The 72,089-nt window shown below is 37.3% G+C and overlaps 3 protein-coding genes and 1 pseudogene across 3 annotated transcripts; 3 read left to right on the forward strand and 1 right to left on the reverse strand.

Moving 5' to 3' along the window:
• Positions 1 to 2,001: 2,001 nt before the first annotated feature.
• On the reverse strand, positions 2,002 to 2,934 carry LOC122747593 (olfactory receptor 10G9-like). The gene has a single exon (XM_043993527.1). The coding sequence runs from the start codon at positions 2,932 to 2,934 to the stop codon at positions 2,002 to 2,004; it is 933 nt and encodes a 310-aa protein (XP_043849462.1).
• Positions 2,935 to 34,104: 31,170 nt separating this feature from the next.
• On the forward strand, positions 34,105 to 35,121 carry LOC122750920 (olfactory receptor 10G6). Its single transcript, XM_043997799.1, is given in 1 exon segment — positions 34,105 to 35,121. A coding segment is annotated over 1 exon segment (1,017 nt).
• A 7,615-nt stretch (positions 35,122 to 42,736) lies between these two features.
• LOC122750975 (olfactory receptor 10S1) lies at positions 42,737 to 43,699 on the forward strand. Its single transcript, XM_043997863.1, has one exon. The coding sequence runs from the start codon at positions 42,737 to 42,739 to the stop codon at positions 43,697 to 43,699; it is 963 nt and encodes a 320-aa protein (XP_043853798.1).
• Positions 43,700 to 59,892: 16,193 nt separating this feature from the next.
• Positions 59,893 to 61,079, forward strand: LOC122751556 (annotated as a pseudogene).
• Positions 61,080 to 72,089: the final 11,010 nt, after the last annotated feature.

Raw genomic sequence — 72,089 nt, forward strand, 5'->3', positions numbered from 1 at the left:
CAAGTGGTGTAATTCATGCATGGTTCATCACACTCTGGAACAAAGGGTCAAATCCTGTCCACCACCTCTTTTCTGTACAATCCAAGAGGTAAGAATGGTTTTACATATAATATGCTTAAGGCATGGGGCTCATACAAGAACCATATGTCAGGCTGGCTCTCAAGTGATGTCTTGCTGACCCTGGTATAGAGAGAAAAGAAAAGAGGGCCCAAGGTAGAACTTCTTAACTACTATATTTAAAATCCCTCCTCTATTCTATTTTCTGGTTTGTGCATTTGTAGTTCTTTCCCCATTCTCACTATTTCATTTTGTGCCTCAATCATAAAAATATTAATTTGAGAAGAAGCAATGTTCAAAAGAAATGGTGATATTAAGTCACTCTGTGCCACAATTTGAGAAACTCAATCTGATCTCTACTTTTATTGGCATCACCTTCACTCTGGAGACAAATGTGATATACTCTCTGGGGCAAATTCCCAATTTCTCCTTATGTTGCCAGATTGAATCCCCAGAGGGAAGTGTCTACTGTTCTTCATGAAGTTTTAGGAGTAACCTGAATGGTTAGAAATGGTTTCTAGTATTGTTGCTCATGAGCTTCTTTATACTATGTTCTCAATATTAATTAGCCACCCAAAAGGGATATTTGTTTATGCATTATAAAAAATGTGTATATTAGAAAAATTGGTACAAAAAATTCCCCCAAAAGACTTGGGCACATTCTCTCACAATTATGCAAAAAGAATCTGAAAATAGCAGGATGGAGAGCACATGTGACTAAGGGTCAATCTCAGAGAAGCCCTGTTTTCCTTCCTGGAATCCACATGAGGCTGTCCTGATATGTCTATGGTATTTTCCTTTTTTCTGAAGGTTGGGACTCCCATTTGAATACATACATACATACATACATATATATATATATATATATATATATATATATATATATATATATATTTTTTTTTTTTTGCAAGCCTATGAGGGTTAAGTGACTTGCTCAGGGTCACACAGCTAGTAAGTATCAAGTGTCTGAGGCCGGATTTGAACTCAGGTCTTCCTGAATCCAGGGCCAGTGCTCTATCCACTGGGCCACCTAGCTACCCCTCCAAGGTACATTTTCTTTTTTTTTTTTTAGTGAGGCAATTGGGGTTAAGTGACTTGCCCAGGGTCACACAGCTAGTAAGTGTTAAGTGTCTGAGGCCGGATTTGAACTCAGGTCCTCCTGACTCCAAAGCCGGTGCTCTATCCACTGCGCCACCTAGCTGCCCCTCAACATTCATTTTTGTAAGATTTTGAATTTGAAATTTTTTCCCCCTCCTTCATTTCCTCCACCCTTCCCAAGACAGCAAGCAATCTGATATAGGTTATATAGTACAATTATGTTAAACATTTCCACATTAGTCATGATGAGAAAGAAAAGTCAGAACAAAAAGGAAAACTAAAAGAAAGAAAAAATAATTTTAAAAAGTAAAAATACTATGCCTCCATCTGCATTCAAATCCCACAGTTCTTTTTCTGGATGTGGAGAGCATTTTCCATCAAAAGTCTTTTGGAATTGACTTGTGTCATTTTATTGCAGAGAAGAGCTAAGTCTATCATAATTGATTATTCCACAATGTTGCTATTATTGTATATAATGTTTTGCTGGTTTTTCTCACTTCACTCAGCATCAGTTCATGTAAGTCCAGGTTTTGATGCAATTTGCCTGCTCAACATTTCTTCCAGCACAGTAGTATTCCATTAAATTCATATAGCACAGCTTGCTCAGTCATTCCCCAATTGATGGGTATCTCCTCAATTTTCCATTCTTTGCCACCCCAAAAAGAGCTGCTACAAATATTTTTGTACATATGTGTCCTTTTCCCTTTTTAATGATCCCTTTGGGATACAGACCTATTAGTTGTATAACTGAGTCAAAAGGTATGCCACATGATACAAAACAACTGTAGTCATGACAATCAATTACTTTATATTTAAAAAGCAAGGTGACTTTCATCCAATTAGAGACTATACAAAATTTCCTCGCTCTTTTAGCCTGAGCAAAGCCATCTTTACCTCCTTGTTCCTTAGTGTGTATACCAGGGGGTTCAGCATGGGTGTCATCATTGTTTGGAAAATGGCCACAGTTCTATCCATAACATGCTTTGAGCCTGGTCTTAGATAAATAATGAGACCAGGCACAAAGAAACAAAGGACCACAATGCAGTGGGAAACACAAGTCTGGAAGGCTTTGTGTCTGCCCTCTGCTGTGTGAATCTTCAGGATAGCACGAACAATGGAAACATAAGAAAGAAAAATCAAGAAGCAACATCCAGAGGCCACCACACCAATGTTAACAAAAATCACCATCTCATTGACTGAGGTGTTTGCACAGGCCAATTTGAGAATGGGTGGTGCATCACAAACATAATGCTCAATCTGGTTGGGGCCACAGTAGGGCAGGCGGAAAGTCAGAGTGGTCTGGGCTGTTGAGTGGATAGCACCACTGAGCCATGTGCCACCAGCTAGAAGGGCACATGTTTTTCCACTCATCATGGTAGCATAGCGCAGGGGATAAGTGATAGCGAGATAGCGGTCATAAGACATGACTGTGTAGAGGAAACACTCTGTGCTCCCCAGACCATGGAAGAAATAGAGCTGGGCCACACAACTGTGAAATGAGATGGCCCCACCATCTGGGGAGAGGAGACCCATGAGTATCTTGGGCACAGTGACAGTGGAGAACCACATGTCAATGAAGGAGAGGTTGGCCAGGAAATAGTACATGGGAGTGCGGAGATGGGAGTCCACCTTGATCACCAGCAAGATGAGGAGGTTTCCCACCAAAGTGAGTGCATAAATCACAAAGAAGATCCCAAATAGGGTGGTTCCCAGTTCAGGTGCATGGGGAATTCCTGTAAGGATAAAAGTAGCCACGAAGCTCTCATTCTGTCTATCCATTTAGATAATGGATTATTATCCTAGAAGAAAAATCATTCAATCAATTGGCAAGCATTTTTAAACATGGACTATATGTTAGCCATTTTTAAAAATTACTTCCAGGGGCAGCTAGGTGGTGCAGTGGATAAAGCACCGGTCCTGGAATCAGGAGTACCTGAGTTCAAATCCGGCCTCAGACACTTAACACTTACTAGCTGTGTGACCCTGGGCAAGTCACTTAACCCCAATTGCCTCACTAAAAAAAAAAAAAAAATTACTTCCCAACTTTAATTTTTTACTGCTTCTGTACTCATTAACAGTTGTTGGTTTTGTGGGGCAATGAGGATTAAGTGACTTTCCCAGGGTCACATAGCTAATAAATTTCAAGTGTCTGAGGTCAGTTTTGAATTCAGGTCCTCCTGAATCCAGGGACGGTGTTTTAATCCACTGCGCCAACCTAGCTGCCCCCAACATAGTTGTTGTTGAAAGAAGAATCACCCCCAAGGAAATGCACAGATAGAAAAGAGCTAGGTAACTGAAAATTTATAAACATGGTAGCAAGCAATGGTAATACAAACCGAAACATAAAACAGTTCCTGCATTCAAGAATTTTATACAATCTTGGGGGACATAAAATATAAACCTAAAATTGTAGCTGGGGTGGGGGGTGAGGAGGGGGGCAGCAAGGTGGCACAGTGGACAAAGCACTGGCCCTGGATTCAGGAGGACCTGAATTTAAATCTGATCTCAGACACTTGACACTTACTAGCTATGTGACCCTGGGCAAGTCACTTAACCCTCATTGCCCTGCAAAAAAAAATTGTAGCAGGGGTTGAAAGCTGACATTCTCTACCTGTAATCTATATGATCACCTTCCTTTAACATTCTACTTATCAACTTTATTTATTCATTTTCCTACCAGATTCTAACACAATCAAAGGATGCATTTTGATATTTTTCTTAACTAAAATTGCAGTGTCACTCATTAATTAATTAGTTCTAACACAATGCCCAAGTTTATTAATATTTATTAAATATACTAGAGAAATCTCTTTTCCCATAGCATTTTTGCTCATCTCCATACTAAGCTCTCTAATCTACTAGGCTTAAATACACAGCAATTTATTATGTATAATTTATTAACAATGAAACAAATAATAAAATGAAGACATAAATAATTACTTATAATATATGAACTCTGAGATAAATCATAGCCATAGTCACTTCCAACCATTTCTGATATTTCTGACTTCTTATCAATTTTGGAAACACAAGACCATAATTTTCTTCTCAGAAAACCAATGAAAATTTCTTATCAAGAATTTTTTTCATGTTTCCTCAAAAGATAAGTTAAAATATTTCTTTCATGACAGAAGCACTGCCTTAAAGATGAGATACAAAATGTAGCCATAAATAGAAACTTCTGTGAATGGAAATCAAAAGTAGCATCAGGGTTATTCAAATCAATATATTTTTCTGTCCAGTTAACACTGAAAATTCCTGTGGGTCTGAGTGACTACATACTGGAGGAGCAGAAAACAACAGTGGTAGTAAGCATTGACTTTGATAAGTAGTAGAAATCAGAGGTGAGAAGGGGAATAAAAGGTAAGAGCAATAGAGAGTAGCACAGTGACACTGGTAAGCTCTTTAAGGTTTCCCCTTCATTTTACACGGAGAACTCTACTAGTTTGCTTGTGTTTTCTTTTCCAGACATAGGCCAAGGAGGTTCCTAATAACATTCTTCCATAGTACTGTCAATTACATATGCGATTAGCAATTACAACTTCCTGTTATGTTTTCCCATACCATGGAGTCTTGGATGCAAAAGGTACATATAACAATTTTTAATAAAGATTTGAAATAGCAAAGCACAGAGTGAAATAATAAATCGGGTACATGACATTGCAGTCTTTAGGGTACTAAAATGCTATGGCCAAAGAGATAAAATGTGGGAAATTTTCATGAGAGCAAACAGTTGAATGTCTGCAAATATGGACATAGTATTAAAAGGGAAATAATCCAAATGCTTCTTATAGGACAAAGGACTTTGAGGCATCAGTTGTGATATAGAAGAGAAATTTAGGAAATTTTGTATCATGTCCCTAAGCTTTTTGACCTCAGCCTTTCTGAACCTCTGGTATCCAATAGGAAAAATGAAGATAATAATACTTGTATGATGTACCTCACACTATTTGTATAATGAAAATGTTTTATACACATTAAAGAACTGGATTATTATGTGTACTAAAAAAAGAAATCTTATAATGATTCATGCAATACATCAATTCATAAGATGTTTCTGAAAATAAACAGAAAACATTATCCTGTCTTTGTGTGAGGCTACATGACATCTGTACTTGGAATTCTGTGCCTTGAGTTTGATTTGCTATAACTCAAGAAAAATATATTGAAGCTAGAATGCATGTCTGCAACCAGAATCAGCCAGGTGTTGGGGAGTCTGCCTTTCAAGGAGAGACTAAAAAGCTTAGGAATCCAGGGATGTGTGAAGGCTGGGAAGAGTTACAGCAACATCTATACATTTACAAAGAAAATAGGTTGAACATATACTTAATCGTTAAATCTTTAAATACACTCTGTAATATATTGTAGCCAACCTCTTCAAATTTGAAATATATACCAGAAGAATAAAACAAATTAATACTTTGCATAGTGGACAAAATTAATTTTTGAAAGTCAATTTCCTAAGAAATTATCTCACCTGGAAATATAAATAGGTTCACAAAAATTCAGATTGGTTCCTGGGCAATGAGAATTGAAATAGAATTTAGAGCCCCTTTAGCCCAGTTTATTCATTAAGTAGATAAAGAAACTGAGGCTGAGAGAGGTTAAATGATTTGTGCAAAGCAAATAGGTGACAACGGCTAGTAATACCTGAGTTGAACGTCACAGAAATTTATTTTCCATGACTATCCATATTTGTAATGGAATCTATTTTTCTCACTTTCTTTTTTTTGTTTTTGAGGCAATTGGGGTTAAGTGACTTGCCCAGGGTCACACAGCTAGTACTTGTTAAGTGTCTGAGGCTAGATTTGAACTCAGGTTCTCCTGAATCCAGGGCTGGTGCTCTATCCACTGCGCCACCTAGCTGCCCCTTTTTCTCATCTTCTTTTTTTTTGTATTTTGTTTTTTGTTTTTACGGGGCAATGGGGTTAAGTGACTTGCCCAGGGTCACACCACAGCTAATAAGTGTCAAGTGTCTGAGGCCGGATTTGAACTCAGGAACTCCTGAATTCAGGGCTGGTGCTTTATCCACTGTGCCACCTAGCTGCCCCTTTTCTCACCTTCTTAATGGATGAGGGAGGGAAAGGGTTGAGAGAGAGAATTTGGAACTGAAAATAAAATAAAATTGAATTTAAACATGTTTTAAAAAATAATCACATCAGAAAAAGTAATTGGGAAATGTTTAACAAAATAAATAAAAATACAATACCATGTAAAAAAAATAAAGACCTGAATATGAATCTTGCCTTAGACACTTGCTACCTGTGACCTGGACAAGTCACTTAGCTTCTCTGTAAATCAATTTCCTTATCTCTAAAGTAAAGATAACAATGACACTTACCTCACTTATTTTTTGTGAAGATCACAAAATTTTAAGGCACTATCCAAATTCTATCTTCTCTAGTATATATACACATCTCTGAGCCTTGTGTTAGATCTGGAAAGGATTTCAAAGATCGTGTAGATTCCTATCTAACCCTTTGCTTTTCAACTGATATTGATTGAATACAGACTGAAACATACAATTTTCCACTCTTTCATTTTTTTCCTTTTATTTGAGTCTTCTTATATAAAATCACCAATGTGGTAATGTTTTATATAATTGCACATGTATCACCTATATCTGATTGCTTACCTCCTCAGGTAGGGGGGAGATGAAGAAGGAATGAAGGGAGAAATAATGTTTAGAATTCAACAGTTTAAATAAAAATGTTTAATTAAAATTTTTTAAAAAATAAATTTCAGTTGAGCAAACAAAAAAATTAATATCACTTACCCAAGATCATACAAGAGAGAATAGAATCAAGTCTCAAAACCAAGTGTTCTGAGAATTGTGACTCCAAGTCATTTTTTTCTTTTGAATACACCATACTCACAGGATTAGAAAATCCAAATATTCTGGCTATACATGCAATGTTCTTACCATGGCACCATTGCTGCCTCTCTAGACAGCAGAAAATTAGAATAATTTATTAGATATCAGATAGGATAGCTAAGCATATTCTTACCTGCCCTTGTTAGAGACAGAATCCTTGGTGGGAAGGATCATGGACCTAATAACTATGTAGTCATTCTCCTCTTTTATGTCCTAATATCTCTCATTCCTACTCCAGGAAAACAACAACAACAACAACATATTTTGTCCTCTCCTGGGATTCTTCCTTAAGTTGGTTCTTAGAAGAATATTGTGAGAAAATCTTAGAAGAAAATTAAGCACTTATGCTTCTCAACAATGCAACTGAGAATAGCAGTCATAGTCAGACCAGAGCAACAGACTAGGACAACTGCTGCCGATATGATAACAGTGTCATGAGTACTTGACATGCTTACTTGAGTGTGTAAAACCCCCAAATATCTAAGTGAATGTACCACATCAGGCATTGTAGAGGGTTGGAATACAATTCTACATCTCTACTTACATATCAGTGACTGTGGATTATGGTATGAAAGTTTTCTCCAAAGGAAGTGGTTCTCCTCTTATTTCTCTGATTTGCCTCTATTTCCTTTACTGGTCCTTCCATCTTACCTAATATAGGCACTATCCAGTGTTTAACTTTGTATTTTTCTCCTTTTTTCTGTGTCCTTTTCTTTCCCAATCTCATACAAACCATGCATTAACACAATGTGTATGAACCCCAAATCTATATTGCTTTTTGGGGGGGCGGGGCAATGAGGGTTAAGTGACTTGCCCAGGGTCACACAGCTAGTAAGTGTCAAGTGTCTGAGATCAGATTTGAACTCAGGTCCTCCTGAATTCAGGGCCAGTGCTTTATCCACTGTGCCACCTAGCTGCCCCCTATATTGCTTCTTTTCTTCATTTCAACCTCCCTATTGGAATCTCCTATCTGGATATCTCACCACCACTTCAAATTCATGTTCAAAGTCAAACTTGATTCCCCTCCAGTTTATTTCCTCCCAACTTTTCCATCTTTTTTTTTTTTTTTTAGTGAGGCAATTGGGGTTAAGTGACTTGCCCAGGGTCACACAGCTAGTAAGTGTTAAGTGTCTGAGGCCAGATTTGAACTCAGGTACTCCTGACTCCAGGGCCGGTGCTCTATCCACTGTGCCACCTAGCTGCCCCCTTTTCCATCTTTATTATTGGCACTACCAATTTCTCGGTCACCCAGTTCAGAGTTTTAAAAAATTTCTGTCTCTTATGCAAATCCCTCAAATTAGTCACCAGGGCTAACTGATACTGTCTCCACAAATTCTCTTGATTCCATCTGCTCTTTTCAATCCTGTTGCAATTTTCCTAGTTCAGACCCTCATCTACATTTGAGTAATAAATTTATATGACTTTTTTGCCTCCCTTAATTTCCTCCTCTTACCCCCCATCAAGTAGCCCCTGTTGATTCAATAGTCCTAATGCACAACTTGAATTTTCTCATGCAATTCATCAAGTTCTCTCACTGGCTCCTAAATTTGTATAGGACTAAAGTCCTTACTTTATAATCAGGAATTTAAAGGTCACAGAAAAGGAAAAGCCTTAGAAAGGATTGCCCAGCTAACTATCCCTATTTCACAAGCCTCTTATCTCCTTTGCTGTATTGTAATGTGAAAAAAAACAAACAATAGGCTTTAACTCAAAAGACTATTTTTAAGTCCTATCTCTAACACGTGATCCTAGTTAAAACATTTCATCTATCTGCACCTCAGTTTTTCCATTTGTAAAAATAGGAATAATACCTTTAATATCTATTTCACTGAGTGATTGTCCACAAGGTAGTCTGTAAATTTTAAATTTCCTTATAAATAATGCCTAATAAAAAGATATGATTTAAAATTCCTTGAGGGCAGGAAATCTATCTAACTCATTTTGCATTCTTTAGAGCACTTAACAAAGTGCCTTACCACAGTAGTTACTCAACATATATTTGTTGAAGAATAAAGGAGGAAGGGAAGGAGGGCACAAGTGAATGAATAACTATATCCACATCCTTTTTCCAATGAGGAAAACAAGGGGTTTCCTAGTCCTTTGATACTGACCTGCTAGATGTAAATTCTGTGTCAGGAAGTACATTTCAAAAGTTAGAAAACGGTGAAAGGAGGAAGCTCATTCTTTGCAATGAAGAGTCCTCCTAAGAGCAAACTCCACAAGAATAATAAGGGAAGCAGCTCCTGCCCCCCCAAACGTATCACATTAAATTGGCTTTATTCCACAGGGGATGGGATTGTCCTGAATTCCCTTGGTGATCAAGTGAACAAGAGATAACATCATTAAGATTTAAGTGTTTACACATTTGATCTACATTGGGTTATTTGTTTTAGAACATGATTATTCAATGAAGAAATACCAAATTTTATGAATTATTCTCTATGAATACTGAATACATGAATAATTATGAATTCTTTTCTTTTTGGATTTAATTTTCTCACATTTTAAGTTCTGAACTATCTACTTCCCTCTCAGTCCTGCACTAGAGAAGGTCACCATTTGACACAGATATGTGTGTGTATATACACATATGTATATGTATGTATATATGAATGTAAAACCATATTACACATAATTCTATTTATCAGTCCTTTTTCTAAATGTGGATAACATATTTCTTCATAGGTTTTTTGTAGTTGATTTGAGTATTTATAATACTCAGAATACTTAATCATTCATAGGTGTTCTTGTTTTTTTTCGGGGCGGGGCAGGGCAATGTGAGGTTAAGTGACTTGCCCAGGGTCACACAGAAAGTGTCTGAGGCTGCATTTGAACTAAGGTCCTCCTGAATCTAGGGCCAGTGCTTTATCCACTGTGCCATCTAGCTGCCCCCACAGGTGTTCTTTAAACAATATTGCTGTTACTGTATATGAGGTTCTCTTGGTTCTATTAATTTCATTCTTCATTCAAATCAAGCAGCTCAACATTCCTTGCAGCACAGTAGTATTTCATCAGAACCATATACCACAAGTTGTTTAGCCATTCAGCAACTGATGGGCATCCCTGAAATTTCCAGTTCTTTGCCATGACAAAGAGAGTTGCTATAAATATTTTAAAACATAGAATTTCTTTTCCTTTTTCCTTGATGACCTTAGGAAACAGATCTAATAGTGGTATTGCTGGGTCAAAGGGTATACATGGTTCCATAACTCTTTGAGTATAATGCCAGATTGCTCTCCAAAATGGATGGGTCTATTCATAGTTCCCCAAACAGTGTTTTAGTGTCCCAATTTTTTTCACATCCCCTCCAAACAATTGTCAATTTTCTCTTCTGTCATGTTACCCAATATGATAGGTATGAGATGATATCTCAAAGTTGTGATCTGTGTTTCTCTAATTAATGATGATTTAGATAATTGTTTTCATATGACTATATATAGTTTTGATTTTGTCATTCAAAGACTGCCTGTTCATATGCTTTGACCTTTTACCCATTGGGGAATGACTAACATTTTTATAAATTTCTTAAAGTTCTCTATATATTTGATATATATGACTTTTATCTTAGAAATTCTATAATTTTTTTCTCCCAGTTCTCTGCTTTCCTTCTAACCATAGCTACATTTGTTTTAAGCAAACAAAACTTTTTAAATTTAATGCAATCAAAATTATCTAGTTTATACTTCAGAATAGTGTCTATCTCTTGTTTAATTATAAATTCTTCTCTCTATAAGTCTGATGGATAATATGTTCCATGTTCTAATTTTCTTATTATATCTCCTTTTATGTGTAAGTCATGTATCCATTTTGACCTTATCTTGGTAAATGGTGTAAGACGTTGATCTATGCCCACTTTTTGTCAGACTGCTTTCCAGTTTTCTCAATCATTTTTTTTTTTTACCAAATAAGGAATTCTTATTCCAAAAGCTTAAATATTTACATTTGTCAAACAAAAAGTTATTATAATCATTTACTACTATGAATTGTATATCTATTCTGTTTCATTGATCTACTTTTTTATTTCTTAGGCAGTACCAGATAGTTTTGATAATTACTACCTTATAATATAGTTTTAGATCTGATATCCCTAAACCATCTTCCTTTATAATTTTTTATTCATTCCATTAATATTCTTGACCTTTTGTTCTCCCATACTAATTTTGTTATTTTTTTCTAGGTCAACAAAATTTTTTTTTGTACTTTAATTGGGATGGCATTGAATAAATAGATTAGTTTAGGTAGAATTATAATTTTTATTATATTGACTCTACCCACCCATGAACAATTAATATTTCTCCAATTTTAATCTGACTTTGTATAAAAAGTGTTTTATAAGTATCCTCATGTAGTTCCTGGGTTTTCTTGGTAGATATACTTCCAGGCATTTTATACTGTCTACAAGACTTTTCATATACTTAAAGATCACCCCCAAATTAATTTTCTCTTGGATATTTTGTAAAGCACAACTAAAGAAGAGAGATTTAGTCCCACCCCTTTCTGCCTTTGATTATGTATTCTTGTGACAAAATTCCATTGCTGGAGTCTAACTGAGGAATTGTTAAATTGGGTTAGTTGGTGAGAAGAATTGAAAGTAGAACATCTGAAGCAGGGATTCTGCTCCTGATATGGCAAGGCCCAGAACTGAGAACCTTCCTTGTTTCAGGATATGATGTCCAGTTCTTTCCAAAAAAGAGTATAACTGTGCCCTAGTCCAGGATTTTAGCTGAATCCAAAGCTGAAAAAGGTGATGACCAAGCATTATTGTCACATATATCACCCAGAAACAGCCTCACCTCACTCAGGCCCAGCAGAGATGACTCAATGAGTAGCAAGAGGACATGACAGAAAGACATCAAGGAATAGTGGCTCTATAGGTCACATGTGTCTTTTAAAAAAATTAAATGTTATTTGTTTTGATCAATTAAGGTCCACCTTTGATAATTATTCACACACAGTCCCACCCCACTAAATTGAGAACATGAGAAAAATAAAACCCATCACAAACATGAATAGTCAATCAATACAAGTTTCCAATCAATCATGTTAAAAAAAATAGTATCTCATTATGCATTGAGTCCTTCACCTCTCTATTAAGAAATAGGTAGCACATTTCATTTGTATTTCTTTGGAACCCTGGTTAATCATCACACTGATAAGCATTCAGTGGATTGGGAATTGTTGGAAGATAGTGAGATAAGGCAAGAAATCCCTGACTTTCCATATTCAAATAACTTAAGATAATGGCTCAAAATAAATTTTAGAGAAACAGGAACAATTAAAAGTTGGGGTAAAGCACTCATCCAGACTAAGATAACTTGGGAGGATATTAGAAAAAATTTGACCTCCCAGAGTGGTGGTCTAGCCTGATTGAAGTGCAGATACCACCTGGCAGATACTGCTGAGTCATCAAACAAGCCCTGGGGAAAGTTGTATAGATGGCAACTTTCACTTTGGTAGCTTTCACCTCACAGATCATTTGGGGGTACAACAGCTGATATAGGGATGATTTGGAAGCCCCTTGCTGATTCTGGATGGGAGGCCTTAGTGTGTTGACCCGATGTGGTCCCAGGCTGTAGCTGCAGTCAAGGAGGGTGAGCACACTAGAAAGAAACAATTTAAATATTGCAGAGCCAGGACAACATAAAATTTATCTGCTTCTATACCAAAGACATAGAATATAATATTCTGAAGAGCAAAGGAGCTTGGTTTGCAAACAAGAATAACCTACCTAGCAAAGCTGATTATAATTCTGCAAGGAAAACAATGGGTATTTAATAAACTGAAGAACTTTCAGGTATTCTGGAGGAAAAGACCAGAATTGAACAGAAAATTTTACTTACAGTAATTAGGAAAAATATAAGGAGGTAAATGTGAAAGACTAATTATAAGGGATTTAATAAGTTTAAACTATTTATATGGGAAAATAATATTTATAACTCTTAAGAATATTATCATTACTAGAGCAGCTCAAAAGTGTATACATAGATTGAAGGCTTGGGTTTGAATTGGTTATGATGTGATGATCCTAAGAAAAAGGAAATACATGACTAGTAATTATAACTTTGAATGTGAATGACATAAATTCACCCATAAAATGGAAGGAATAGAAGACTGGATCAAAACCAAGACAGTATGATGTTCAAAGAAACACATTTAAAAACGAGAGACACACATAAATTAAAAAAAATAAAGGGCTGGTGTAGAATTTATTATGATTCAACTGATGTAAAAAAGAGGTATCAATAATGATCTGGGATAAAGTTAAAGCTATAATAGATTTAGTTAAAAGAAATAAACAGGGAAACTAGGTTAAAAGGTACCAGAGATAATGAAGTAATATCAGTACTAAACAGATATGCACGAAATCCTATAGCACTCAGAGTTTTAAAAGAAAAGGTAAATTAATTACAGATGGAAATAGAAAGCAAAACTACAATATTGGGGTATTTCAAATTTCCCTACTCAGAACTAAATAAATCTAACACAAAGAAATAAGAAAGAAGATAAAGGAAATTAATAGAATCTTAGATAAGTTACATATGATACACATCTAGAGAGAACTGAATGAGAATAGAAAAGGGTATACCTTTTTCTCAGTAGTACATGGCATCTTTACAAAAGTTTACCATTAAGCCATAAAAAACTTTAGTGAAATGCAAAAAAGCAGAAATATGAAATGTATCCTTTTCAGATCATAATGCAATAAAGTTGCCTTTAATAAAAGACCATGGAGACTCAGATTAAATATTAATTGGAGATTAAATAACCTAATCACAAAGAATGAATCGGTTAAAGAAAAAGTCACAGAAATAATAAATTTATTAAAGAGAATGATGAGACTATATATCAAAATCTTTAGGATGCAGTAAAAACAGTAATCATAGGAAAATTTATTTCTCTAAATGCCTACATAAATGAAATAAAGAGCAGATCAATGAATTGGATATGCAATTACAAAAAACTAGAAAGAGAACAAATTAAAATGCTCAATTAAACATTAAGTTGGAAATTCCAAAAATTAAAGGTGAAGTTAATAAAACCAAGTGTGAGAAAACCATTGAATTAATAATAAAATTAGGAGTTTTGTGAGAAAAACAATAAAACAAACCATTGGATAATATGATTTTTAAAAAGAGAGAAGAAAGGGGCAGCTTTATTCGGATATTCTATTTCCTTTTCTGTTAATCTGAGCAGTTTATGGTTTTGTATGTATTCTTCCATTTCACTTAAATTATTAAATTTATTGTCCTTCCTTCACTTCCTTCCCCTTATCCCCTTTCCCTCCCACTTTCCCATAGGACAAAATATATTACTATATCTACTTGAGTGTGTATGTTTTCTCCTCTTTGAGCCAATTCTCACTCCCCCACTCCTTCCCCATTGTGATGTTTAAAATCTAATGTGTATCCTTACCTGTCCCCCTCAGTTTTGAGGGGAAACTAGCTAAGATTTACTGATAAATTCAGCAAAATTATGGCTTTTAAGTATTTATTAAAGAGTAAAGACAACACCTGGAGTATAGTAACACAAGAAAAGTCTATCTACTTTCCTTTCTCTCTCTGCCACCAACCCAAGGTTCCAGCACAAAAAAGACCCAATCCATGGAGCTAGCCTCACCTTTCTATTTCCTGTCTTCCTCCCTGGAAGGGGAGGTCCTTCAAGCTGATTGGTTGAGGGTGGTCTCCTGTTGATGTTGGTAGTCCACAGCCTCTGAGAACAATACCCCACTCAGGGCCAGCCAGGTGTGGTCTTGATTTAATCAACCTTAAGTAGGTTCAGCCTCTGAGAACAACACCCCACTCAGTGCCAGCCAGGTGTGGTCTTGATTCAATCAACCTTAAGTAGGTTCTCAATCAGTCTCAGTCTCACCCAATTCAATCAATTCCAAATCAATCTTCTGGTGGGGGCCCCTGTATGTCTACCAAATCCCATTATTTTATCACACCATCTTTCCCTCCACTCCATAAGATTTTTCTTGTTTCTTTTATGTTATGTGAGCTACTTTACCCCATTCTACCTCTCCCTTTGGCTTTCTTCCAGTGCATTTCTTCTACCCCTTAACTTTATTTTAAAGATGTCATCATGGGGCAGCTAGGGGACACTGTGGACAAAGCACTAGCCCTGGATCCAGGTGGCCCTGAGCCCAAATCTAGCCCCCAGACATAAGCCACCTCACCCTGCCTGCCCCACAAAAAAAGGATAAACAAAAAATAAATGCTTTACAGATATCATCCCTTCATATGCAATTCACACCTGTTCCCACTGTCTAAGTATATTCCTCTCAGCTGCCCTATAACTGAGAAAGTTCTTATGAGTTATAAGTATCTTCCCATGTAGGGAATGTAAATAGTTTAACCTTTTAATATCCCAATGATTTCTTTTTTCTGTTTACCTTTTTATGCTTCTCTAGGGTCTTGTATTTGAAAGTCAAATTTTCTATTCAGTTCAGGTCTTTTCATTATGAATGCCTGAAAGTCCTCTTTTTCATTGAAGTCTCATTTTTTTCCTCTGAAAGATTATAATCAGTTTTGCTGGTTAGGTGATTCTTGGTTGTAATCCCAGTTCCTTTGCCCTCTGGAATATCATATTCCATGCCCTCTAATCCTTTAATTTAGAAGCTGCTAGATTTTGGCTCATCCTGCATGTGGCTCCATAGTACTTGAATTGTTTATTTTTAGCTACTTACAATATTTTCTCCTTGACTTGGGAATTTGGCTATAATATTCTTGGAAGTTTTCTTTTTGGGATCTCTTTCAGGAGGTGATCAGTGGATTCTTTCAATTTCTATTTTATATTCTGCTTCTAGAATATCAGGGCAATTTTCCCTGACAACTTCTTAGAAGATGATGTCTAAGCTCTTTTTTGGTCATGGTTTTCAGATAGTCCAATGATTTTCTTTTTTTCTTCCTGACTCAGTTTCCTTTATTTAAATTTTTTAACATTCATTTTTAAAAATAAGATTTAGAGTTCCAAGTTTTCCTCTCTCCCTTCCTTTCCTCCCCCTCCACAAGACAGCAACCAATCTGATATAGGTTATATATGTACAATCCACAAGTGCTCTTTTTTTTTTAGTCTGTGTTCAACCAATATCAGTTCTTTCTCTGGAGATGGATAGTATGCTTCATCATTAGCTCTTTGGGATTGTCTTGGATCATTGTATTGCTGAGAATAGTTAAGTCATTCACAGTTGTTCATAGAACACCACTGCTGTCATTGTGCACAATGTCCTCTTGGTTTTGCTCACTTCACTATACATCAGTTCATATGAGTCTTTCCAGGTTTTTCTTAAATCATCCTGCTTGTCATTTCTTATAGCACAATTATATTCCATTACAATCATATAACACAGATTATTCAATCAATCCCCAATTGATAGACATTCCTTTGATTTACAATTCTTAGCCACCACAAAGAGTTCTTATAAATATTTTTGGTACAATTTTCTCCCCTTTTCTCTTTTTCACAATTACTATTAACTGTCCCTCCATCCTATTCCCTTCCCCATGACATTTACTCTATTATCTATCTTCTTTCACTTTATCCCTCCTCAAAAGAGATTTGTTTCTGACTGCCCCCTCCCCCAATCTGCCCTCCCTTCTTTTGCCCCTCCCTCCTTATCCTCTTCCCCTCCTATTTTCCTGAGAGGGTTATATAGATTATTCCACCCAACTGAGTGTGTATGCTATTCCATCTTTGAGCCAATTCTGATGAGATTAAGGTCCTTGAGCCAATTCTGATGAGTGGTTAGTTAGGTGGCACAGTGGACAAAGCACCCACCATGGACCCAGGAGGACCCCAACCCAAATCCAACCTCAGACACAAGGCACTCACCCATTGCATGACCCCAGGCATGTCACCCAACTCCAACCACTCCACAAAAAGAGATAAACAAAAAATAAATACTTTGCAGATATCATCCCTTCATAATCAATTCCCACCTGTGCCCTCTGTCTAACTTTATTTCTATCATCTGCCCTAATACTGAGAATGTTCTTATGAGTTAGATATATCATCTTCCCATGTAGGAATGTAAACAGTTTAACCTTTTAACATCTCTCTTAATTTCTTTTTCCTGTTTACCTTTTTGTGGTTCTCTAGGGTCTTGTATTTGAAAGTCAAATTTTCCATTCAGTTCAGGTCTTTTCATCACAAATACCCGAAAGTCCTCTTTTTCATCGAAGTCCCATTTTTTCCTCTGAAAGATTATACACAGTTTTTCTGGGTAGGTGATTCTTGGTTGTAATTCCTATTCCTTTGCCCTCTGTAATATCATATTCCATGCCCTCTGATCCTTTAATGTAGAGGCTGCTAGATCTTGTGTTATCCTGACTGTGGTTCCACAGTACTTGAATTCTTTCTTTTTTTTGCAGCTTCCAATATTTTCTCCTTGACCTGGGAGCTTTGGAATTTGGCTGTAATATTCCCAGAAGTTTTTCTTTTGGGATCTCTTTCAGGAGGTGATCAGTGGATTCTTTCAATTTTTATTCTACATTCTGCTTCTAGAATATCCTGTCAATTTCCTGGAAGATGATGTCTAAGCTCTTTCCTTGATCATGGTTTTCAGGTAGTCCAATGATTTTCAAATTATCTCTCCTGGATCTATTTTCCAGGTCATCTGTTTTTCCAAGGAGATATTTCATACTTCCTTCTATTTTTTCATTCATTTGGATTTGCTTTATTGTGTCTTGATTTCTCGTAAAGTCATTAGCTTCTATTTGCTCTATCCTAATTTTTAAGCAATGATTTTCTTCAGAGACCTTTTGCACCTCCTTTTCCATTTTGCCAATTTGGGTTTTCAAGCTGCTGACTTTTTTTTCATGACCCTTCTGCATCATTCTCATTTCTCTTTCTATTTTTTCTCTACCTCTCTTACTTTTCCTTCTACCTCTCTTACTTTGTCTTCCTTTTTTGAGTGCTTCCATGGCCTGAGACCAATTCATATTTTTCTTTGAAGCTTTGGATGTAGGAGCTTTGACTTTGTTATCTTCTCTTATTTTTTTATTTATGCTATTTTTTGTTATGGTATCTTCTTCTGAGGGTGTATTTTGATCTTGTTACCAAAAAACTTTTGATGCTTTTTCTGCCTGCTCATCTTGCCTGCCTATTAACTCCTTCTTAAAATGGGGGAACTGCTTCCAGGATGCACTGTACCAAACTTCAGGGGGTCCCAGGTGGTACAATTTAAGGAGAGCCTCATTCTCAGCTTGCCTGGCCTGTGAGTAACCATGGGCCTCCTTCCTCTTTAGCCTAGAAGCAGAAATCTGATTGAAATATGATTTTCTGTGGTCCACAAGCTTGGCGTGCCTGTGCCCCTCCCCCACTGGGCTTCTGCCACTCAAGTCTGCTTCCTGGGCAACATGCTCCACCTCTGCTCCTGCAGAGACCACTATTATTTCCCCTGGGCAACCACTGGACCTGTGGGCATGCTGTGCTCCTCTCTCACTCTGGTATAACAGACCCTTCCTGCTGAACTTCTTTTTGTTTTTGTGGGGCAATGAGGGTTAAGTGACTTGCCCAGGGTCACGCAGCTAGTGTCAAGTGTCTGAGGCTGGATTTGAACTCAGGTCCTCCTGAATCCAAGGCCAGTGCTTTATCCACTGCGCCACCTAGCTGCCCCACCTGCTGAACTTCTAAGTCATCTTTGACTGGAAAAATATCTCACTCTGTTCTTTTTTGGGTTCTGCTGTTCCAGGAGTTGTCTTATGACATTTTTTGGAGGTATGTAGATGACTCTTTCAGGAGCTCTGAGAGTCACAGCCTTTCTTCCACCATCTTGGCTCTGCTCCCCTCAAGTGGGATTTATACTAGGAATTCAGGACTGGTTCAATATAAGGAAAAGTATTAATGTAATTGATTATGTCAATGACAAAAGTAACATAAATAACATTTATAATTAATTTTATTAATTATAATAAATTTCATAAAAAAGGAGAAAAAGTTTTGACAAAATACAACACTCATTCCTATTAAAAACCATCAAAACCTTAAGTGTAATTTCCCCCTTTATGATAAAAAGCATCTACCTAAAACCATCATCAAGCATTATCTGTAACAGGGATAAGTTCCAAGCCTTCCCACTAATATCAGGAGTGAAACGAGAATGCCCATCATCACAAATATCATTCAGTATTGGACTAGAAATGCTAGTAATAGCAATAAGTAAAGAAAAAGAAAGGCATCAGAGAAAATGAGGTAATAAAACTATCTCTTTTTTGCAGATGATATGATGGTATACTTGGAAAATCTTAATTCAGCTACAAAGCTCATTGAAAATATTAATAAGTTTAGGATATGAAAGAAATCCATATAAATCATTAGCAATTCTATATATCATCAACAAAGCCCTGAATGAAGAAAAATTGAGAGATAGTTCATTTAAAAACTTAACCATAGACAATATAAAAATATATTTATATATAATATATGTTGATATAGTATATCATAATACATGATAAATACAAATACACTAAAACATATATTATACAAAATATGTTTCTGTAATATAAATAAATATATACAAAAATATATAATATAATAAAATGTAAACTACACATAGTAATATGCCTGCTGAGAAAAAGCCAGGAATTATATCAATAGAATTATAAAAACACTTTTATACAAATAAAATTAGATTTAAATAATTGGATAAATGTTCATTGCTCATGGATGGGCAGAGCCAGTATAATAAAAATGGCAATTATGCTAGATCAATCCACTTATTTAATGTAATTCCAATTAAATTATCAAAAATACTTTATTGAACTAGAAAAAATAATAACAAAATTCATTTTGTAGAACAAAAGGCCAAGAATATCAAAAGAATTAATGAAAAAATATAAAGGAAGGAGGTCTAATAGCACCAGATCTTAAGTTGTATTATAACATGGTAATTATAAAAAACATCTCATACTGACTAAGGAATAGAATGGTTGATCAGAGAAACAGAGTGGATATACAATACAAGATTAAAAATTTTGAGATAAGAAGTCATTATATGGTAAAAAAAAATAATGTTGGGAAAACTGGAAAGCAGTCTGGCAGAAACTCGGTATGGACCAATATCCTACACCATTTACCAAGATGAAGTGAAAATAGATACTTAACATAGACATAAAGGTAAATATCATATGTAAATTGGAAGAAGATGGAGCTTATTGCCTATAAGACTTATAGATAGAAAAATTATTAATAAATAAGAGATCAAGAGTATTTTGAGTTGTAAAATGAATAATTTTGATTACTTTTAGTACAGATAAAAATAATGTAACTGTTTCATAGCAAAGTAGAAAATTGGTGGGGGGGGATTTTATAGACAATTTCTCAGAAAAAAAGGCCTCACTTCTCAAATTTATAGAAAACTTTGTCAAATTTATAAGAATATAACTCATTTCCCCAGTTGAGAAATGGTCAAAGCACATGAACAAGCAGTTTTTGAATGAAGAAAGCAAAGCTACATGTAGACATATGAAAACATTTTTCTAAATAATTATTGATTAGAGAAATGCAAATTAAAACAACTTTGAGAAATATTGAAGGGGATGTAGAAAAAAATTGGGACACTAACATATTGTTGAAGGAATTGTGAACAGATCCAATAATTTTGAAGAGCAAAATGGCATTATGCACAAAGAATTGTAAAACTGTGTATTCCTTTTGCCCCAGAAATACCACTATTAGATTTGTTCCCCAGGTAATCAGGAAAAAGAAAAAGAATCTATGTTCTGAAATATTTATGGAAAGGAAATGGAAACTGTAGGGATGTCCATTAATTGGGGAATGGCTGAATAAATTGTGGTATGTGATTGTGATGGAATGCTACTGTGCTGTAAGATATAATGAGCAAGTTTACTTTTAGGAAAACTTGGAAAAGACTTGCATGAAATAATGAATAGTGAAATGAACAGAACCAAGAGAATGTTGTATACAGTAAAAACAATATTCTTTGATGAGTAAAGTGAGTAACTAACCTATTCTGAGTTTTCTGAATATTCAAATCAACTACAAAGGACCTATGAAGATGTGTATGTGTGTGTGTGTGTGAAATGTTGACTTTTCTACTGTGGGGTTTGGAGAGGTAGGAAAACAGCTTGGAACTCAAATGTAACCCAAAGAATTGTTTAAAAAAGGAGGAGGAAAAGAATTCAGTACAGTAGTATTCTATCACATTTATATACTATACATGTTTATACTTTCCCCATTTGGGTAGTCCCACAGATTCCAATACTTTGTCATCTCAAGAAGAGTTAGGAATATTTTTGTATATCTTTAAAATTGGTTCTACTTAGGATTGATCCCTTTCTTAATCTACCCTACCTCTAATTCCACCTTTTTGCTTACCCCTTTTCTCTATTTTCCTGTTAAATGTAATGAATTTTTATATCTAAATGTGTCTATAAGTAGTTTTCCTTCTTTTGCCCAGTTTAGATGAGAGTGAGGTTCAAGTGTCAGCTACTTCCCACCTACTTCCCCCTCCATGCTTGTATAGCTAGCTGCTTGTGTACCTTGATTTCCCTAAACTTCCTTTCCCTTTTTCTTTTCCCCTTCAGTGTATTCCTCTTCCCTTCTTTTCCATTCTTAAGATCACCAAGACATAACAGAACTACTCCCAGGACTTCTCTAATTGGATTTCCCCTATGGACCCTGATGATTATAGAATTCAGAGGACAATGTATAGTCTCCCCATATTTAAATTATAAGCAATTGAATTTTGTGTAGTACTTTAAAACTGTAACAGCAATATTGTAAGATAATCAATTATGAAAGACTCAGTAACTGTGATCAATAGAAACATTTACCACAACTCAAAAGGACTTATGCTGTAAAATGCTAGTCACCTCCCAATAGAGAATTGATGGGGTACAGATTGAAGCATATTTTTCCTGTATTTTTCTTACTTTTGTGGGGGATTATGTCTAAAGTATGTTTTGATGACTTCATATTTGTAATGGGTTTTCTATTTCTTGCATTCTCAATGGATAGGGGAGGGTTTGGGCACAGTAAGAGAATTTAGAACTAAAAACAAAATTGAAGAGTGAAATAAAAATGAAATAAAATGTAGAATGTCAGCAAAACAAGATAATTTCTTTTTAAAATTTTATTTTTTCCCAATTACTTGTAAAAACAGCTTTAACATTCTTTTTTTTCAAATTTTGGGTCCCAAATTTTCTCCTATCCTACCCTCCACACCCATTGAGAAGGCAAGTGATTTGATATAGGTCATACATATGCAGTCATGCAAAACACATTTCTATGTAAGTCATACTGTGAAAGAAAATATAGACAAAAAAAGAAAGAAAAATAAGTTAAAGAAAAATTGTCTTCAATCTGCATTCAGGCTCTACCAGTTCTTTCTCTGGAAATGGACAGTGTGCTTCACAATAAGTCCTTCAGTATTGTTTTGGATCATTGTATTGCTGAGGATATGTGTGGTTTCATAGCTCCAAATTGATCTCCAGAATAGTTAAATGAGTATACAATTTCACCAATATCCCCTCCAGCATTTGTCATTTTCCTTTTCTGTTATATTAGCTGATCTGAAAGGTATGTGTTGGTAGCTCAGAGTTGTTTTAATTTTCATTTTTCTAATCAATAGTACTGTGGAGCATTTTTTCCCATATGACTATTAGATAGCTTTGATGAATTCATCTGAAAACTACCTGTTCATATCCTTTGATTATTTATCAGTTAAGGAATGCCTATTTTTTTTTTTGCAGGGCAGTGGGGATTAAGTGACTTTCCTAGGGTCATACAACTAGTAAGTGTCAAGTGTCTGAGGCCGTATTTGAACTAAATTACTCCTGAATCCAGGGCCAGTGCTTTATCCACTGTGCCACCTAGCTGCCCCCAGAAATGCCTATTATTATTCATTCATTCACTCACTTATTAATTGATTCATTCATTTATTTGTTTAGTCATTGATTCATTCATTTATTTATTTATCTATTTGTTCACGTATGTATCTGTTCATCTCTCTCTCCATTTGTGGGGCAATGAGGGTTAAGTGACTTGTCTAGGGTCACACAGCTAGTAAGTGTCAAGTGTCTGAGGGTGGATTTGAACTTAGGTTCTCCTGAATTCAGTGCCAGTGCTTTATCCACTGCACCACCTAGCTGCCCCCATGGAATGCCTATTATTTCTATAAATTTGAGTCAGTTTTCTATATATTTGAGAAATTAGTTCTTTATCAGTGAAACTTGCTGTAAAATTTTTTTCATTACAATGATTACCAACTGTATTCCTTCCATCCAATTTTCCCTGTTTATCATACTCACCTGTCTATTTTTTTTTTTTTTTAGTGAGGCAATTGGGGTTAAGTGACTCACCCAGGGTCACACAGCTAGTAAGTGTTAAGTGTCTGAGGCCAGATTTGAACTCAGGTACTCCTGACTCCAGAGCTGGTGCTCTATCCACTGTGCCACCTAGCTACCCCTCACCTATCCATTCTTTTTATTTATTTATTTATTTATTTTAATTTTTTTAGTGAGGCAATTGGGGTCAAGTGACTTGCCCAGGATCACACAGCTAGTAAGTGTTAAGTGTCTGAGGCTGGATTTGAACCCAGGTACTCCTGACTCCAGGGCCGGTGCTCTATCCACTGCGCCACCTAGCTGCCCCCACCTATCCATTCTTAAAAGTGTTTTGCTTCTGACTTTTAATTCCCCCAATCTGCACTCCCTTGTTCCCCCTACTCCTCCCCCCACACACGTATTTCTTTTATTCTCCTGCCTTCCTACTTTTCTGTATGGGAATATGAATTTCTACATCCAATTGACTGTGTTATTCCCTCTTTGAGCCAATTCCAATGAGAGGAAAGTTCATGCACTCCGTCTTCTCCTCCCCCCCATCCTCCCCTCCACTGTAAAATCTCTTTTGGGCCTCTTTTATGTCAGATAATTCACCCCATTCTATCTCTCCTTTTCCCCTTCTCCCAGTGCATTCTTCTTTCTCACTCCATAATTTTATTTTTTAGATAATAATCCCATCATATTCAACTGATACATGCTTCATGCTTTCTGTCTGTGTATACAGACAGCTCTACTTTCTTTTTTTTTTAATAAAGTATTTTATTTATTTATTTTTTCCCATTACATGTAAAGATAGTTCTCACCTTTTGTTTATACAAGCTTTACAATTTCAGACTTTTCTCCCTCCCTCCCCTCCCTCCCCCTTCCCCTAGACAGCAGATAATCTGATATAGGTTATATATATATATATATATATATATGTATATATGTATATATATATATACACACATAATAACATTAAACATATTTCTGCATTAGTCATGTTATAAGAGAAAACATCAGAGCAATGATGAAAAACCTCAAAATAGAAAAAAACAACAGCATCAAAAACAAAAGAAATAGTATGGTTCATTCAGCATCTATGCTCCACAGTGTTTACCTTTTTAAACTTCTCTTGAGTCTTGTATGTTAAGATCGAATTTTCTATTCAGTTCTGGTCTTTTCATCAGGAAACATTGAAAGTCCCCAATGTCATTGAATGTCCATCTTTTCCCCTGAAAGAGAATGAACATTTTTGCTGGGTAATAGATTCTTGGCTGCAATCCAAGCTCCTTTGCCTTCTGGAATATCATATTTCAAGCCTTGCAGTCCTTTAATGTTGAAGCTGCCAGGTCCTGAGCAATCCTAACTGTGGCTCCATGATATTTAAATTGCTTCTTTCTGGCTGCTTGGAGTATTTTCTCCTTCACCTGATAATTCTGGAATTTGGCTACAATATTCCTTGGGGTTTTCCTTTTGGGGTCTCTTTCAGTAGGTGATCGGTGGATTCTTTCAATGATGATTTTATCCTCTGATTCTATAATATCAGGGCAGTTCTCCTTAATAATTTCCTGGAATATGGTGTCTAGATTATTTTTCTGATCATGGTTTTCAGGCAGTCCAGTGATTCTCAAATTGTCTCTCCTGGATCTGTTTTCCAGATCAGTTGTCTTTCCAATGAGGTATTTCACATTTTCTTCTATTTTTTCATTCTTTTGATTCTGCTTGACTGATTCCTGGTGTCTCATGGATTCCTTATCTTACAACTGTCCAATTTTAATTTTTAAGGCATTGTTTTCTTCCATGAGATTATGCACCTTTTTTTTTCCCATTTGGCCAAATTAATTTTTTAAGGCATTGTTTTCTTCAGTGAGATTATGCACCTTTTTTTCCATTTGGCCAGATGAATTTTTTAAGGCATTGTTTTCTTCAGTGAAATTAATCACCTTCTTTTCCATTTGGCCAGATGAATTCTTTAAGGAATTGTTTTCTGCAGTCAATTTTTGTGCTTCCTTTTCCAAGCTGCTGATTGTTTTTTTCATAGTTTTCTTGTTTTACTTTCATTTCTCTTCCCATTTTTCTTCTACCTCTCTCAACTGATTTTTAAAATCCTTTTTGAGCTCTTCCAGGAAGGCTTTTTGTTCTTGAGTCCAATTCACTTTCCCTCTTGAGGCTTCACATGTAGGCAATTTGAGGTTATTGTCCTCATCTGAGTTTGTGTTTGCCTCTTCCCTGTTGATACAGAAGCTCTCAATGGAGAGGGCTCTTTTTTGCTTCTTACTCATTATTGCAGCTTATTTATTTATTTTTTAAGTTGAGGTCTGCTCTGGGGGCACCAGGGTCCCTGTTTTGGGCTTGTTGTGCAGGGGTATAGGTGCTGTGTGACTGGCTTTTTACACTGAGGCCTTTATGGTGTGCGCAGTTCACCCCCCTGTACTTCCTGTCTGAGCATGCTAGATCAATGGGCCTAGTTGCTCCTATCCTGTTTGTGGCCCTCCAGCTGACAACTTGCTCTCTCAGCTGGTGAAGGTAGGTTTTTCCACTGTCCTGCTGGGCCACCAGATTTTTGAGCCAGGATCCAGGGGCCTCAGTTGTTTGGCCCGCAGCTTCCTGCTGACTTGTCCCAACCCCCTCGGCGCTGAGCTGCTGCCCTGCGCTGCGCCTCCCTTTTGCCCGAGTCAGAAGTTTTCTAAATTATCTCTGGTTGGAAGACTGTATCTCTCTGTCTCTGACAATGCCACATTTCTGATGCACACCCTCATCATCCTATGCCCATACTATTGTGATTGACTTTTAGTTATTCTCCATTCCTTGTTTCTCCACATTTTCATTCATCCTCCACTAACCTGTGAAGTTGATACTCCCAAAGCACATTTCTAACTATGCCAACTCCCTATTCAATCAACTTCCAAGATCGAGTATTAAATCTTCTGTCTGGCCTCCAGGAACCTTCATAACTTGATACTTTCTTACTTTTTCTGTCTTCTTATACCCTTCCAGGGACTCTATAAACCAATGGAACTGGCCTGGCACTGTGAGGAACTTGCTGTTTTTTCACATAAAACACTCTATCTTCCCTCAAAAATATGTTTTTATTTACTTAGGTTTATTTCCTCAACATCTGTATTTTGAATTATTATAATAGGTAGTATTTTAAGAACTATATCAAATAGTAGTGGTTACAGTGGGCATCCTTGCTTTATCTGTTCTTTTTGGAAAGACCTCTAACATTTCCCATTACAAATCATCCTAATTCTTCATTGTAGATAGACACTGATTACAAAATTAATGAAAGGTCCATTTGTTCTTATGATTTTAAAGTTACTGATGTAAATATATTTTGTACCAATTTTTATGTGTCCACATAATCAGGTGACTTATTGTTATTAACATAGCCTACTATATTAATATTTTCCGAAATATCAAACTATCCCTGAATTCCTTGAATAAATTCAAACTACTCATAGTGTGCAATTAAAAAAAACCATGTTGCTGTAGCTTCTTTGCTAATTGTTTTCCAAATATTTTTACATAAATATTCATTAGAAAGTATCCATCAATACAGTTCTTTCCTTGATTTATCTTTCCCTGTCTTAAGAATTAGGATGACATTTGTCTCAACGAAGGAATTCAGTAGGATGTCATCTTTATAGTTCTTTTGTATTATTAAAGTTATGGGTGAAATCATTCCATTCATATTCACTGCTGGGATTTTAAAAATTATTTTTATTTAATTAAATATTTATTAATAACATATAAAACATTTTTAACATTTTTTTATTTCAAGTTCCAAATTCTCTCCTTTGCTTCAGTCACTCCTCCCTTTCCCCTCCTTGAGAAGGCAAGCCATTTGATATTGATTATACATGTGGAATCATGAAAAACATATTTCCATATTAGCCCTGTTACAAAGAAAACACAAAGAAAATAAAACAATAAAAAGAGAGTTTTTAAAAGTGTTCTTCAATCTGCATTCAGAGTTCATCAGTTCTCTCTCTCTGGAGGTGGATAGCCTTTTTCATCATGAGTCCTTTGGAATTGTCTTGAGACATTGTCTTGATCAGAGTAGCTAAGTCATAGTTGATCATCCTTACAATAATGAACATTGTTCCTGTGTACAATGTTCTCCTAGTTCTGCTCACTTTACTTTGAATTAGTTCATATAAGTCTTCCCAGGTTTTTTTTTTTCTGAAACCATCCTGTTTGTCATTTCTTATATCACAAGTGTTCCATCACAACCATATATCACAACTTGTTCAGCTATTCTCCAATTGATGGGCATCCTCTTAATTTCCAAATTCTTTGCCAGCACAAAAAGAGATACTTGTAAATATTTTTATACAAATAGGTCAAAGGACCTGTTATCATTGCTAATTGGGTTTTCACTACCATTACACCTTCCTGTAATTTTTCCTGTGTTTTACACCTTCATCTTTCTTTACAAAGAAAAATAAATGGGGGAATGAAAAAGAATAAGAGCAATACTAGTAATCTATAAATTAAGTGATTTGAGCCCATTTCTCTGCCTCTTTTCTCTTCCCCTAGTCCAGATGCTGATCACTGGTGTTAATACTTTTCCCCTCAATTTTTAATCCTCCCTTTATGAGCTGCTTTCCAAAATTAAAGTGTGTTTTGCTTATGACTCTTCCTTTATGCCTTCTCTAACTTCCATCTCTCTTTTCCCTGTTCCCATGTATTTCATCGTTAAATTTGCTGTTTCTTATTTTTTCTTTTCTTTTTGCAGGGCAATGAAGGTTAAGCCCAGGGTCACACAGCTGTTAAGTATTGATATATTGATCTGAGGTCAGACTTGAATTTAGGTCCTCCTGAATCCAGAGCTGGTGCTTTATCCATTGTGCCACCTAGATTCCCCCTAAATTTACTGTCTATCTATACAAAACTACATGTTTTGGTATATTTAAAATTCTTTTTCTCAGTTAAAATAAAAGAGATTTTTGTGATGTCCACTCCCTTCATTCTCTTTTCTTTGTATACTCTTCTAGCACATTTTGGCAGCTGTGGGGAAGGTGAATTGGAGTATAGAAAGGCTTAAGGAAAGAAGAAAGAATATCAGATTATTGTAATAGTCCAGGTAGGAAGTAATGAGGGCATGAACTAGGGTGATGTCTATGGAAGAGGTGTGGAGAAGACATATATTAGAGATATAAACACAAAAAATGGCAAAATATTTAGGGTGAGAGTAGAGGTGTCAAAGGTGACTCAGAATTTTTCCAGTTTCTCTTCTTTTTATTTGATGTAACCAAAGCCTATATTTTCTTGTTAATAAGGCCCATGACAATTCATTTCAGAGGAACATAATTGCTAATAGTAATAATAGTTACTAGTGCAAAAAGTGTTAATAGTTGCTATTAGTGAGATGTCATCAACTTTGTGCCCCCAGGGAGAATTCCAGGGAATGAAACCTCTGAGATAAAAGGTTCAAGAAAGTTGAAAAGGAAAATGAGTCAGGGCTTGCATGTGTTGAAAGAGGTTTGTGACCATCAAGGAGAAGGTCTGGAAGAGGCAAAGAATCTACTAAGTTCAGAAAAGGAAACACAAAAGGAAGGGGGAGGGGCAGAAGGTGACTGAAGATAACTGCTCCAGCTTGTACAGGTGATGACTTCTCATTGTACCCATTCACACTTAGTAACTTGAGAAGAGACTATATAAAAAGATAATATTTAAGTGTGGGCAAGAAATCCTAATGGGATATAGTTTTCCTTTTAATAAGAAATAGGTGCATCACATGAATACAGACAATTATTATCCTGAGACCCTTGTTAAAGTTTAAGATTAGGTAAAGCAAAAGCATTCTTCACCTAAAGTCCTCTAAAATATGGTCACAGTGCAAAATTCCCAAGCTATGTCTTTGCCCTTTCTGATTCAGATGGGATCAAAGTCTGACTTCATTCTAATTCAATCCAACCAGATTATGTAAGCAACCTTGATAATCATGTATTTTTCCTGTAGGTCAATGAAAATGGCTTGCCCCCAATATAAGGAGGTAGAGTAGGAAGGAAAGGGACAGAAAAATACATGATATCTTTGTGTAACAATATTTCTTCCTTTGATGTTTGTGGATACAAAATAACTGGAGTAATGGATTATTAATCAGGAAATCAATAAATCAACAACCACTTACTGTCAATCAATTAATTACCTACTATGTGCCAGCCACTGTGCTAGGTGCTTGGTATGCAAAATAAAAAACAAATCAGTCTCTTCCTTGAGTTTACAATAAATCTGAGAAAAAGGCACAATGCATATAAATTTCAGTTGTTCAGTCATTTTTCAGTTGTGTCTGACTCTTCATGAGCCCATTTGGGATTTTCTTGGCAAAGTGGTTTGCCATTTCCTTTTCCACTTTATTTTACAGATGAAGAAACTGAGGCAAACAGAGTTAATCAACTTTCCCAGGGTCACATAGCTATTAAATATCTGAGGCCAGATTGGAACTCAAGGAAATCAGTCTTTCTGACTCCAGGCCCAGCACTCTATTCACTGTGCCACCCAGCTGCCCTTTATTTATAAATAGGCATATACAAAGTAGATATTAGGTAATTTGGGAACAAATTTGCTAGCAGTTAGAGGCTCAGGAGAAGCTTCATATAAAAGGCAGAAATTGATCTAAATCTTGAAGAAAACTAGGGATTCTATGACATCCAGATGAAGAGGGAGTTCATTCCAGGCATGGGAGATAGATAATACAAAAGCATGGAGACAGGAGTGATGTCATGTATGAAGAACAGTAAGAAGACCAATTTGATTAGACAGTTTGGGGCCATGCTATAGATATCTTTAAATCCCAAATGGAGAAAATTAGATTTGATCCTAGAGTTAAAAAGGAATGACTGGAATTTATTGAGCAAGAAAGTAATATGGTCATATCTTTAGGAAAATCATGCTGGCAGCTGTATGGAACATGGACTTGAAGCAGGGATACCAATTAAAGTGATGAGGGCTTAAGAATAAGAGAGAAATATAATATTGAATGGAATATGTGATATTTTAGTACAATTAGATTTTTTTCCTTCAATACTTGATGATGTGAAAAAACTGGAGCTGTTACCTCTTAATGAAGGATACTTCCCTGTCTGCCTTAGGAAGAGGCAGATAATCAGTAGCTTTGGGTTGAAATTGAAAAGAACCCAGGAATCAAGGATGGAGAAAAGCAAACTAAAGACTAGGGAGTTTGGTTTAGAAGAATGAAGACTGGAAGGAAAACCTTTCTTGAACATCTCAGAGTAGGTGAATTCAGCTCAAAGTGAAAGGAAGAAGTGATATAGGTTCTTAAAATAGTAAGGCTTCTTAATTTTGTTTATTTTTTTTTTCCATTTTCTAATGATGAGAGAGTAAACTGAATTCATCCAGGTTGATAATCAGCATAGATAGTTTAGGGAGTTGGGCAACATAACTTTGGATTCAGAGAGTCAGGAATAGATTAATTTTTTTTCAGGGCAATGAGGGTTAAGTGACTTGCGGGGGAGGGGTCACACAGCTAGTAAGTGTCAAGTGTCTGAGGCTGGATTTGAACTCAGGTCCTCCTGAATTCAGGGCCAGTGCTTTATTCACTTCACCACCTAGCTGCCCCGAGTCAGAAATAGATATAACCAGGCTATGGGAAATCAGTGAAATGTTTCCTGAGTTGGTCAAAGCTGAACTTTTATTTCCATGCTCTCCTAACTGTTAAATCTTCATTGTTTATACCTTTATATCTTCACACTAACTAGACATACCTTCTGTAGCCACTGAAAAAACTAGGTTGTAAAATACTAATGTCATCAATAACTTACAATGAGGAGAGAAACAGAAGAAAGGTAGGAGGAGAGAGGAGGAGAAAGAGCAGAGGGCTATGGATGTGAGGACAAAGCTAGAACTTGTTTCCCTAGAAATTACCTCATATTTATTTATCTATAATACATGCTGTATTAGTGCAGAGGTTCTTGACCTGGGGTTTATGATAGATTTCAGGGGGGTATTTGAACTTTTATGGATAAAATTGCATCTTTATTTCAATATGATGGCCTTCTTTATAATCCTATATAGTTTGTTGTTGTTTTTTTGTTTTTTTTTTCTCAGGGCAATGAGGGTTAAGTGACTTGCCCAAGGCCACACAGGTAGTAAGTATCAAGTGTCTGAGGCTGGATTTGAACTCAGGTCCTCCAGAATCCAAGGCCAGTGCTTTATCCACTGCGCCACCTAGCTGCCCTCATAATCCTATATAGTTTGTGAAACGAAAAACTTTATTCTGAGAAAGGGTCCATAGGCTTCATCAGATTGCCAAAATGGCTCATGGCACAAAAAGAACTGCCCTACTAGAATAAAAGCTCCTTGTGGGCCAACATCTAATGTTTTCCTTTGCAACTTTAAGCACAAGTCTTGTAACATAATAGAGGTCTTAGAAATTGAATTGTGAATAAAATCATTGCCTCAGTCCCTTGTTGGGGAAAGGGCAAATGGGAAATCAAAAGGATAACAACTAAAGAGGAGAGATAGCAGACATTGGCTGTTGCGATTGCGCACAGCTTTTGGAGAATGGGTGTTATTTGGGGCCAGTGCTTGGGCACTCAGAAAGGTAAAACAGCTGTTAGACCATTCCTTTTTTTTTGTAGTTGAGTGTGACTCAGAGGGTGGGTCTAGCCTCTCTCTGATTCTTTCCCATAGTCTTACCCTTAGCAGCCTCTAGAACTCAGAGAAGCTCAATTCTGCTACAACAAAGGTAGTGTCTCACAACTCTCATTGGGGAGTTGGCTGGTGGCTGCAAGACCTATAACAGACTTGTCAACAGTTTTTGGCTTACCCCCTCCTGTGCCCTGCTTTATTCCACTTTAACTTTGCAGGTTTTGCTGAAACTCTACTCGGGAGGAATGGCCCAGGCATCATGGGGAGGGAGCAGCACATATGCTGTAGGATTCCTGCAGAGATAGATCAAGAAGCCTTATAGAGGGGGTGAAGACAGACTGCCTCTTTTCTTTCCCCAAGAGAGAGAAAGAATTGGGCTTTTTTGCTTAGTGAGCTAATGTTAGGAGGAATTAGAAAGGCCCAAGGATCAGGAAACCTGGGTTTCCCTGTAAATTTAGCCCAAATACCGGGTTGTCTCATCCATAAATTAATGGTCTTATACCCTGCCTGCTCCCTTATACCTGGATCTATTCCACCTTGACTAGGTACAGGGATCCCTAGAACCAAGAGAAGGAAATGTCTTCTGGTAACACCTATTAACCCTTAGATTTCTGAACAATAACCCAGACTCTGACTCAGTTTAGAAATCAGGGTGAAGGAAACTTACATAAAGCCCTCTCTTCAGAGGTTTCTGGAACTTTAAGATGTGTACCACACTTGTCCCTCCTTGGGAACAGAACAGTCACTACTCCCGCTGGGTTGTGGCACTGTGTTGGTGCTATCTGTAAAGCTTATTGATGGAGAGGAATTTTCATCTGGGATTGAATTTAACCTCAGATTCAGAAAATAGTGTAAAGCTAAGTCCAATAGACAAGAATTTATTTAGGACCTAGTATGTGCCTGATACTGTGCTGAGAGCTACGGATACAAAACCAGTCTCTGCCCTCTGGGAGCTCACAATCTAAGGGGAGAGAGAAGATGAACAACTATGTATAAACAAGATATATATGAAATGAGCTGGAGGTAATCTCAAAGTGAAGGCATTGACATTAAGGATTGGGAAAGATTTCTTACAGAAGGTATAATTTGAGCTGAATTTGAACAGAAACCAGGACAGGAAGACAAAGAGGAAGAGAATTCCAGGCAGGGGGATCAGTCAGTGAAAATGTATAAAATCAAGAGATGGAGTATTTTGTTTAAGGAACAGCAAGGAGGTCAGTATCACTACATCACCAAGTGTATATAGGGGCATAAGGGATAAGCAAACTAGAAAGGTAATGGGGTTGGGGGTTGGGGGAGAGTTGGAGGGAGGAAGGTTATAAAAAGTTTAAAAAGCCAAACAGAGGATTTTATATTTGTTTCTGAAGGTAATAAGGAACCACTAGGGTTTATTGAATGTGAGGGGGATGACATAGTTAGACCTATGTTTTAAAAAGATCAGTTTGATAGCTAGCTGAGTGTTAAATGGACTGGAATGCGGAGACACTTGAAACAGTAAGACCAGCCAGAAGGCTATTACCATACTCTAGGCATAAAGTAATAAGGGCCTTCACCAGGATGGTGGCAAAGTCAGAGGGGAGAAAAGGATATATCAATGACATGTTGGGAAGTTGTATCAACAGGATTTGGCAAATTATTGGGTATGGAGGGAGTGAGAGAGTGTGAATAGTCAAAGATGACCCTTAGTTTGTAAGCCTGGGTGACTGGAAGATTTGTGGTACTCTCAATAGTAATAAGAAAATTTGAAAAAGAGGAGGAATTTTGTGGCAGGGTGGAGAGAAGAGAATGGGTTTGGTTTAGACCATGTTTTGAGATGTCCAATTTGAGATGTTCAGTACAGAGCTGGAGATGTGAGACTAGAGGTTGAGAGATATTATTAATAAATCTGAGAAGTGTGTATGAGGGAGAAAAGTGAGAGAACACTGAAGTATTATAGAATCATATAATTAAATCTGGAAGAGAATTTAGAGATAATTAAATTCAGCCCCTCATTCTAGATACGAGAAAACTGAGGCTCAGAGAAGTTTAAAAGGGACTTGGCTAAGATCACATAGCTAGTAAATATCTGAGGCAGGATCTGAATCCTGACCCTCCTTACTCTGAGTCCACTACCCTAGTTACTACACCAAGTTACCTATTCTGTCCTCTCTTTTCCATGCTTCCTTCCTTATGTACAAGGCTTGATCCCATAGGAGAGGTCCTGAATTCTTCTTGCCAGTTTCTATAGCAGCAGGAGTTAACATCAAGGCAATGCAAAGTGACAACCACACATTTGTGACCCATTTCATCCTGGTTGGCCTTCACCATCACCCCAAGCTTGGTGTTCCACTTTTCCTCGTCTTCCTTGCCATCTACCTCCTCACCATCTCTGGTAATGGGCTAATCATCCTCACTATACTAGTCGATGTCCGACTTCATCGACCCATGTACTGGTTTCTATGCCACCTCTCTTTTCTGGACATGACAATCTCTTGTGCCATTGTCCCCAAGATGCTAGCTGGCTTCCTGTTGAACAGCAAGGTCATCTCCTTTGGAGGCTGTGTGATTCAACTCTTCTCTTTCCACTTCTTGGGGTGCACTGAATGTTTTCTCTATACCCTCATGGCTTATGACCGCTTCCTTGCCATCTGTAAACCCCTGCATTATGCTACCATCATGACCCGAAGTGTCTGTAATTGTCTGGCATTGGGCACTTGGCTGGGTGGCTCTCTCCATTCAATCTTCCAGACTTGCTTCATGTTCCGTCTACCTTTCTGTGGCCCCAATCAGGTAGACTACTTCTTCTGTGACATTCCTGCCATGCTGCGGCTTGCCTGTGCTGACACTGTCATCAATGAACTGGTCACCTTTGTGGACATTGGTTTCTTGGCCCTCACCTGCTTTGTTCTTATTCTTACTTCCTATGGTTACATTGTAGCTGCCATCTTACGCATCCGCTCTGCTGATGGGCGCCGCAATGCCTTCTCTACCTGTGCTGCCCACCTCACTGTTGTCATTGTCTACTATGTGCCCTGTACTTTCATCTATCTGCGGCCTGGATCCCAAGAGCCACTGGATGGGGTAGTGGCTGTTTTTTATACTGTCATTACACCTCTACTCAATCCCATTATCTACACACTTCGTAACAAGGAGATGAAGTCAGCATTATGGAGGCTGGGGGGGCATAGGGAAGTGCAGCCCCATTGACTCCATCTCTCAAGGCAGATTTAAGCAAAACTTTTGAACCAAGAAAGTTGGAACACCAGTATGGGAGGAATTGCCCAAATGAAGGAGAGAGAGCTATACAGATAGAGGAACGTAGAGTTCCTAAGAGGGAGCCATGGGTAAAATCAGCACAGAAGCCATTTCCTTCATTCACATTGTAGTTCCAATGGAAACACAACAGATCAGCTAAGAAGACATTTTGCTAAGAAAGGAATTAGAAATGAGTAAAAATGAATCTACTAAGAGTCTCTTTCTTCTCCCAAGGAGCTTATTTTCCTTGAGATTGAAAAAGACAGAGGTTTCTGGAATTTTGTGCTTAACTAGGAGAATAAAAGGATCCCTAGGATTCCTAATTGTCAGATCTATGATAGGTATACTCCAGCTAGGAGCTAAGACTTATAATGAGACTGAAACTTAGAGTTTTCTGGACTAATAGTAACCACTCTACTCTATCAAGCCATGGGGAAGTAAGCAAGGCACCAACTCCATTCTTTCCCATGAATGATTAGATTTGCCTTCTACCTCTTAGGATGAGTATGTGTAGTGAATGAACAAGGAAAATCAACTCTAATGGACATGAAAACAGGCAGATGCTCAGTAACCTGTGAAGAAACCTGATTTTTGGATGGTAAAAGGATGAGAGAGGGAGACATTACAAGGAGTCCTTGTTCCCTAGCCTGTTCAGAGTATGTGTCCAGTATGCCTACTCCCAGACCATAGGAGATGGGGAATGAAAGAGGCTCCTGCAGAAGGCTTCACATACAAACCTAATAGCACAGGTCTTTTCAAAGACACTCTATCCCCAAACTCAACTCCCTAACCTCTCCTGTGTTCCAAATGTCAAGAATGTGGTGGAGGTGGGGAGAAGTTGCTCAGAAGGAGATGGAATGTTTCTGAGAACAAATGTATGCTAGCCCACCAGAGTTTCTGTGCACAGTACAATGGAGATGGAGGAATAAAAGGAAATAAAACCAAAAAGATACTAGAATACTGAGTTAATATCTAGGATGATTTATCAAGTACCTTACATACATTCAGAATGATGCAAACACACAAAGATGCCACACATTTTGTCTTAAATGAACTTATATTCTTTTGAAAGAAACAGCTTATAGATATGAAAAGCAATAAGGTTACCATTTAAAGCAATAAATACTTAAGTGCCAACATAGAGTAAGTATCAGAGCAGATCACAAATGTGACACATAACTTAGGGCTAGAGGGTTTAAAGAAACCTGCACAGAAGAGATGGAAATTTCACTTAAACTTGTCTTTGATGAATGATTAAAATTTATCTTTTTGACAGCATTATTTTATTTATTTATGTTTTTTGGGGCTATTAAAATCATGTTAAAGTCTGGCTTTAGTATAATTGGCAAAAAGGAAAAAGACAAAGAAATCCATTGGTTATTTATAGAAATCATTCCAAGCATTTTCTTTACTACTCATCATTCCCTAATACAATCATATAGTATGAGGAATGAAGACAATTTGGTTGATCATTTTGTAATCCTTGAGCTATAATATACTTGCAGGAATAATAGTTATGAACCCATGAGTGCCCTAGCCCAGTATTTTAAATGTACACAATATGCACAAAAATGCTATATTTTATCTCATTATCTTTTTTTAAATTATTATTTTTTTTTTTGGCGGGGCAATGGGGGTTAAGTGACTTGCCCAGGGTCACACAGTTAGTAAATGTGAAGTGTCTCAGGCCAGATTTGAACTCAGGTACTCCTGAATCCAGGGCCGGTGCTTTATCCACTGCACCACCTAGCTGCCCCTTTATCTCATTATCTAACCTGAATGTGTATGATTAGAACTTTTTTTTCGAGGCAATTGGAATTAAGTGACTTGCCCAGGGTCACACAGCTAGTAAGTGTCAAGTGTCTGAGGCCAGATTTGAACTCAGGTACTCCTGACTTCAGGGCTGGTGCTCTATCCACTGTGTCACCTAGCTGCCCCTGAGCCCCTTTATTATTCTTATCCCCCTCACCAGGCAGTCTCACTAGGCATAACACAGGACCAGGGATATAATTTCCCTCATTCTTGGTATGATCCTTCTATTAATTTAGGCTGAAATTAAATGAGCATTTTTTATCTGCTACATTACACCGTTGTCTAACATTGATCTGGAAGTCCATTAAAACCCAAAGTTTGTTTTTATATGTACTACTATCTATCTACATCTTCCCCATCCTATATTTGGGGAATTGATTTTTGAAACCTATATGCCAGACTCTACAATTATCCCTATTACATGTATATGTGGGGTAGGGGTGAGAGTAGGATTCTTTTCTTGTTGTTTGATCATTTCAGTTGTGTCTGACTCTTTGCGAACCCATTTGGGGTTTTCTTGGAAAACATACTGGAGTAATTTGTGGCTTCCTTCTCTAGCTCATTTTACAAATGAAGAAACTGAGGCAAACAGGGTTAAGTGACTTTCCCAAGGTCACACAGCTAGTAAAAGTCTAAAGCCAGATTTGAACTCAGGAAGAGTCTTCCTGACTTCAGGCCTGGTACTCTATCCACTGTATCACCTAGTTGTCCCAAGAGTAGCACATCCCCCTCCTGCATATCTCAAACTTACTGCATAACAAAGGTATCCTACAAAGAGAGAAAAATACATACACACAAAGCCTTTCACAAAACAATGTTTCTGAATTGTTGTAGCTTTTTACAATACTATCCCCTGACTATTACCTTCACATACAAAATACTTCTTAATATACATCATGCCATTTTTCAACCATAGGTATGACAAATATCATTAATATCCCCCAGCATGTGACACAAGTACATAGCGATAATACTCATGGTGTGGGATTCACTTGGAATATGAACTCATAAATGTAGTCACATAGGTAGACCTACAGCCAGGGATTAGATGCAAGTACAATATTCTCCAGGTGATAGTCTATTTAAGCTGCTCTTCTAGGTCTGTCACATGTGCCCCTTGGCTGGATAGTAAAGAAATCTGCCAGCCCACCAGAGAAGTGAAAATATAGCCCATGCTCAAATGTACATATCCTAACCAAATGTATTGAAGGATATGGATATGGCCAAAAGGATCTCAGATAAGAAACTCAAAAGCTAAGATCATATCTGCTGTGTTTACCTTAGAGGTTTCCAGATGAGAGATGTGTCCTTGTCTGTGTCTATAAGAGAAGTCTCAAGACAATATTGAGTGGCCACATATGCATATCAATCCCAGATGGGAGATGTTGTAATAAGATGGCAAGAGCCCAAGGGAGATAATATTGCTTTCTCTTATAAAGAGAATAAGACCCGTCTCTGATATGTATTGTTTTTTGTTTTTTTTTTTTAGTGAGGCAATTGGGGTTAAGTGACTTGCCCAGGGTCACACAGCTAGTAAGTGTTAAGTGTCTGAGGAGGGATTTGAACTTAGGTACTCCTGACTCCCGGGCCGGTGCTCTATCCACTGCGCCACCTAGCCGCCCCAATATGTATTGTTGATATCTCTTCAGTTTTCTTGTTTCTTTGTGTTTTTAAGACCATGGTCAGCTAAGAAAGAATCATCTGTCCACAGGGTTGGATTACTTGACCCTTGTTGCTCAACAGTCTTGAGCTGGGTGATACAAACTTTCCTATCCATGCTTACCCAGATCACAAGGTACTCTTTTTTTTTTTTTAAATAATCTATGGGATTATAACTCCTGAGAGTTTAGGCAAGTAAAAGCTCATGGCTCAGAAATGCAGGGGTAGGGGGCAGCTAGGTGGCACAGTGAATAAAGCACCGGCCCTGGAGTCAGGGGTACCTGAGTTCAAATCCAGCCTCAGACACTTAACACTTACTAGCTGTGTGACCTTGGGCAAGTCACTTAACCCCAAGTGCCTCACTAAAAAAAAAAAAAAAGAAAGAAATGCAGGGGTAGAAAAGGCTTTTTGTATTTTTCTAAGATATTTAACCAAAAGATGACTAAAATGATGTGCCAAGGTGGGTCCAATGGAAACATGGAGAGATTTCAAAATTTCTGAACCTGAATAGGAAACAACTACATATGTATTTTCACTAACCTCTAATTGAAATCTAGCTTCTCCCTAATTATGAATGTAGAGAGCAAAGCATTACTTTGAGACAGAGTTCATTTGCTTCACAAGACTGCCAAAGGGGTGCATGAGACAAAAAGGTTAAGAACCCTCAAACTAGATGATTAACAAGGTGTTTTCAAGTCCTAAAATTCCTTAAGTCTATTTTACTTATATTGGACTATACTCATGGCATCTGTGATTGAAAATCAAACTTCATTTCATCCCTCAAGTATCATCTTGGAAAAAATCCCCAAGACACAAACATGTAGTACTTCATTGGTGGGGTCTGGGGTCTGGGTGGAGAGTGAGATGGCACTTGGGGGAGAAGATAGAGTGGTGGGTTACTATATTGTATTCCTACAAATCCTGAAACAATGAATTTTCTTTGCCATAGCATTCATTCTATATAGGATCAATGTTGAATCATTTGCTTTCTGTACTGTTCCCCATATGATTAGTTTTTGTTTGTTTGTTTTTTGTTTTTTATTTTTTGGTGAGGCAATTGGGGTTAAGTGACTTGCCCAGGGTCACACAGCTAGTAAGTGTTACGTGTCTGAGGCTGGATTTGAACTCAGGTCCTCCTGAATCCAGGGCCAGTGCTCTATCCACTATGCCACCTAGCTGCCCCATATGATTAGTTTTGAAATATTATAGGTTCTACATTCAAAGCGTGTCTCAAATCTGTGCTTCATTTCTATTTCCACTACCACTACCAGGCTCTAGTTTCTTTTCCTCTAGGATATTGCAACAGCTCTCCAACTGGCCTCCCAATGTATAGTTGCTTCCCAATGCAATCCATCCTACATACTACAATCAGATTGACCTTCACAATAAATAGGACCATAGAATTCACTTGCTCAAAAGCCCTATTGTCCATTAAATCAAGTCAAGATTCTTTAATGTAGTGTTCAAAAATCTCCACTTTTTGCCTACCTTTTCAACTATGCCTCACATTCTATAGTATACTGAAAAGAGCACTGGACAAGAAATAAAGAGATCTCAGTTCAAATCCTATCACTGACAGTTGCAAATTTTAAGAGCATGGGTGAATAATCACTTGCCTTCTTTAACATTCGGTTTCCTTAACTGTAAGGTGAGCAATTATATTTGCTTTACCTAATTTATAGGGCTGTAGTGATGAAGGTGATCTGTAAATCTTGAAGAGCTACATGAATATGTCAATATTATCATTCATATTTTTCATGATCCAAGCAAGTTAGATTACTTGCTATTCCCTAAATGCATCTGACTTTTCGCCACTCCTGTGCCTTTGCTTGCTCTAGTCATAAGATCAATGATATAGAAATGGAAAGGACCACAGAATCCATCTGTTCTAATTCTTTTCATTTTACAGATGTGGAAATTGAGGCCCAACGAGGTTACTTGCCTATGTCCTCATTGTTAGTAAATGTTGATGGGATTTGAACCTGTTTTCTCTGATTCTAGAACTTTTGGCCTTTACACTGGACCACCTTGTTTTCCTTTTGAAAGGCAGTATGCTGTAGTGGAAAGAGTACAGATTGGGAGCTGATCATTCTGGGGTAGAACCACCACTAACTCTTCATGTGCCTTTTGACAAGCCACAGCTTTGCTTTCTCATCTGCAAAATGAGAAGCCTGGATTAGATGACTTCTAAGGTCTTTTCTTGTTACAACGTTCTATACAGTTATCCCTTCCACATCACATATTTCTTCATTGCAGTTTTGATATATTGTGGGTCTCCATAAGAAATTAAATGTGAATTTTGGGGGAAGTTTTGCAGAAGCCTCAGGCAATACACAAAAAATTTAAACGGTCAGAAATACATAAAATACATGTATAATACTGTAAAAATACATGCATAGTAATATAAACATAAAAGAAAAAGAAAAAAGTCAGACTTCTATGGTATGAAGGGAGGGCCAAAAAATTTTGCACACATTTTCCAGATCACAGGGGCGCCATGTCCCTAACCCCCACAATATGGAAGGTATAACTGTGTTACCATGAAACCCTATCCTATCTCTACCTGCTGAAAGTCGTTTAACCATTCTTGAAGGCCCAACTCAAATGCGACCCCCTCAGTGGGGTCTTCCTGAATTCTTCCAACTAGAAATAATCTCCCCTTCTTCTGAACTCTCAAAGGACTTTTACATTTTTTTAAAATCACTATTCACTTTGAATCATGTCAATTTGGCCCTCACAGTACTAAATCATAAGTTCCTTGATGTTGTCTTATTTGTCTTTGTAGACTTTTCATTTCTTAGTGTTTTATATACAGTAAGCACTAAATAAATATTTGTTTCGAATAAATGAGTGGTTAATTGACTTATTGAATGACATATATTAATATAGATCACAAGGAAAAGGAAAGAATAAAGATGACTGATTTCAGGTCTTAGCAATTAAGAGAATGATAGCTAGGGAAATTAAGAAAGCTGAAGACTATAGTAAAGCAGCTTATTGTAATTCACGTGAGAGGATTGAGATGAACTGCAAAAATTCTTATGATAATTATTTAGTCAACCCTCAAAGGTCTTATTGATACACTCAATGTTAGTGTAGATAGTTGCTTGATACTCTCCAGATGGTCTGACATAGCATAAACTCTTCTCTATGATGATGAGATAAAACCTGGACTGCAAATAATCAGGAGATGTGTCCAAGTTCCACCCAAAGCTTCCCAAGAGGCTGAATAGTATCCCCTAGGTGGCACATTAAGCATAAAACACTGCTCACTCAAAGCTTCAGAGCTGGAGAAGAAATCTGCAAAGAAAGGGAAGTCCAATAGCACCTAGAAGATAACTAGCTCAACTGGAGAGCTGCAAAGAGCTGGACTTGCAGTCCTACCTGGGCACACTGGCTCTCTGAGTGGGAAATTCAACTAAACATCGATGCCTGACATTCAAATGACTCAAATATGCCATTCTCAACATGAAGAATAAGACAGGAAGAAGAAAGAATAGCAAAATATTAGTGACCACTGACACCAGCCAGGTAACCCCATCTTCTGTCCCTTGTGACCACTTTGACTATGGAACAAGGTCACTATGTTGGTACCCTATGAAGGATCATATTCAAGGAGTGATAAAGTACTCTCTAAACTGTCTGTAAAAGCAAAAATAGTTCTAAAATTTAATTTGACTAATATTCAGTGCCTATTATGTGAAAAGGTACCTTTCCAGGCACTGAAGGGGGGAAATTTTATGATCCCTTCTATCATAAAATTTATAGGCTAATAGGATGACACACACACACCTACAAATAATTATGACATAAAATATATGGTAAATGCACCAGAGAAGGACAAAACAAAGTTCTATGTAAAGTCCAAAATGGAAGGTTACTTCTGAGGAGTAAAGGGGGTGGTGGCAAAGAGAGAGTTAGGAAAGACTTCCTGTTCATGGAGGAGGTAATATTTGAATTGCATTATGAGGATTTTATGGGAAGAGTTAAGATTCACAGTTAGAGCAAAGCTATTTGGGGCACTGAGTAAAGGGTAAGGAAATACATCAAGACAGTATAAGGCAATAACTCAGTTGTCATGATCAAGCAAGGAGCTATGGAGATAGAGTGGCTAAACCAAACATTGGTGACCCACTTCATTCTGGAGGGGCTGGCAAACACATCAGAGCACCCCATATTTTTCTTCTTCCTCTTCCTCCTCATCTACATCATCACTATAGTGGGGAACTTCTTCATCCTGCTGACAGTGAGCTTGGATCCTCATCTCCGCTCCCCCATGTACCACTTTCTGGGCCACCTGTCCTTCCTGGATGCTTGTCTGTCCACAGTGACTATTCCCAAGGTCCTGGCAGGGCTCCTAACTCCAGAAGGAAAGGTGATATCCTTTGGAGGCTGTGCTATACAGCTTTATTCCTTCCACTTCCTGGCCAGTACTGAATGCTTCCTATATACTGTCATGGCCTATGACCGATATTTGGCCATCAGTCAGCCACTGAGATACCCAGTTGTCATGAGTCAGCAGGTGTGTGCAGGGTTGGCGGGGACTACTTGGGTGACTGGTGCCATACATTCTGCTATTCATACCTCCCTCACCTTCCACCTGCCCTACTGTGGGCCTTCCCACATTGCCTACTTCTTCTGTGACATTCCTCCTGTCCTGAAGCTGGCTTGTACAGACACTGCACTCAATGAACTGGTCATGCTGGCTAACATTGGCATTGTTGCTGCAGGTTGCTTGTTACTCATCATCATCTCCTATGTCTTCATTGTGGCATCTGTGCTGAGGATTCGTACTGCAGATGGCCGTCGCCGTGCCTTTTCTACCTGCACAGCACACCTTACAGTGGTATTCCTCTACTACATGCCCCCAATATGTATCTATATTCAGCCTCAATCCAGTGAGGCAGGGGTAGGAGCCCCAGCTGTGTTCTATACAATTGTCACCCCCATGCTCAACCCCTTCATTTATACCTTGAGGAATAAAGAAGTGAAACGGGCTTTGAGAAGACTTCTGTGCCATGGGCCTAGAGAGTCACCCTCTGATAGTCCACCCCCCTGATATGTACTGTACCCCTTTTCCCTAACCCTTCCAATATAGCACCTGACCAACTATAATATGGCATCAAGATGGGAGCGAGCAGATCTACTTCAGTCCCAACTGTGAACTGAGGAAAGTCATTTTATGTCTCTAGGCTCATTTCTATCACCTGTAAAATATAATGTTTGGAGTAGATGCTTTCTAGGGTCTTTCCCTCTTTGGTTATTCTATGATTCTCTGGACTTGCAACAAGGATAGAGAACTTACTGATAATCTTATACCTTTGGGAATAGAACCTTCTTTGGCATCATGATTTTTGGAACTCTAAGCATTACTTAACCTTTATATGGGGAATAGGTGATGAAGTTCCATGAGGAGAGCTAGTAGCATGTTCTGGCCATGAGACTCAGCAATATATCAGTGTTGGGACTAATGGACTTGTATAGAGGCACTGACTGTCTCCACTTAGAAAGAGTCAGTGTGGTAGAATCAAAACAGCCCAGAACGGTTTTAGTCAGTGAATCTGGGTTCTGCTATATCCTTAAGAAAATCATTTTTCCTCTCTGGGCCTAACTTTTATCGCCTTTAAAATGAGGAGTTAGGAAAAGATGATTGATCTCTAAGACCCTTCTTGCTCTAAATATTATGCCTTTACAAGATCCCTCCATCCTCGACTTGAAAATATCACAGGCATCAGAGACTGCGAGAAATCATGAGTGACCTTAAGAGAAAGGTGAAACTATTGCTGGGAAAAGGGTTGAATTTAAAGCTGAGTAAAGACCTAGGAATACTCTTTTTTTTTTTTTTAAGTGAGTCAATTGGGGTTAAGTGACTTGCCCAGGGTCACACAGCTAGTAAGTGTTAAGTGTCTGAGGCCGGATTTGAACTCAGGTCCTCCTGAATCCAGGGCCGGTGCTTTTATCCACTGCGCCACCTAGCCGCCCCCCTAGGAATACTCTTAACATTTTTTTCCTGCTCCTAATTCTCCTTTAGCCAAGTCATAATACTTTCTAATAGAGCACATATTGAATGTAAACCTGATCTGCACCAGCAGCTTTTTGCAGAAAGGTAAAAAGCAACACCCATTAACATTTAGCCAGCTAATTCTTCCAGATAATTATCTTTCTCCTCCAGTGTTGAAAAAAGTGAACATCTAAAATCAACTTTCCCTTGAGCTGGCAGATGTGCCTATATCATATATGCTGGTCAAATCTGAAATAATGGGTCTGCCATCCCTTAGGGGACAACAGGGATTTTCTCATTGGTAAGAATGGGAGGTGGTGTGGCAAAGTGAATAGGAAACTGGCCTTAGAGTCAAGAAACCCTAGTTCAAGTCTTACTTTTGCCACATACTAGCTGTGGGACCTTAGGCAAATTATTTAACCTTTCAGTGCCCCTAGGCAAATCTCTAAGACTCTAAATTGATTATCTGCTTTGGTGAAGACATTTCTTAGTGGGCATTTTCTATATAGAAGAAGAAATTCAATTCTAGAATACAAAGACAAGTCTTTCCTAACTTTAGACCCTATTTTCTCTCCATTATATTATGCTTATTCCCAAGAAGGAAATTTACCTTAAGAAAATAAAGGCATCGGAGTTGTTGTTTAAGGAAGCTGAAAGATAAGAAATTTATTTTCACATCTTGTCTTCTTAAAAATGCAAAGTACTAACAGACATTTTTTTTTCATCATTGAAGGGGAAAGAAGAAAGTTGCAAAAGAAGAGAATGTAATAAACAGAAGAGAAAGCAAGAAGGGAAAATTTTAGGAAGTATAACAGGGTAGAGTTTGGGAAAGAGTTGGCAAGGACAAATTCAGATATCAGTGTGCTCATTTCAAATCTGTCTATCAAAATTATTGAAAGTTCTCTGAAAGGTGGGGAGGGGGAAAGTGATTGGCAAAAGACACTTCCCCTCCAAATGAACATACAAATGACTATGTACATGGGGAAATAGCTGTCTATAGTATTAACTTAACTAGAACTGAAAATATCCACTTTCCACTGTTTTAATTTTCTTCTTGCTATGAATTTTCTTTCTGAACTTTATAGTTTACAAAATACTTTCCTCAAATCATCCCAGGTGAAAAAGAAAAAAGAAGTAACAGGAATACTATGGATTCCTGCTCTTCCCTCTCTCATTTAGTTTTCCTTCCTTTATATTTGCCTATACAATTTGTATACCCAATAGGAATTCCCTACTCTTATGGACCATAGCCTCTGTTCTTTCCATAGTTATTCCATAAGTGATGTATCCAGATATATTCACTATTTCCCTTCTTTTCCCTTTATGGCTTCATGCTGCTGTGGATATTCCATAAAGGTTAACTGATGACTTTAAGATCCATTTTTTTCACTTAAGCAAATATTGCCTTGTATTGTAATCTAAATATTTACCATGTATATTCCTTGTAGTCTCCTTAACTAGGGCATAAATTCATTGATGTCAGGGACTATCTGATATATTTCTCTTGGGTACCTTGTAGCACCTGTTGCAGAATGGATTAACTAGTGGATGCTCAGTAGGTGTGTACCAGAGCCAGTTCCAATCAGCCTATGAGAGTAGATTGCTGTATTTTCAGTGTGAACTTTACATTTCTGAAATGAACAAATACTACAAATCAGGAAGGTTTTCAAAAATTTCTTAAGAGAGTGTTGGCAAAAATGTTAGTAATTCAAATTAAATGTAAAAGTGTATTGTGTGGCTTTTCGATTCCGTGCTGGTCTCAAGGTCCCAGCGTTTCCGGACGTCAAGACAGAGCCGTTGTGCGCAAGCACGCCCTTACAACTTCTGCAGTCCCTCCCCCTCGTGTAAAAACTGCCAATAAAGAAGTTTCCAAAGGTCTCAAAACAAAAAAAAAGTATATTGTGTGTATAATTTTTTTTCCAGAAAGCTTGTCATTTACCTGTACACTTTGGGTGCTCAGCAAATAATTATTGGTTGAATGCATAAATGAATGAATTAATAAAATTTGGAACACAGAGATTAAACCTATGGGTATAGTCAGATGTGTTTACAACTCAGAAAGAAGAGAATAGTGTTGGCACCATCACTTTCCTTCTTTTTCTTCAAGTTCTTGTACATATTTAGGTTTGGAAGTTTGGATAGGATTTGCTGAGATTATGGTTGGGATAATAAAGACTACAGAAGATATGAAGGAGTGAGAAACATCAGAAAATCAAGGAAAGAGAATTTCTGTTGGGACATAGATCTATCAATAGTTCAACACCTTTTCCCCAAGTCATATTTCTAATAAGAAAAGGACACAGACAAGTATCATCCTTGTGTAAAGTGTTTGTCAGAGAACCTAAGGGAGCACTTTTACACAGATTATGTAGGGAATCTATCATAACTAGTTTCTATATAGGTAAGCCCTATTGCTATGGGCCTTTCATAGGACAGGAAAGTGATTATTACATAGAAAACACTTAATGAAAATTTACTCATATTAGTGTAATCATGTCTAAAAATAAAAGATTTCAGTAGAAACATTTGCAGTCAAATAGTGAATGTGTTGAAATAAATAGGTTTATCTATTTATTATAGCACTTAAACTGCTCATATCTGGACACTTTGTTTTAGGAAAAAACTAACTAGCTGGAGCCCATCAAGAGAAGATGAACAAACATATTGAGAACTCTAAGTAATATGATATAAGAATGAATTAAAAGAGTTAGGGATGTTTAACTTAGAGAAGAACAGACTTGAAGAGGGCTGTGGGAGGATGGGGTGATATGACTGTTGTCTTCAGAGTCTATCATGTAGGAAGAGAATAGGTCTTCTTGTTCTCAGAAGGCAAAATTAAGAACAATGTATGGAAGTTTATTTGGAAACAAAATGAGGAAAAACTCCCTAATTATTAGAACTATCTAGAAATGGAATAGGCTACCTAACGAGGTAATGAGTTCCCTAGCACTGAAGATTTTTAGGCATGCTAAAGAGAGGATTCCTACATCAGGTCCAGGTCTAAGTAGGTAACCTCAAAAGACTCCTTTAACTCTAAGATTCAAGGATTCTACATGTTATCTAACATATGTGATTTTGTTCCCCTTCCTCTGTCAGCAGTGTTACTCAATCTACTTGAAAATAATAAAACTATATTTCTTTAACATTATCCAATTATTTAGACTCTTCATTGATATTACTGTAGTTTTTTCTTTGCTTCTTCCCCCTCCCCATTCAAATAACTTTTACTATAAGGGCTTGACTATTGAATCCTTGAAGGCAGTTTTAAAAAGAGTAAAAGGCAGAGAATTAGTACCACAATGAAGCAGTAATTGTGTAGAGGTGGTGGAGGCACATCACAGGTATAAGGGAACAGGACAGAAAACAAAAACAAAGAGTAATTGAGCTTAAACTGATGTCACTAACTTTTTGTTTGACCTTGGGCATGTTTCTTTCTTTTCTTTTCTTTTTTTTTAGTGAGGCAACTGGGGTTAAATGACTTGCCCAGGGTCACACAGCTAGTAAGTGTTAAGTGTCTGAGGCTGGATTTGAACTCAGGTACTCCTGACTCCAGGGCTGGTGCTCTATCCACTGCACCACCTAGCTGCCCCTTTGGGCATGTTTCTTAACCCCTATTATCCACTGTTTCCTCATTTATATAATTGGTAATTAGAACTCACTAGATAAATTTTTTTTGGTGGGGCAATGGGGGTTAAGTGACTTGCCCAAGGTCACACAGCTAGTAAGTGTCAAATGTCTAAGGCTGAATTTGAACTCAGGTACTCCTGAATCCAGGGCCAGTGCTTTATCCACTGTACCACCTAGCTGACCCTCTCACTATATAATTTCTTAAGTCTCCCTAAGAAAATGTTGGAAAGGAGAGAGCAAGAGAAGAAGAAAAGAGAAGGAAATATAAGTAAAGGAAAGGGGGCCAAAGGGAAAGAAAATATGATGTTAAAAGGGAGAAAGAGGGCAAAAAAGGCACATGGTAGGAGTAGGGGGAATGGGAGAAAAACATATGAAAAGGAAAAAGTGAAAGGAATAAAAGAGACACCCTATGAAGAAGAATAGAAGAATATGGAAAGGCCCAAGGAGCATCCTCATAGAAATAAAATGTTACTTCATGCCTCAAACTTCAGTGCTTTAAAAGATTTTAAATTTTATTGCTATAAGCTGGGTGGCCTGCCTGCCTACTCAGGATAAAAAAAGCTACTTAAAAATATCTGTTGTTTAAAGTATGGTACAATTTTGCTTAGACACTGCAAATGAACATTGGTCTGGACCAATTAAACAGGAAGAAGAAAGTAGGATAGATGGCCATTGAGGAATTGCATTTTTTTTTTTTTTAGTGAGGCAATTGGGGTTAAGTGACTTGCCCAGGGTCACACAGCTAGTAAGTGTTAAGTGTCTGAGGCTGGATTTGAACTCAGGTACTCCTGAATCCAGGGCCGGTGCTTAACCCACTGTGCCACCTAGCTGCCCCTGAGGAATTGCATTTTTAACATCCTCAAGTTTCTCCCCCATATGAAAGCCCATCTTTTATACATAAATAGGCTTCTAGTAATGTTGTATAGCTGCTAATCATGGGACTTTACAGTTTCTGAACAACTGAAGTAGAGAATCACCCAATGGACAATGGAAAAGTGAGATTGCTAGATGATTTGCTTAGGGTTATACAACTAGTATGTACCAGAGGCAACACTTGAACCCAAACTTTCCTGACACTGTATCTAACTTCATGAACCTCCGAAATCCAAAATCTTTAAAATAAAATTTGTCAAGAAATATTGTTGTATGAATTTCCACTAAAAATAAAGAGGAGGAAATGACACATTTGTCGGGGAATGTGAAGACATATGTATGTGCATACATATACATATATACACACAACTATCTATATGTATATATAGGATATATACACACACACATCCATATCTAGCTAGCTAGCTAGCTATCCATCCATGCATATATACACATACACAGATATGTACATATATACATCCATATATTCATTTATACATGTAAATTTGCATGTACAAATGTATGTATATATGCATGTATACATGTATTTAATTGACTATAGCATTTTTCTAAAGTTTTTATGTGCCAGTCTGTGCTTAGTGCTAGAGATACAAGGAAAGGCAAAAGATAATCTCTGCTCTCAAGGAGCTAACAACCTAATGGGAGAGACAATATGCAAACAAGTATGTACAAACAAGATATGTACAAGATAAATTTGAAATAATTAATATGAGAAAATCGTTAGAATTGAGGGGGAATAGAAATGGTAGAAGTTTAGTTGGGACTTGAAGGAAGCATGGAAGTGGAAATGAGAAGGATAAGAATTCTAAGCGTGAGAAATATCCAGTGAAAATGCCCAGAGTCAAGAGTTTCTGGTTTGAGGAACACTAACTCAGGTTACAGTGAAAATGTAAAAGGATTGGCTGGTGGCGAGGGATAGGGGAGGTGGGAAATAAGCTTTTAGATAGCACCTACTATGTGTCAGGCACTAAGCTAAGTGCTTTACAAATATTACTTCATTTGATTCTCGCAAAAACTCTGCAATGTAAGTGCTATTATCCCCATTTTTTACAATTAAGGAAACTGGGGCAGAGAGAGGTCAAGCAACTTCCCTGAGGTCACACAGCTAGTAAGTGTTTGAGGCTAGATTTGAACTCATGTCTTCCTGACTTAGCATTTAGCTGCCTCTACACATAGAATGAAGAACCTAATAACACATAAGAAAGGATTTCTATGCAGGAGAGGAACAAGTTTCTAGAAAGAAAGGGAAGGGATTTAAAAAGTAGCAAGATTTAAAATAACCAGAAACAAATCCTTCTTGTCTTTGAGATCCTGAGGTAAATTTTTGAACAGGTTATTGAATCTTTCTCATTTGAAATTACAGTATTAAGAAAAAAGTGATACCTTAGTGGAAATCCTATAAACCTAAAGTTTCTCTCACCATCCTAAGCTTCCAAAGCAAAATCAGATTCATCAGAGAAAAATCCAGATGCACTGAGAGGTAGTAATGAATGGTGGGAGTGAGGTCCTAGAGCTGCCCTATTCCTACTCTCCCACCCCTTTCTTATTTCTAATTTGAGGCATTTGGCCTATCTTTATTAGCACAAAATACTATCAGCTAAACTTTATTTGACTATGGGAACTTTTTGTTAAAGGGAGCTGACTCAGAACCATGTAACCCATGAGCACTCAGGACATGGTATTATTTGCATATGATAAAGTTACTTCAACCTTTCTGCAACTCATTCTATCCCTACCCTCATTTCTCACTTTACATTTGACTATAAAGGAATCCAAGTACACTTATTTCTTAGTGTTTCCTATATAATCTTAGGTACCCTTCTTCTGCCTATCAAAATCACTTAGCTAGAGAGCAAATGGTGTTTGACAGTAGAGGTGAGAGATATGTTGAGTTACAGGTGTTTTTTCCCTTCCTCAGCCCCAAGGTTTTCCTCTATCTGGAATTCTAGCTTCTCCCTCTGGCTTTAATTTTTAAAGTAATTAGCAAGGGGGAAGATAATAAAACTCTCCTCATTAACTATGTTATTTTCAAGTGTGTTGCAAAGAATGCAATTAAAAACCCAAGATTTGTAAGTCGAAGGTGAAGATTTAATAAGTTCCCTGGGGGATCCAAAGTTATTACAAAGCACTGAGCCCGAATCTCCCTGGGTCTTCACATTAACCTACGGAGTATTTGTGTGTAGTAGTAGTGTCTTGTCCTTCACTTTCTCAATTACTGGGTAAGTTCAGGCTATGACAAGAAATCTTGGTCTCATAGGATCCTAGATCAAGAACTTGAAGGGACATCAGGGACCATCTAGTGCAAAACTTTCACTTTACACTTGAGGAAACCAGTTCCCAGGGAGGTTTAAGTGGGTTTAATTGGCTTGTCCAAGATCAGAAATGTGCTAGGCCATATGAGTTTGGCTTTGAATCTAGACCTTCTGACTCCCAAATTAGTGCTTTTTCTTCTGTACTATACTTCCTTCTCATAATCTATGTTGTCCTTCAATATCACTGAGGACATAGTGCCTTAACCTTCCTCAACAGTGATCTGAGTGTCTACAATTTTATAAAACAACTTTCATTAAACCTAATTCCCTTTAATAGCCATGTGGGCCCATTTCTCATCATTCTGATTCCAGATGGTATAATATAACAAAGGGAATAGAAAGGAAGCATGGACAGGTAACACCACTGACATTCATGGCTATTACAATTACAGTTGTGCCTTATTTGAGCAATCTTAATATAAATAGAAATCTGGATTTATATAAAGATTAAATAATTCCTCTTTGTAATGTTTTCTTTGAAGATTCCTTTAAGGAATTGAATTCCCTAGTTCCTTGACTTCACCTTTCAAATACGTTGAGTCAATCTTTATTTATAAAAAATTTGATTTACATAAATATTCATGTCTATATCCATTTTAGTTTTTTTTTTTCTGGAGCAATGAGGGTTAAGTGACTTGCTTGAGGGTAACACAGCTAGTAAGTGTTAAGAACTCAGGTTCTCCTGAATCAAGGGCTGGTGCTTTATCTACTGTACCACCTAGTTGCCCCTATATCCATTTTATAAAGCTAGATCATCCCATTTTGAAATCAACAATGACTCTAGCTTCATAGAATTCAAATTTGTAGGGCTGGACAAGACTTGTTCAACAATGTTCAGCAAATATATCTGAATCACCTATTTTGTCTGAGGATCATCTACTTCAACCCGTTTCTCTCACTGATTAAGGAACTTGTAAAGAGTTACAATGATTTGTCCAAAGTCTCTTGGCGAATGTCAAGTCTCTAGAGTTGGAGTCTCCTGATGTCTAATCCAGACTCTTTCTATTATAGCAGAAAGCATGCTACTTCAGAAAACAAGTCTTCTTGATGAAACAGCAAGTTAAACAGAGAGAAAGCATGTTATTCAAGGTTACATGCTTTACATTTCTTCTCTAACAGTAAGATGTAAGATGACTCTGCTCATAAATTCCTCAGGAACATTACTGGGCCAACCAGAGGAATAAATTTTAGAGAGGTGAGACTTGAGGTAGGAAGAATAATTAGAAAGCATAGGCTGGAATCAGGATGGTGGTTCTGTGAGTTTGAAAAAGGGGGCATATTTGAGAGATTATAGAAATGTAGAAGTCTATAAGACTTAGAGAGAAATTGATTGGATATGTAGGATGAGGGAGATTTAGATTGAAATATGACTCTTAGGTGACTAAAAGCATGATGGCGAAGTATGGAAAAATAGGGAAGTTTGAAAGAGTGGTGGGTATGTGACAAAAATACATTCTGTTTGGGAGATATTGAGTTTGAAGTGTCTATGGGACATCCAGTTCTATGTATCAAATAGGCATTTGCTTATAGATTAAATGTGAAGAGAAAGAATAGGGCTAGAAATAGAAATCTGATAATCATTTGCAAAAAAATGAAAAAATAATTAAGTGCTTATGAAATGCCAAGCACTATGGTGACCACTAAGGATTATAAAGACCACCTTCTCTTAAAGAATTCACATTCTAATTAGTAGAGATAATACATATAGGAGAGTTCACCAAAAAAATAGATGTTAGTTCTCCAAGGTTGAGATAGAGTAACGATGGATCAAATTGTAATCTCTGTGAATATGGAGGGCATTATGTCAAGGGCTAGTGGTCAGTGGGCCACAGAAGCAGGTCACCTCATAATGTCTCATAGTTTGGAACTAATAAATTCATGGGTACTGATGAGCTCACCATCATCATTAAAATCATCACCATTCAAAAGCATTGATAAAACACCTCCATGTGAATTATCCTGAACTAGGATATTTATGAGTGCTAACTATGCTATGAATCTTAGAAGGGAAGAATTCTTTCTTTATATGAACTTGAAATGAACAGTCAAGGACATTGAAATATAGGTACATGGTGCCAAAATCAGAGATAGACAAAGCACAGAAAGAAAAACAGACAAGTATGTCTAATAAGTATTACTATAGAGATTTCAAGTAAAATGTTTAGCATGTAGGCTATGACCTCAGACACTTGACACTTACTAGCTTTGTGACCCTGGGCAAGTCACTTAACCCTCATTTCCCTGCCAAAAAGAAAAAAGAAAAAAAAAGAAATAGATCTTTCCTTAAAATAGTAAGTATTATCTTTCTAAAATGAAATACAACTAATATTTGTATTTAGGTATAAGGTTTGCAAAGTTATTTTATGTTTATTAGTACATTTGATCTTTGCAATAACCCTGTACAGGAGGCACTATTATTATTCCTATTTTACAAATGAAGGAACTGAGGCTGAGAAAAGTTAAGTGATTTTCTCAGTGTCACATGACTAGTAAGTGACTCAAATAGGATATTTGAAATAAAGTGTTCCAGACTCCAAGCCCAACACTCTATCCATTATGTTGCCTAGCTATCCCATTACAAGTAATGGAAAAAAGTTAGAGACTTCTCAACAAGAACAAACATTTTATGTAATTGAGAAGATTTAGAGGGCTTATCTGTAAGATCAGGAATAAAACACACATGCCAATTACTATTTAACAATCTTAGAATCACTAACTGTAGCAATAAAGATTAGAAACTGAGGGAACAAGCAAAGACAAAGAGGAAAGAAAAGTATAGTTTTTGCAGATGATATGACGATTTATTTAGAAAATTCTAAAGAGTCAATAAAAATTAGTTGGAACAATTCATGAATGCAGCAAATATACAGAATATAAAATAAGTCCACATAGAGTATATACATGCATATATACATATACATACTGTATGGTCTGAAATTCTAGCTGTGATGTCTAAAATCTAATGAGTGGTTGCCTTAAATTAGAAGCTTTAGCAAGAGTTTAGACTTTTAAGTATTTATTTATTTATTTTTGTGAGGCAATTGGGGTTAAGTGACTTGCCCAGGGTCACACAACTAGTAAGTGTTAAGTGTCTGAGGCTGGATTTGAACTCAGTTCCTCCTGAATCCAGGGCCGGTACTCTATCCATTGTACCCACCTAGCTGCCCCTAAATAAGTGAAGTTTTTTTTTTTTTGGGGGGCAATGAGGGTGAAGTGACTTGCCCAAGGTCACACAGCTAGTAAGTGTCAAGTGTCTAAGGCTGGATTTGAACTGAGGTCCTCCTGAATCCAGGGCTGGTACTTTATCCACTGCACCACCTAGCTGCCCCTCAAGTATTTATTAAAGTGCATTAGAAGTTAGTGAAGAGAGAGAGAGAGAGAGAGAGAGAGAGAGAGAGACATGTAAAACAGCCTTCATCTAAATATCTCTAAGAGCCAGCCTCCAATCTCCCACCAAGCCCAAGTCCAGAACTGAAAAGACCTGGCTTCTTCTGTGGCTTCTCCCAGAATCCTCCTGTGAAACAGGAAATAGGGCTGTCCACACACACACACACACAGCTCCAAGCTAATTGACTGGTAACACTGATTGACAGGACCCACAGGCGGCAGACATCATTTCTGGACGCTAAGTCACATGTGTTCTTTTCATGGTAGAGCTTCTCTGTAATATCTTTCTCAGAAGGTTGGTAGTGCTCTAATTCTCACAACACACACACACACACACACATACACATATTACCAACAAAACCTAGTAAGAAGAGCTAGAAAGAGAAATTCCATTCAAAATAATTATGGACGGTATAAAATATTTGAGATCCTGTATACAAAAATACAGACTGAAACTATATGAATCCAACTATAAACACTCTGCATAAATACAGACATAAACAATTAAAGAAATATTACTAATGAATAGACAGAACCAATATAACAAAAATAAATTAACATGTATATTGCTGTATAGTAACAAACTACCAAAGAATAATGGTACGAAGTTAGAAAAGTTATAGCAAAATTCATATAGAGGAATAAAAGTTCATGAGCCCCAAGGGTAATAATTTTAAAATCGAGAAAGAAGGGGTTACTTGAATACCAGATATCAAACTATATTACAAAGCAGTAATTAGTAATACAAATAGACAAACAACAATTTTGTATTGGTTAAAAAATAGTGAGGTCACCTCCCCCATATCAGTCCCCCCACCTCAATTATCACTGTCCCTATCTGAACTTCCCTATGGGGTAAGATAGATTTCTGTATCAAACTGTGTTTATTTGTTGTTCTCTCTTTGCGCTAACTTTGATAAGAGTATGGTTTAATGGGGGGGCAGCTAGGTGGCGCAGTGGATAAAGCACTGGCACTGGATTCAGGAGTACTTGAGTTCAAATTCGGCCTCAGACACTTGACACTTACTAGCTGTGTGACCCTGGGCAAGTCACTTAACCCCCATTGCCCTGCAAAAACAAAAAACAAACAAAAAAAGAGTATGGTTTAATCTTTGCCCATGTCCCCTATCTTCCTCTCCATTATTGTATTTTATTTATTTATTTAAAAAAATTTTTATGCTTCTTTGTGTATGTCTGTGTGTTCACCCCATTCAATTTCTCCTTTCCTACTTCTTCCATGCAATTTCTTTTTAACCCTTCATTCTATTTTCTATGGTGTTGTATCATTAATGTCACCTTATGATCACATATCTGTCTACATAAACTCTAATCATTCTTATATTACATTTTTTTAGACTTACAAAATATTATCATACCTTAAATATTACCTTATGACAACAAGCTCTTTACATATACTCCTAATTGTATTAAAATTACTTTAAAAATAAAATTATTGAGAATTACAAATATTCTTTTATCATACAGAACTAGAAATAGTGTAACCTTTTAAAATTTCTTACAGTTTTTCATTCTTGTTTCTTTTTTACCTTTTTATGTTTCACTTGAATCATGTACTTATGTTTCACTTAAACCTCATATTTGGAAGTCATTTCCTATTCAGCTCTGGCCTTTTAATAGAAAATGCTTTAAATTCCTCTATTTTGTTAAATGTCTATTTTCCCCCTGAAAGATTATATTCAGTTTTGCTTGGTATGTAAACCTAACTCCTCTGCCTTCCAGTATATTATATTCCAAGCCCTGCAATTTTTTAATGTGGAAGCTGCCAAATCCTGTGTAATTCTGACTGTAGCTCCATGGTATATGAATTGTTTCTTTTTGGTTGCTTGCAATACCTTTTCTTTGATCTGTGAGTTTTGAAATTTGGCTCCTGGGAGTTTTCATTTTGGGATCTCTTTCAGGCAGTGATTGGTAGATTTTTTCAGTATCTATTTTGCCCTCTGGTTCTAATATTTCAGAGAAATTTTCCTTGATAATTTCTTGAAAGATATTGTCCAGGCTTTTTTTTTTTGGTCATATCTTTCAGGTAGTCCAATAATTCTTATATTATCTTTCCTGGATCTATTCTCTAGGTCAGTTGTTTTCTCAGAGAAATTTTACATTTTCTTTTATTTTTTGCTTTTCTGATTTTGTTTTATTGCATCTTGATGTCTTAAAGAATCATTAGTTTTCATTTGTTCAATTTTAATTGTTTTTTTTTTTAGATTTTAATCTTTAATTAATCAATTTATTTTTTGCAGGGCGATGAGGGTTAAGTGACTTGCCCAGGGTCATATAGCTAGTAAGTGTCAAGTGCCTGAGGCTGGATTTGAACTCAGGTCCTCCTGAATCTAGGGTTGGTGCTTTATCCACCATGCCACCTAGCTGCCCTGCAATTTTAATTTTTAAAGAATTATTTTCATTTACTTTTTGCAATTTCTTTTCCAATTGGCCAAATCTGTTCCTTAGGGAATTATTTTCCTTAGTGATTTTTTTTTTGCATTTTTATATTATTATTTCGTATTTCTTTTTCATGGTTCTGATGTATCACTTCCAATATTTCTTCAACCTCTCTAATTTGTTTTTCCTTTTTAAGATCTTCCAGGAATTTATTTTAGGCCTGAAACCAATTTTTACTTCTCTTTGAAGGTTCGCCTGTGGTCATTTTGTTACTATCCTCCTCTATATTTGTGTCTTGAGATTTCCTTTTATTGAAGTAGCTGTGAATAGTCAAATTTTTTCATTGTTGTTTTTCATTTTTTTTTTACTCATTTTGTGTCAGCCAGGTCTTGGAGGAGTGATCCCTTTGATCTTCAGGCCCTGGGGTGGCAACCTGCTGCAGGGTTGTTATGGTAACCAGTTACTCTGTTAACAGGTCCTTGAAGGGTAATTTTGTTGTGATCTGCTGAATCCCTGGAGCTGGTTTGCTTTGGAAATAGTCTTTCTGCTGGGAGGTCTCAGGGATGGGAATCTGTTGCTGACCTGCTTGGGCAGGACTTCACTACTGTTCAGCAGGCTCAGAGGTCTGCTGTAGGCCCTGGCTGAGAGTCCAGAAGCTGTTGCTGTTGCTGCTGCTCCTGGACCTCACCTTACTCCCACCCAGGTAAGACAGACCTTTCCTGCCAGGCTGCTAGATTGTTTCCCTGTTCCTCAGTGAGTTCAGAGGCAGTTTTATGTCAGTGTAGAGGGGAAATCTGGAAGAGCTGCAGTGGGTCGCTTCCTTGGCCATCTTGGCTCTGAACTTCACTTTTTAAAGGAGACATGTAGAAAACAGAATAAAATAATTAAAACCTAAACTTTTTTTTCCTCATAAACCATTGTCAGTACAGAGTAATTGCTCTGGTTATCATCATCACCATCAGTGTCACCATCATTGTCATCATCATGATTCCTCACATTTGTATTTGTCTTTATAGTTATCTAAACACTCTTTAATGCATTGTCTCATTTGATTCTCATAATGACTCTAAGAGTTAAAATTGATAAATGATCTTATCCCCATTTTATAGATATGCCTAATAGTTTTTCAAGAAGTTAATCAACATTCCCTAATTCATAAAACTAGTCCATGATAGGACTAGTCAGGGACTGAAGATTAGTCTAGCACTAGTCTAGGACTAGATAGGACTGAGTTTAGGACTCAGACATAGGTGTTCTGATTCAAAATCCATTTTGTCTCATCTATACCTAGCTTCTATTCAATTATAATAATACCTTTCATTTTAGCAATGTTTTATGCTCTAGTAATAGACACACCCTTTATTTTATTTGATATATCAGAAGACCCTTATAGAAAAATACAGGAGTAGATGTCATTGTTCTATTTGACAAAAAAAGAACCTAAAGAAAAGAGAAGAGGGGGCAGCTAGGTGGTGCAGTGAATAAGCACCGACTCTGGAGTCAGGAGGACCTGAGTTCAAATCCGGCCTCAGACACCTGGCACTTACTCACTGTGTGACCTTGGGCAAATCACTTAACCCTCATTGCCCAACCAAAAAAAAAAAAAAAAAAGAGAGGCTTTGGCCCTCTTTTCACACCAACAGAAGCAATACTAACCTAAGTTACCTACCTGTAAATGTATATTGGAAACCCCATCTCATTTAGGATTTAGACATTTGTAATGACTGTTCAGAATAAAGAAAGAGACTATGTAGAAAGAGTAATATTAGAAAATTCTGGAATCCTTTTTTCCTAAAACCTGGGAATTATTTATTAAATTAAAATACAACTAGGTGTTTCTATTAGAATATTTTAGGCATAAAATGGAGAGGAGAATTATAAGTTCCACATCCTACTGAGATCAAGTGATAAGAAAAGCTTTCAGTAATCCACTAATGTGATCAGTTTTAGTTTGGGGAAAAGCTTGTGAAGGATGTAGACTGTCAGTTCAAATGATGAATTAAAGATGTCCAATGTCCAGTTTCTCAAATCACACTAATACTTAGGAGTTAGGTCTCCAGACCACAGCTACTACTTCTCCTCTTAGGTTTATATGACAACTTTTGTTGACGTGGGATGTTTACTAACATAACTCATGAGTCCTCATAGTGCATTCCCTCAATGTCATTGGATGAGTTGCTATCGCTCCAATATTCAACTAACCAGTTAACATCAATTAGCTTTTACAAAGATATGTTTATTGAAATGATATATAAGAAACCCTGATGCACTTTTTCCTTTACAAAATACTTGGTTACTTGGCACAGTGGATTCAAATTTAAGTAGTCTTTCATTAAGAGTGGGGGAATTTGGCCAGAAGCACAGGGAAGGGGAGTCCGCTGTGGTTTCCTGCTTCAACAGTGCTTGAACCGAACCCGCTGCTCAATTCCCAGCCAGAGCCTCCCTTAGCCACTTCTCTACCTTCACCTCCACTAAGCAACACTTCTCTGTCCTACCATTGGAGCAGCAGCCTTCTGCCTCAGCCGCCCCGGCAGCCACTGCCACTGCTGAAGACCTAGCCTCAGCTGCAGCCGCTGCACAACTGCCTCTTCCCTCTGCCTCCTCGTCTAAGCCACCTCCACCATCTCTGCAGCCATGATGACCTCGTCTCCCTTTCATGTGCTACAGAACTACCACCAGGACACTGAGGCTGCCATCAACTGGCAGATCAACCTGGAGCTCTACACCTCCTATGTCTATCTGTCTATGTGTCATGGGTAAAATGGGGTAAGGGGTTTGGGTAGAGGTAGGGTTATGTTGTGGGGAAAATGGGGTTAGGGGTTTGGGAAAGGGGTTAGGGGTCCTTAGGAATTCCTCTTTAAAGAATTACACCCTCTTGCACACAAAAGCAGTTAGAATAAGAGTAATTTATTTAGGGCAGAGGAAGGGAAGGAAAGGGAAACCATGAAAGAAATCCTTAGACTTCTCATGGGGAGAAAGGCATGGCACATAGTGTGGCTCTGAGATATCAATCTCCTCAAGCAGGAGACAGGTAGATAGTTTTATAGAGGACTGATGGGGATGACCATCTGACTGTGGAAAGTTCCCTTAGTGAGGGAGGACCATTCCCCACTGGTGGTGGCTGGAGGAATTGGGTGAGGGGTGGCTGCAGATCTCTCAAGCCATCTCTCTCCTCAGGACACAAAGGAAGCAGCCACACCTAATCTTATCTCCCCAGGGTTGAGAGAGACTAGAATGAAGGGTGGAGGTCCGGAAGCTAGCTCAGTCCAATCTGGTTCCACTTATCTCTTTAGGTGTGTCTGTCCTTTGGTTTATCTTCTCAAGGAGAAGGTTCCTTGATGTACCCTAGAGAACTTCTGGAGTGCTCTGGGCCCATAACATATGTCTTACTACTTCAACCGAAATGATGTGGCCCTGAAGAACTTTGCCAAGTATTTCCTGCACCAGTCCCATGAGAAGTGGGAGCACGCTGAGAAGCTCATGAAACTGTAGAACCAAGGTGGCAACCGCATCTTCCTGCAGGACATCAAGAAACCAGACCTTGATGACTGGTAGAGTGGACTGAACACAATGGAGTGTGCTCTGCATTTGGAAAAAAATGTCAATCAGTTGTTACTGGAACTGCACAAGCTGGCAACTGACAAAAACAACCCCCATTTATGTGATTTCATTGAAATCCACTACCTGGACAAACAGGTAAAGTCCATCAAACAATTGGGTGATCACACAACCAACCTGCGCAAAATGGGGGCCCCCATTCTGGCATGGAGGAATATTTTTTTGACAAGCACACCCTTGGAGACAGTGACAATGAGAGCTAAGCCACACCTGGCTTCCCCCACACCTGGGAACTGTGGGTGACACTCCTGTCTTTCAATGCATGCATATTTTGGTTATCTGATCCTTTCATAATCTGTACCAAAAAACTACCACCATTTACATCCCAATAAAGTAACTTGGTACTGATGAAAAAAAAAAAGAGTGGGGGAATTCTCACTTGAGCGAAGAGAATTCATCAGTTATTGTAGTATAGAAACAGGAATATTTGGTAACTGACTAGATATGGGGTGAGGGAGAATGAAGAGTTAGAGTGAAGATAATATTCTTTATTTGAGTGATGAAATCTTAAGACAGAGTGCAAATGGTTAAGTAATGAGTGAGAGAAAGGAAATAAAGGCAATGTGAGTAGAAGTTTTTTTTTTTCCCCTAGGAGTTTGGCTAAGGAATAATAGATGCAATATTATAACTTGAGGGGATGGAAGAACCTATTAAGATTCTTTAATGATGGAGAATACTTGGGTGTGTTTGAAAACAGTTTTTATGGAACCAGAGATAGGAAGACATTAAAGAGTGTTAAGAGGGGATGATTTAATATGCTGGAGAAGATCAGAGGAGGTGGGATAAAGTGCATATGGAGAAAGTTGGACTCTGCACAGAGAAGGAACACCTCTTTATTGTAGGTTTTAAGAAAGGGAGAGAACAGGAGAAAATGTCAAGGGGTTTTAAGAAGAAAAGAAGAGGAAAGTTATGGAGAATTATATCAATTTTCAGCAGAGAAAGGTGATATCCTCAGCTGAGAGAATGAGAGCAGGGGAAGGTATGAAAGGACTAACAGAAGAGAAGGATTAGAATAATTTCTGAGAGGATCAAATAAGGACGAATAAAATGACATCTCTAGTCTCTATACTTTTGCACTAGCCATCCTTTATCCCTGAAATAATCTTCATCTTTACTTCCACTTCCTAGAATCCATCACTTTCTGCAAGATTCAGCTCAAGTAACACCTTCTGCACAAAACTCTTCCCTGCAACTGCTGTGCCCTCCCCACCTACTATATTGTACTTTTCTGTATATATTTTGGATATATACATGTGTGTGTACACACACACACACACACACACACACACACACACACACGTTGTCTCCATTAATAGAATGTAAACTCCTTAAGGGTGGAGATTGTTTATTTTTTGTATATTTGTACATCTAGCCTCTTGTACCATTTTTAGCTGATTGTTAACAAGAGAGCAGGATTCTTTTTGGTAATGGAGAAACATGGTTCTGTTTGTACCTGTTTGGAGCTGGAAGCTTGAGCTCATCAAGCACCAGGAAACAGAGCCTCCTGAGTCTTACACAGTTCCTTATACCCGAATTTTAAGGGCCTGCATTTATCACTAGAAAGTACAAAATGGGGAGAAACAGAACCTGGTAAACATTCTGTTTAAGAGCTATGTTTGGTTTTCCAACTCAGAACCTGATTTCCCATTCAATTCTTACCACAGCCTCTAAAGATAAGGGCATCCTAACCCAAGGTGTTGTGGGGTTTGTTTGTTTTTCACACACATATACAAATATACAAACACACACACACAAACCCTTCTCTGAATGAAGGTGTATGGAGCAAACTGCCTCAGTTTACCCAAATAACTCGAGGAGACCACCAAGTCAAGCAGAGACAGATTTATTACATCCTCATGAGCATGGGCAAAACCCAATTACACATTGAAGTCTTGCAAAGATATGCCCAATCCTCTAGGCTTTTATAGTAATCTTGAAAAGGACTGTCCCCACGTACACCTAGGGTGGATGAGCTCACAATCTAACATCCAATCCTGTCTCACCCAGGGTGCGTGTTCAGCTCGTGATCAATGTATGGAGACATGCATACGTGTTCCAGGAACAAGGGGGAAAAGGGGAGGGGGAACAAGGTCAAACCAAAGGAAAAGGAAACAGGGGAGTGAGAGTCAGATGTTTCACATCTCACAGTTCCCACTGACTCCCCTCTCCAGGCCCCTGTCTCTAAAGATAAGGATGACAGGGTTAAAATTTATCTTTGGTTATGTTGGGAAGAAAAGAATAATCCATTGTTGGGATCCCAGGGCCAAGGGGATTCTGCTCTGAGAAAAAAAAAACAATGTCACTTAACATCTGGTCTCAACTCAATGGCTGCATCCTGTGCTGAGCCCCATCCTTTCTTCTTGAGTCCCAAGTATTGAATTGGTGGGCAAACTCCCTGACCCACTGACTGGGGTTCTGACACATGATGGATTGCAGACAAAACTAATATGTAGCTGACAAGTGGGGAGACTGAGCAGAAGTAAAAATACTGTTAATTGGCAATAAAACTTAAAGGAGACAGTGAGAATTTGACAAGCAATAAACTTCTAAACAAACTATACTGGGGCAGGGCTGGGTACCTTCCAAACCCCATCCTCAGAGTTTAATCTGACTCAAATCCATAATCATATCATACAAAGGTAATTAAACAGTTGAGACCATCAATCAGTATTTCTTACAAGAAGCACTACTTGGATATTCCAGTGGACCTATGGTCTTATCAGCTTAAGTATTCTCTTCAGCGATAAACAACACAACCCATATATACCTTCCATATTCCTGTTTTGCACTTTTCTGTGTCCTATCATAAACATGAAGGGTCCATTGACTATTCTGTGGGTCTGCTCCATCTTCTCTTGATATCGCAAAAATATCAATGGAACATGAAGACTGTCCATCAATTATCCTTCACTCTTGCCATATGAATAATCCATCTCATTTTTCCATCATATATTTTAATAACATCTTTATACTACTTATCTAATAAAATTCATTGTTTATGTTTCTCATTTTGCTCATGCCCACCATATTAATTTCTCTTTAGCTTATTTTTAACTTCATTTCCTTGGAGATAGTGTTTAATAATTCATAGTCATACAACATCACTGAAAGGACTTTTAAAAAAATAAGCCTTTAAAAGAATTTGTGTTTAAAAAAGAATTTTATAATTTCCCACAAGACAATCCATCCAATTCTCTTCCTACTGCTCAATTTTGGGCCAACATCATTGTCCAGCATTTATTATGTCTGTCATGCATGTAGGCATTATATATGTGCATATTATATAATACACACATGTATATAGATGTGTGTAGATATAAATAAATGCACATGTATGTATATTTACCTGCTGCTGCTGTTGTTAGTCTGGTATTTAAGAACCTCTAAGACTTGGAAAAAATGTCCTTTCTGACTTTCTTTGCCAGTATTCCCATCTACATACCCTTACATTCAAGCCTAACTGTAATATTCATCATTAATGATAATAGCTGGAATTTATAGAGCACCTTAAAGTGGAAAGCAGATACGAGGATGGTAGTGTGGTATAATGATCTGAGTTGAATTTTCAGCTTTGTCGCTTACCAAAGTAAGTATATAACCACAATCAAATCACTAGATTGATCTCTTAATCTCAACATTTAGTGATAATTAGGAATATTAATTAAAGCACAGTAGTTAAGTTAATTAATATTCTTCAAAATCTTTGGAGCAAATGAAGAACATAGGATATTAGCAGAGTCAAGGAATGTGAGTTCCAAAGATTATTGCCCCTGACAAAAGGTGAAATAAATATTGTAACTGAGCAGTCATCAGGATGATGAATTTAAATATTTATTTTTAAAGTGTTCAGAAGATATAAATCATACTGAAACTAAAAAGGTTGTTTGTTTAAATCTTCTTTTTGTCATTTCTATGTTGTGTGTCTTATAGAAATTTAATTATTTACCTAGTAATTATTTTGGTAATCAATTTAATTTTTACATGAAAAATAAAAATTAATGATCTAAGTTCTAACCAATCAATTCCTATGAAAATACCTGAATTGTAAGTCTGAAGTAATTACTTTGGAAGCTCAAAATCCGTTTGAATCCTTTCTCTTCCCAGGGAAAAAGATGTAAACCTCTCTGTTTCCCTCCCAAGAAAAACCTTAAATGACCTTGAATGTTGCAAATGTCCTTCCAGTTGTTTTTGCCAAGTCTTGTTTGTTTTCAAGTCTTCTTTTAAAAGCTTCTGACCTCTACTCTTAAATACCTTGAAGGGTATGCTATTCTTTTTTTTCAAGGAACACTGTAGGTGTTAAAATTAGCTTCAGGCTCCCTGAGCAGAGTTGACCCTCCCCCTCCACGTCAGCTGGGGGGGCGTTGGGGGACCTCTGAGCCAGCCTAAGCTGCGCAGATGAAAAAAACCCAGGTGTGGCACGGCACAGCCTGTGCAGAGGTCCCAGGCGCGCATCTAGTCAAACCCATACACAAAATAAATCTCCACATAAATGTACCTGGCAAGTGATACATCTGCTTGGATACTTCCAAATAAAGGGAAACCACCATTTCTCTAGGCAGTCCATTCCTCTTTGGGGCAGCTCTAATTGTTAGGAAGTTGTTTCCTGACACAGAACCCAGATTTGCTTCTTCATAGCTTCTACCTATTGATTCTATTCTCTGGAATCAAATAGATAAAATCTAGCCCCTCTTTTATTTGATAGCCCTTCAAATATTTGAAGATAGTTATAATTTTCCTTAAGTCTTCACTTCTCATGGAAAAACATGCAAAATTTCTTCAGCCAGTCTTCATGTGACATGAACTCAAGGTCCTTTACCACCATCCTAGCTGCCCTCCCCTGGACTCTCCTCAGCTTATCAGTCTTTAAACTGTGGCACCAAAAATAGAACAGAGCAATATACTCCAGAGAAGGGATAATGAGGGTAGAGTATAGTGGGATGATTGTCTCCCCATTCCTGGAAGCTATGCCTCTCTTAAAATAACATAGGACTGCATTAGCCTTTTTGGCTGCCATATCTCCATAGAATCATCCAGAGCTTAAATAAGACATTCAGCTCTTTTACAGAATTGCAGCACATCCACACCTTGCCCGGGTAATACTTGAAAATGTTAATATTTTTGTACTTAAGCCCAACTTTGTAATTATCCCCATTGAATTATCTTATATTCAGACCAGTACACTAGTCTATCTAGATTCTTTTGCATTCTGATCATCAGTCACTGTTAGCTATTTCTCTAGCTTTGTGACATCTTCAAATTTCATGAACATTCAAATTATTGCCTAAAAAATGTTAAACAGAACAATAACCCCAGTTTTAAAGCTGATTGGTAGGGGACTCTCTCCTCATTGATGGAGACCAATGCTGTCAGTTCTATCTTTGCAACATGTTGGATAAATACCCCCTTTCATACTGTGACATTGCAACACACTAGTTCAGGCCCCCATAACCACATCTGGTCTACTGAAATAGTCTAATGGTTGATCTGTATGTCACAAGGCTCTTCCCACTCCATTTCATCCTCTACTCAGCTGCTAAAATGACTTTCCTAAAGTGTAGGTCTAACCTTGTCACCCATCTTTCAATAAACCAGTGGCTCCATATCAACTCGAGGTTCAAATATAAAATCTTCCATTTAACATTCAAAGTTCTTAATGACCTGCCTCTCTTTCCAGAATTCTTATATTTTACACTTCCACCCCAACTTTCTTTATAATCCAGTCACACTGGTCTCCTTGCTATACCTCAAACAATATACTCCATCTCCTGGTTCTGAGCATTTTCATTGGCTGTCCCCCATACCTGGAATAATCTCTCTCCCCTGTCATCTCTGCCTCCTGATTTCTCTGGATTCCTTCAAGTCCCAGCTAAAATCCTCCCTTCTCCAGGAAGCATTTCTTACCTTCCCTGTGCTGATTATCTCTAAATTGTACAATTTATTTATATGTACTTGTTTGCATGTTGTTTCCCCCATTAAAGTGTAAAACCCTTGGGAACAAGAACTTTATTATTTTTCTTTTGAAACAAGAACTTTTAAAAAAAATCTCCAGGGTCTGGAATGTAGGACATGCATAATAAATGTTTATTGCTTGACTATAATCACAAAGGTGACTTGAATTTATCAAGGGCAGCAAGGTGCTTAATTGAGTATTATTTCCACATTAGTCATTTTTGTTCTTTTGCACTCAATATGAAGTCATTCTTCTTTCCCTTTGTGCCTTCATAATTTAATTCTTGAAGATCTCTTATCTTTCCTTGGCTAACTTCTCCCCTGGAGTATTTTATTATATGGATCATAATTATTAGTTTTTTTCTGAACTTTTTGAAATGTATTTTCCCAAACTCTAGTTTCTAAAGGAGTGTGTGTATGGAAGTCCCTGCCTAGATTTTGCCTCCTCTATTATAAACTTAAGTATTGAGTAGTTATTTTCTCCCAGGATTCCAATCATTTTCATCTTAGTAATTAGATTCTTCCTGTTAGCAAGAATTAGATCTATAGTGAATTTCCCTTTGTTGGTTCCTATGACTTTTTTTTTTTGGTGAGGCAATTGGGGTTAAGTGACTTGCCCAGGGTGACACAGCTAGTAAGTGTCAAGTGTCTGAGGCCGGATTTGAACTCAGGTACTCCTGACTCCAGGGCCGGTGCTCTATCTACTGCGCCACCTAGCTGCCCCGGTTCCTATGACTTTTGAAGGATGAAATGATCACCAAGGAAGTCAAGAAATTATTAACCACTCTGCTTTAGGTAGAGAGAGAGCATCAACAAATATCTGTATAATTGAAATAATTAATTACTAGCATTTATAACTAATAACTAGCATTCATATTACACTTAGAATTTCCCAAAGCATTTTCATCTTCACAACAACCTTGTGAGGTAGATACTACTTAACCATTTTAAAGATAAACAGAGGCTGAGAGAAATTCAGGTACTCGCTCAGTGTCACTCAGTGTCATTTGAGGAAAGATTCAAAGTCAGGTCTTATTGACTCCAAGTATTACACGCTATCCACTGAGCCACCTAGTCACCTATATTATGTGCTAGATTCATAGTCTGTTTCCCAAATTCCTTATCTCTTTCTCCAAGTGTGTAGAATATTCCAGTGACAAAATCACTTCACCCAAATTTTCCCCACTGTGGTTCCTGAATTTCCTCACATGTGTATATATTTTTTCCTTTTAAAAAAAGGTTTTATTGATATTTTTTAGTTTTTATATCATGATAGGGCTCTTCACCAAGACTACAGAAAAGAGCATAGCACCCCATTGCTACACTTCACCCCCTAACCACACACACAGACACATACACAGAGTTTACCTCATTTCTTTTGAATAAAGTATAACCACTCAGAGATGTGGGTTTCATCAAGGGTTGTTCTGTTATATGTTTAACACAAGGATATCTCTAAAATGTGTGTGTGTGTGTGTGTGTGTGTGTGTGTGATATACTTTCAAGTTTAATCTTTATTATTAACATTTTCCCATCGCTTTCTTAAGTCTAAAAAATGAAGAAAGCAATAAATCAAGCCCTGATTTGTAACATTTGTTGATTTTAGAGGTATAATCATTCACACTAAAAATTAAACAGTCGGCTCTTGTGAGCTGGTACTAGTCAGCTCCGGCACACCAATGGTTTCTTATTACCAAGGCTCAGCAATATCTATGAGGTCAAATTTACCTCCTACATTAAGATTTCTTTTTTCTCTTATGGTTGTTGTTAAGTCATGTTCAGTTGTATTTGACCCTTCATTGATCTCTTTTGGGGTGGAGGGGTTTCTTAGCAAAGATACTGGAATGGTTTGCATTTCCTTCTCCAGCTCATTTTATATGATGAAACTGAGGCAAACAGGGTTAAATGTGTGCCCATGGACACACAGCTAATATGTGTCTGAGGGCAGATTTTAACTAAGGTCTTCCTGACTTGAGGCCTGGTACTTTATATACTGCGCACCTAGCTGCCCTAATTTCTCTTGACCATTGTCTAAATTTGAGCTTTATAATAGTTCAGAGAGTATATATATATACATATATATACATACACATATACATATATATACATATATGTGTGTATATATATATATGTCTATACCTATGAGGATGATATGATCAAGATTCAAAACAATGGCCTCTCTATCTTCAGAGAGTATTACCAGGAGGTCAACTTGATGAAGATGGAGAGGCCATTGTTTTAAATCTTGATCATATCTTCCTCATAGGTATAAACATCCTCCTTGATTGTTCAAGTCCTGGCTTTCATCTGAATCAGGACTGAGATACAAAAGCACAGCTCTATAAAAGGGAGCAGATAGCTTTGACAGAGTCAGTCGGATAGATATTGAAAGATATGAATACATTTCAGAGACCTGCCTCGACTGGATAGCTAGAGACAATTGGCTGGACTTTGGGTGAAAAAATCCAACCACAATGTCCCTTCTCTGGAGAAACCAAACCTGATCACAGGTACAATGTCCAAGAGTATTATCTATTGCATGAGGGCCCTCAGGTCATTTTCTACTGAAGGAAATGGACCAGCCCTATGGCAGAAAAGAATGAGGATACTCCTAAGGAAAAATGTCCAAATTGTCAATGTATTTATGTTTCCTGAAGCAAGAGCCTCCCTTCCTGGGAATCTAAAAGAAAAAAAACCTTATTCTAACCACTATCAACTTAAAAGTTATCATAAAATATAATGTATTTCCCCTCCAAAAATCGTAAGATTTTGTAATGTGTTTTTAATCATAAAAGTATTTTATTAATTTCCAGTTACATGTAAAAATAGTTTTAAGCATTTGTTTTCATAAGATTCTTAGTTCCACGTTATTCTCCCTCCCCCTTCCCCAAGATAGAAAGCAATCTGATATAGGTTATATATGTATAATCACATTAAACATATTTCTCCATTAGTCATGTTGTGAAAGAAGAATCAGAACCCAAGGGAAAACCTCAAAAAAGAAAAAAAAAACAAAAAGTAGAAACAGTATAGTTCAATCTGCATTCAGAATCCACATTTATTTTTTCTGGATGTGGAGAACATTTCCCATCATGAATTCTTTGGAATTATCTTGCATCATTTCACTGCTGAGAAGAGCTAAGTCTATCAAAATTGATCATTACACAATATTGCTGTTACTGTGTACAATGTTCTCCTGATTCTGTTCACTTCACTCAGCATTAGTCCACTTAAGTCTTTCTGAAATCTGCCTGCTCATCATTTCTTACAGCACAATAGTATTCCATTACATTCATATACCACAACTTGTTCAACCATTCTCCAATTGATGGGCATTCCCTCAATTTCCAATTCTTGGCCACCACAAAGAGAGCTGCTATAAATATTTTTGTACATGTGTATCCTTTTCTCTTTTCTTTGATTTCTTTGGGATACGGACCTAGTAGTAGTATGTAATGTGTTTTAAGGAATGAACTTTGGCCCACTGGCTTTATGTCAAACCTAAATTATGTAAAGTATGTAAACCTAAAGTTTACAGTAGTGTAGCCATGTGGTGGCCATGCAGGTTAGAGTATCTTCAGATTTTCCCCCCTCTACAAGTTTCCCTCTTTAAGTTTCTGTACTTATGGTTATAACACATTGCCATTGTATTTGAAGTCTGAGTTTGCAAGGTCAACATGAATGAGGTTCATTTCTTTTTAGACCTGAGGTCTACAATTCAAGGAAGCTACCACCAGGTGGCTCTATTTACTGGCTGATGTTTGGCAGATATCAGAATAAGAAAAAAAATGGACTTCTATAAATTTATGAACAGGTTTGAGATTTCATTAGTATAGCTTGTCAACCTGAAATAAAGAGGACTACCAGAATAGCAATAACAAGGGTCCTTAATTGAGGTAAAGAAACTGCAATTCAGGACACTGAACTGAACTGGCAAGGGGATAAGGGGGTAGGGTTTAAATATACTTCAACTGGAGGAATGCTGAGGAGGGACAACAATAGGAATGAATTAAGTTGTTTTGCAAAATAGTCAAAGGCTATATCTGGTCAAAACAGCTGGTTCCAGGTGCAACAAGTTTCCAGTGATATCTTAAGACCTGCTCCTACAATGGGACCAGTGAGGTCAAGGTCAGGTAGCTTTTTCTCATGACTGCATTCACCAAGCTCCTTCCAAAAATATCCTCCTATACACTGAAAAGTTAAGGAATTTGCCCATGATTACACAACCAATATGTGTCAAGATTTGAATCCACTGATTCCTGACTGAGGCTTGCTTGCTACCTACTATGCCATGTCACTCTAAGCTCTGTAATTTTAGAATTTAACTTTGGTTGATTATAGATCTTTAGAATTGTCTACTTATTTTTGAATTTTATCTCAAGAATCCTTGGATCTAAGATGTATACAGCATATACTGGACATCTAAAGTCTATCATAAGAATGTCAAAATATCAAGCCCTGTGCTGAATTGAGGAAAGCAAGTAAGACAATTGCCATGACAACAGAAGAGCTTGTTCCCCTACATTTGGACTGGGCATGTGCAAGATGGTGCCAATATATTTGAAAGATAGTATAATGAGAGTAAACAACAGAGGCAAAGTACCCTGTATAATTATTTGTCTTGTACTAGGGTTGCAGGAGGAACAATTCCTTCTGCATCATGGGGTTTGAACAATAGTAGGATGTATCTCAGGGAATTTTAAATCCTCTATCTCAAGAAGAGATGGGATTATTAATAATGGTAAACCTGTCCCCTGTATGTGCTAAGCAGAACTATATGGGCCAGTAAACCACTTAAATAGGTTCATCTTTTCTCTTTGATTTCCCTGACCCTCTAAAGTTGTGACAGAGTGAGGGCAGGCAGCAGTATCAGATACTTTAGCATTCATGATGATACCCCTTCTAACTCAATTCAATTCCATAGTCATTTATCAAGTACCTACTACATATAAGACATAGTACTGGTCAATGGTAATACAAAGACATAAATGAAACAATTTCTGTCCTCAAGGAGTTTATCTTTTTTTTTTTTTTCTGGAGAGATACCATACATACGCATCCAAGTAAACACAAAGTATATAAGAGTTATACTGAGTAATTCTGAAAGAAAGAGAAAATGGGCGGGGATCCGGGTGGGGGGTGGAGGGGAGGTCTAACAACAGGAGGAATTAAGAACAGCCTTGTGGAGGAGATTGTTCCTGGACTGTGATTTGTAAGAAACCAGGAGTTTTAGGAGATAGAAATGAAAAACAGATGCAGTCTAA

The sequence above is a fragment of the Dromiciops gliroides genome, chromosome 3, assembly GCF_019393635.1.
Source record: "Dromiciops gliroides isolate mDroGli1 chromosome 3, mDroGli1.pri, whole genome shotgun sequence".
NCBI lineage: Eukaryota > Metazoa > Chordata > Mammalia > Microbiotheria > Microbiotheriidae > Dromiciops > Dromiciops gliroides.

Coding starts and splice junctions, on each gene's coding strand:
- LOC122747593 (XM_043993527.1), bottom strand. CDS start 2,934: ATGGATAGACAGAATGAGAGCTTCGTGGCTACTTTTATCCTTACAGGA.
- LOC122750975 (XM_043997863.1), top strand. CDS start 42,737: ATGGAGATAGAGTGGCTAAACCAAACATTGGTGACCCACTTCATTCTG.